Source organism: Prosopis cineraria, unplaced genomic scaffold (assembly GCF_029017545.1).
Source record: "Prosopis cineraria cultivar Desert tree isolate PC_DT_omini unplaced genomic scaffold, ASM2901754v1 PC5, whole genome shotgun sequence".
Lineage (NCBI taxonomy): Eukaryota > Viridiplantae > Streptophyta > Magnoliopsida > Fabales > Fabaceae > Prosopis > Prosopis cineraria.
The window spans coordinates 4,758,041-4,830,129 of record NW_026555336.1 but is presented as its reverse complement, the minus strand read 5'-3'; the positions used below and the strand labels follow the sequence as shown (position 1 = coordinate 4,830,129).

The window sequence follows — 72,089 nt, the reverse complement described above, 5'->3', positions numbered from 1 at the left end:
ACCTTAATTTCATGGCTAGCCAAAGAAATTAATTTCATAATATGCATCTTAAAATCACGGTATGCTTCATGGGTTAAAAAAAGCTGTTAGCGTCTGTTCATATAATAAAACCATCTTTTGAGATGGTTTTGAAATTGAACTTTTCAAGTGAACACGCATGTTTGCAATAATATAAATAAATATATATCCAATCGAAGAATTGAAAAAAAAAAAACAGGATAATATAATTTCCAAAAGAATTAAGATCAAGATAAGGGTTTTTTGACGGCTTATTTGATGTGAAACACCCCACTGTGACGTGGCATATATGAAAGTGGTTAAGAAGTACACATCAAATTAAGAGGAGAAGAACCACTATTCAATAATCTCTATCTGTTCTTAACTTCCATGACGAGTGGTGGACAAGGCTTCTTAACAAACTGTGTTAGGATAAGAACTAAGTAGCCACTTAGGATAAGGGCAATCAAAACATGTAATCACATTAACAATTAATTAAGTTTCTTTGTTTTATAATTTTTGACCGCTTAGACATGTCTCAGGTCTTGGTTCTTCCTGAAGTGGTTCTTTAATATTATAACTTAAGTCTTTCTTTTGATGTGCTCCAAGGAAATTGCTAAAAAATATACATGCACACAATATGAGAAGTCTCATATTATATATAAAGTCAAGCTTAACAAAATGTATGTATCTATGTATATGTAGTTGAAGAATCTATGAACTCATAGCTTTACAGTTTTAAATTAAGATAATGGTGTTAAACAAACTTATACGAAAGATCCTCTCATTACTCATTGCATTTCTCCCCGTTTTGAGATGCTTTTTAAAACCCAACAAGTGGCATTGGAGCTTTAGTTTATCATCCAAAGCTTGTAATTGCACACTATTTGAAGCACAAAATTGGTCAAGCCTTGGTCTTAATTTGATGTCATCGAAAATCCCACATTAGATAGAAATGTATTTAATAAGCAGTGTATAAATGAAATGGTCTATAGGATCACAATTTTAAAAGTTTTGGATTAAAATATGACAGTCTCCAGCTCATCACTTTTAACTATCTTCTTGTATATTGTTGCACGCTTATTTAGACTCTCTTATACTCCCTCTCATTCCCAACTAAAGTTAGATGATTAATTTTTCTTATTAAGCAAAAATTGGAACAAATACAAAAACTTGATATCTAAGTTTAATTTTGAGTTCCAACCTTTGTTATAAACAATATTTGAATTAGTAATTAGTAAATAATGTTAAATGCACTAAATATTTTGAGCAAAGACATTAATGAAAAGAAAAGGTCTTTTCTTATTGGTGGATGTCTGTCTTCACGTTCACATCTGAATGGCAATCCAATAAGCAAGTGGAAGAAGAAAAACGATGGCTTGTGAACACATACAACAGGCCCATGAACGTCACTCATATTCAATCATGTTGGGTCCCAGACCCAGCCTCACCAATTTACACCATAGGTGGGCTCTCTGCTAGTTTGGTGCATGCTGGGAAAACGAAAGGTGCGATTCCATTTTCCATCAATGATATGAATATAGCTGTTGCTTTTTGTACTGATCAAAAACTGAACCATGTTTTTCAAGTTTCATCTCTGCAAATTCCCAACTACACGTCCCAATGACTCATCTGTATTATATTCTCTCTACGCCTAGCTGATGTTGACACACCACTCCATCTCAAACTCATCTATCTCTATGCGTAAAAATAATGGACTTCTTTTCTCCATTAAATATCCACGAGAATATAATCATAAGATTAATTCTCTCTCTCCACAGTATATAAGCTCTTCTCATCATAAGGCCTTGTCAAGCCAGCTCATGTATTGACTGTCTGCAAAGAAATAAGTACATGTTTTTCTTTTTTTTTTTTTTTTGGCTAACAGAAATAAGTAAAGCTCAATAACAGCAACTAGGGTTTTGAATTAATGGAAACCGTAACCTGGGCATTTAGAAAGGGAATGGCCAAAGAATCTAGTGAATATAATAATCACACCAAAACGTGGCGGAGTACAAAAAATGACAGCTGACAATTGTGCTTCTACATAAATTCATTACACGTGCGTGTATGTGTGTGTGTGTCTTAAGTAACTATGTAATATCACAAATCATTTTACATTAAATAGTACTAATTAAAGTTTATGAGTATAACCTGTGGAAGCAAATACAAAATTTTATTGACGAGTCAAGCTGAGATATTCCAACAAAAACCAGCAGATTTTTTTTTTTTTTTTATAACTCACACTGAGATACATCCCTTCAAGAGGTAGCTGTCGCCCTTTGTCTGTTCTGTCTCTTGGTAGTAATAAAGTGAGTGGAGGTTTATTATGAAGCCATCCGGTGATAAATTGGCTTATTATAATTATTCTTTGGAAAAAAACAAGTTTAGAGAGGACATATATACACCCTTCTTATCCAATCCTTAGCACTTTTCTGAAGAGAAATTTTGGACCCTACTTTTATTGCGATGAGAATTGAGTTGAAATAAAGAGAAATTTTCTTGTCCTTATTCCTTTTTCCCCCTAATAAATACTTCAACAATGACATCCCCCAATGAAAGGTATTTTCGACTTTATGCTTTATTTTTTTTCAAGAAATTTAACTATATAGAAAAATACTTTCTATATAACGCATGTATATTAAGAAAATTCAATTTTTAAAATTTCACCCACGATTTTTCATGCATAATTACTCATTGCACATTAGTTAACGTAATTGTAAAATTAGAAAGATACTTTTTAAAATTACAGCAACAATAGCTTGTGAAAAATGTTATGAATGGAAGGGAGTATCTGTGTACAGCTGGAATGAATAGAAGTGATTAGAAAACAAACAGAGTTTTCCCCTCTCTTAGCTTGGCTCTTGCCCCACTAAACCTTCCTGATTTTCCAGTTTAAAGATGTAGCTGTCATGCGTGCTTCTTTTCTATTATTACTATGTTTTGAAGTTGTGTAAGTTAATTACAGATACTAGTTATTAATTCATATGAAAAAAAAACCATTTTAATTTAATTCTACACTTTACGTTCTCTATTATCTTAAAGTGAAAGAATAAAAGGGTTATTTTATAACTATAAGAAGGTATAGAACTCTCTCCAATGTTAATTTAATTCCTTTTTCTAAGAGGGGACAATAACAAACCCCCATACCATATATATCTACAATCTTCCCACATAGGAAAGAAAACTCACATTATACAGTCACACCATGTATAAAGAGTTGAATTTAACTCTTTAAGTGCTTGGTCCAACTGTGGCACTAGGAAATAATAACAGGCTCCTTTACTTTCTCTGTCATCTTAAATTGGAAGGATTAAAGTGGGGTTCAAGAAGGTAGAGCTCTTCCACACCCTGAACTTGAACTTCTTATTGGAAAAACGAAACTTAGCCATATGTTTGGGAGCATAATCATACAACAATTTAACTTTCTTTTAAAATTTGGTGCATTATGAGTTTAATGAAGTGGTCCAAGGATAGGAGTGATGGGAGCCTTGGAATCGAAATCAATCAACCTCTCTGTTGGCTGTCCACAGATGTATTTGCTTTGCTCCCAAACCCAAATAATGGAGACTTCAATTCCTCTGTCACCAACCAGGCCCTTTGTTTTGACCTCTCCCATTTATTATTCCTCTTTCCCACACCTATCTATACTAGGCCCTGTTTGCGTTTATTCCATAACAGTACCAATGTTCTACAAATTTTTCAATTTTTTTTTTTAGATAATCTTGACGTCGTGGACTCGTGGGCTCAGATGGATCAGTCCATACTACTTCTGCCATATATACATCGTTAAAATTAATTCAACACAGAGTGCGTAACAGGTTAAAAATTCACAAACGTAAATCCCATATTGATGCTAGCTTGTATATTTAAATGCGTATATAGTTAGTAGTATTGTGAAAGAGCATATAGTCTACATCCCCCACACGCACGCGTGGAAAATACAGGTGAGAAAATTAGTGGGATCGATCGATGTTGATCATCCATCCGTCATTCATAGCATTCAAAGTGCAAGTCCACACATGAATGTTTAGGCCGTTACGTTCTTTCCCATTCACAAAATTACAGAAGTGCTTTACGGTATGTAGGCCCTAATGACGCCTCGTCATTAGCTGTCTCGAAAGCTATCTCCTTTGAAATAGTCTCCTTGTATATTTTTTCGTCTTTCTCAAACTTTTTCTCTAGCGCTCTCCCTCTATAAATATATATCTTGTGTGTATGCCATGTCCACTCCGAATCAACCAAAAGTGCAATACTAAACGAGTCCCCATAAACGTTATAGGGTAAGGATATATGGCTGTATTTTACAGTTGGAGACACGTTGGAGTTTGCTCACTGTTATGGGTTGTGGCATCATCTGTGTGTGTTTCGGCGAGACCTGCCACTTTTGCCCAGGATTTTCGAGTCACGTGGTCTAATTACCATCTCAAGCAAATCGGCACCACTGTCCAACTCACTCTTGACCGAAACTCTGGTTCATCTCTCTTCCCTTCTTTTTGAACTAACTAATGAATTCTATATAATACCGCCAATCTTGTTTGTTCAGGGTGTGGTTTCGCTTCCTACAGAAAGTACATGTTTGGCCGTATTAGCATGAAGATCAAGCTCGTCGCCGGAGACTCTGCCGGAACTGTCACTGCCTTCTATGTAAGAATTCACACACGCAAACAAACATATATATCTGTATGAGTCAAGTACTTCATGTTCTTTACAAACGTGCACGGTACGCAGATGAACTCGGACACGAACGCGGTTCGGGACGAGCTGGATTTCGAGTTCTTGGGAAACCGAAGCGGTCAGCCATACACAGTTCAAACAAACATCTTTGTCCACGGACAGGGAAATAGAGAACAACGAGTCAACCTCTGGTTTGATCCTTCCATCGACTTCCACACCTACGCTATCCTCTGGAATCGTCGCCAGATTGTGTAAGTCAATATATTCAACCACAAATATATGATCATTTACGTACGTTGAACCTCGGTTAATTTATGTGTTGCAAATTATGTCTATATATATGCAGGTTCAAAGTTGATGATGTCCCGATCAGAGTGTACAAGAACAATGAAGCGAGGGGAATTCCGTACCCAAAGATGCAGGCAATGGGGGTGTATTCAACGTTGTGGGAGGCAGATGATTGGGCAACGAGGGGAGGGTTGGAGAAGATAGATTGGAGCAAAGCACCATTCTACGCATATTACAAGGATTTCGACATCGAAGGTTGTCCTGTACCAGGACCTGCGAATTGCGCGTCTAACCCAAGAAATTGGTGGGAAGGTCCTGCTTACCAAGCTCTTAATGGAATCGATGCTAGAATGTACAGGTGGGTTCGTGTCAACCACATGATATATGACTATTGTAAGGACAGGTCACGCTTCCCTGTGACCCCATCCGAGTGCCTTCTCGGCGTTTAGCCTCATTCGTTTACCCTTCAATTGTCGGCAAAGTTATATGCACTCCTTCGAATTATTCCTATACACTACGACGTACGTACTTGTCCTATTTTCTACACCGTTTTCTGTATAATACGTACAGGTTTGAGTGACATATCAAACGTTGTGTGGTATGCCAAACTACGAATGTGTATATAGTGATTCTTGAGACGCAGCCATGGTTTGGAATAAGAAGGAGCCGAGCCAATGCTTGTGATGGCTCTATATATACCCGTGCATGGTGTATTGTATTTTGTCATCTATTAATGAAGCTGGTTCACGACTTGGGCGATGGTTTATTATATTTATTATTTTGTTATATAGTATCGTGTGAATTTTTTTATTTGAATAATTTTTAAGAAATGATTGGTTTCTTTATTGTTCTTAAAATTATTTTTAGTTTTACTATTTAATATTTCTTAAATTCGGATCCTCCTTCATATTAAAATTAAGAGAAAGAGATTAGGATAAGGGGATGGGATCCCATATTTACACATCTAAAATCCCAAAAAAGCAAGAAGCGTGATCTTATTTTCCTATCCTGTTTAATTTCATCAAAGTATTAAGCTCAAGTTCATGGGTCTTTCTACTACATTATATCATATACTTGTATAATCAAAGTTAGTCCCATTTTGAAATTTGGACTTCAGATGGTTTAACACACAAAAGTCTTTGATACAACCAGGATCAATCCTATTTTTGCGCTCAAATTTGTGGGAAATTTCAAGCTTTTAATATAGCTCATACGCGGCTCTAATACCACTTGTTAGAAATAAAATTTGAATACATGAAAAAAGGAGGAGAATAAATGAGTAACATAAGACGTTATATCTTAACTTAAAATCTTAGGCCCTGTTTGGTATGAGGCATTAGAAGGGTAAAGATCGAGACTAGATTGATAAAGCCCATATATATTAAGATGTTTGGTAGGGTGGGTTGCCTAAAGCTTGGGATTGGTGAAGCCTATCTATATAGGATTGGTGAAACTCATAAGGGGAGGTAGTGGTATTGATTTATTCTTAGAATTGAAATTTTGTGGATCAAAATGCCCTCTAGGCCTCTATTATTAAGCCAATTTTCTCAATCACGCTACTATAAAAAAGACTTGCAGGAGCATTGTTTTTCAGCCTATGAAGTGCTCCCATACTCTTAAGCACTCTTGTATGGGGAGCTTATGATGAAAGTGCTTCCATGAAAGTCTACGAGAGCATTTTTATTGATGAGCGCTCCCATATACTCCCAGACCGAAGCGCTTCTCATCATAAGTACTCCTATAAAGCTACCAGAGAAAAGCGCTTATATCGAGAGCGCTCCCATAAGAGAGTCCATAGGAGCTTTTCCATAAAGAAGCACTCTTGTATGTAAAATTTTTTTTTAATTTCCTTTTTCACACTACATATTCTATAAATAAATCAAGATCTAATTCACCAAACCCACAAATTTTGATAGTATTATCACTATCAAATAAATTTCATAACAAAAATAACTCGTCAAATAAATTACAATCATAACTATTGTTATCAAGAATACACAAGCCTTTGAACATGTAAGCTATTTCTATTAATTATATACGAATACAATAATGATAAAGTGCAAGAATATTATTGGATCGATAAATTTGAGTGAAGCAATATTAAGACTTGAAAATTAAAACTTTTGTGCCAGCTAAAAAAGAAAAATAATTTAATTCAATCATAAAATATCATAATAATGAATATATCTAGAAAAATGAATCACTCCAATTCTAAAATGAAGCTAATCAGCTTCTCCCTCCCGTGTCTCCCATCATTTCTCCCTCCACTCTCATCCATCTCCGATCACCTTCTTCATCTCCTTCACTGCAAAGCTCGCCATCTCCGTTCTTCTAATAGTAGTGAAGTCAATTTATACCGTATAGGCAAGCAATTCCATTCTCCACATCATTCAGCTCGTGCTTCCTCTAACCATCCCGAAATCCTGTACGCATCCCCACTATCCCCGACGGACTCCTCCCTTGCCTACAAAGTCAGCCTAGGAAAATAAGATTATATTTGAATCCTCAAAAATAATCTCATTTGTTAAAACCCCATATAAAAAGCAATAAAAATTCCTAACATGATTTTTATAGACTAAATTTTGTGCCAAATGAATACATGATTTTAATAGCCACCAGGAAGGTTAGCATAAATAGAAAAAATCAAAGAAAGCATGCGCTCAATACTGTTAACAAGTAATTCTCTTCTCTTTGACCAAAATAAAAACATCATTAGAAGATTAAAAGAACTAGTTTATTTGGTAGATCTTCCTAAGAGAAGGTCCAACACAAAAGAAAGAGAGACAAATATCGCTAATCAAGATCTCTATATTTTCATGTATTTTGAGGTGTTGCATTGGTCAATTATATTGGAGACTCGTCTAGTGATTTTTTATTAATTTTCTTGTGTTTAGTGTTTACCTTGGTATTGATTAGCTTATTTGTAAATATTATGTTTTTATTTCTTTTAGAGTAATTTTTATTATTAATTTGAATAATTTTAATTTTAGGAACTATTGCAAAAGCTTGAAAGATGTAGAGAAAGAAAAATATGATGATTTTAATGAAAAAAAAATTAGACTTTAATGATTACTCGCGACAGCAGCTGCTACAATAGGTCGGTGTTACAAAGCAAATTCTAAACCAGAAATAGAGCCTGTTATAATGGATTTCACAGCAGAACGCATAGTTTCAATTTTTCTATCTAATAAAAGAGGGAACATAGGGTTTTTCAAGGGAGGCTTTGTTTTTAATTTCCTCTTAAGGTCTAAGGGCAATGTTGGAGCACTTGGGAATAAGACTACTCATCACCATCCACATTTTTGTTAAGTTTTCCTTCACTTTTCTCTTTTTACTATGTATTTGATTTTGACCCATTATTCTGCTATTTTGATACTATATTTAGCTATATGTGGCTAAATCTTGATACTCTAGAGTCTTATGAACTCATTTTCTCCGACTATATTTTGATTTACTAATTACTTTGTGATTAATGGATGTTTTATATTTTAATTCTAATATATCTTTGTGTTGCTTGATGATTGGCCATCATTAAGTGATTATTTGGAGGAATAGAATGGACTTAGAAAAGGAATTTCTATTTGGACTATTGGAATTGAATACTTAAGAACTATAATTAATTTGCCTCTAGGATAGAAATGTATCTAAAAGACTTAAGTGGTGAGAAGGAATTTGAACCTAATGTTCTTAATCTAATTTTAGCAAGGAATTGTTAGTTACAATTAAGGAGGATTTTGGGTAATCGGAAGATACTCAAGATTAATTCTAGTGTCTCAATCTTTAAAACTAAAATTAAAATCAATTTAATTGGTTAGTTGAATGCAATAGAGCAAATGAGGGATTTGAACTTTGGGATGCTTTCCTAATCGTTTCTTGACTTTAGATTGATTCAAAATCTTAGTTGCCTATTTTTATTTTTTTTTAATCTAAATCATTTACTATTATAAATTGCTTGCTTAACTTGAATGAAATTGAGAATTTAATGTCTATTTGTCATTTTATTTAATTCTCTGTGGAATTGACCTTGATTTGCCATTAGCTATGTTTGCAACCCGTACACTTCTAGTGTTTATTGGTTTTTATGTGCATCATCTCTACTCTCTGTTCTCCACCCTCCAATATTGTCACAAAGCCTTTAACTTGTCAATCTCAAAAAATGGGTTGTCCTTAGCTATCTTCCTTATCCTCCCCTTCACTAATAACATCCCTGCTATCATTTGATAGAAAGAGAGTAATCACGACAAAAAGGGAGGGAGGGTTGGGGTTAAATGGTGATAAGGGAGGAGATGTTTCATGCCGAGGTTAGATTTTTTTTTAATTAACTATAAAGGGTATTATAATCTTTTCATAATTTATGTTTAACTGAAAAATAAAATGAAGGTAAGTATTCCATATAATTATTATTATATACTAAATATAATTTTAAAGCCTCATTCCTAATCTCAATCCTAATCCTAATTCCTTTAAATTTAAGCTTGCATACCAAACTTAACCTTAAGGCTCAAGTTTATGGGTACTTAGCTTTCACTTTATTATATTAGTCATTAAATCAAAATTTATCTAATATAAGATCTCTTACATTGAATCAAGTCCATTTATACTTGGACATCCTAACAATCTTCTTCTCAAGTATGAGTATATAAACTCCCCATATTAAAGACGCCACAAATACAATTAACCCTACCCACCCTTTCATTGTCATCTAGCACCATTACTATCCATGGTAATTATCAATTGATAAATTTTCTTGATTATAAAAGCTTTACTAAAGTCTTTTTGTGAACTCTCATTAGCATATGAATCCATTGTTGTTATGAAGACTATAAATAAACTTAAAACTATTGAAACTTCCTTGGAACCTATAATTGTTTGCAAAGTGAATATAATCCACGACTTTCATAACCACTTGAATATACACAAAATATATGAAGTTATGAAGATAAAGGCTGAATGATCTTAACTTGAAAATCATATGCAAGTGCCGTTTGACAGAGAAATTAGCTCATCATTACTTCTAGCAACTAGTCTCCATGTTTTTGTCATCAAAATGGTTTGCTCACTGCAACATCAAGCCTCAAAATCTTGTCTTAAATGAAGACAACAATTTGGAAGTCTCATATTTCAATCAGGCTAGCTTTACTTTATCAAAAAGACTTATAGACCAGTTGCTCCACACAAATTTCAATACTTCAGTTTTACATTGCCTTAAAAATACTTTGATGGTGAAGCTACTATAGATCTCAAGCCCATGTATGGTCATGCAAGCTCATACTATACTTCATTCTCGATAGATATCTATCATTAAATTATTATAGCATCCCAACGATGTGCAGGAAGATTAGCTTGAGAGATTATTAATACCAAAAGTGGATATTGAAGTAAGCATGTTACACAATCTATAATCTTCTTGAACCAAATCAAATGAATACAATAACCTTTAGGTTTGTTAAGATGTGGTATCCTCCACTTTTTATCACCTATTTGTTCTCTCCCTCGATTTTTGAACAATTGCTCCCTATTCCTAAAAAGTGGTACCAAAGTTAGGTTTCACTTGAGATGTGTACAAAAAGATGATATTAGAAGTCTATAATTGAGCATATATTTAAAACCCTAAAATAAGACTAACCCTGACTATAGTAAGGAGTTATATGTGCCACACCATTTAAGTTGTGCAGCCATATTATATGTAGTGTTAACTTCATATGCATCAACCCATTTTCCAAGATCAACTCCCTTTAGCCTAGAATTTTTGGTAATTTTTCATATACATTCATCATGTCTACAGCTGTAACATTACCTCCATATCTATTTACAGCTATATCAACTTGGGTATGATAAAAAAAGAGGTTAAAGCTTTATAAATATATCAACCAACATAAATTATAAAGTTATGATAAGGGCATTGATTTAGAAGAGTCTTAAAGCGCTTCCATGCATGTCCCATGTAATGGTTCCTTATTAAGTTCTAAAAAATGAAATATCTTTTCTCTTATCTTTTCAATTCAATTGGGTGAATAGAATAGAAACACGAATGCTTTATAGACTTTCACATATGTGTTATTAATGACCCTTCATGTAAATTCAACAACCATTCACTAGCAATGTCCTTCAAGCAATGGGGAAAACATTGCATCTTTTGTTCCTCCTTGTTTAACCTTTTTTTATTCAAGGTATCCCCACAATCAACAGCAACAAGACTAATCTTTCAAGGAATATGAGTGTCATTTAAGGGGTTGTCATCTTCCAAGTGAAGCTTTTTCATACACCTCCTAGGATCAAACCTTGTAATGATGCTTAAAGGGCCTAAAGTGTCCTCATTCAATTCTTTAAAGGGTAATAGTAACACTACATTATAGAACCTTTTGATCAAAGTCAAGGCATCTTTAGTTGAATGCCCATTAAATTGTGGCAAGCTACTGAGATGATATATTTTAAATGCATAATTGCGTGTCTTTGTACTTAGTTGAACTAAAAAAGGGTTAGAAATCACATTTGGCACCTTAACATCTTTCCAAAGGGGTGCCTTAACATATAGTTGTTTTCAAACCCATTTTTTCCTATTTTCTTTGAAAAGATGTTCAATTTTTGGATTAATAAAGTCAACTCAAAATCATCAAGGATTTTGCAATGCCAAATCAACATATATATTAAAACAAAAATCAAATAAAAGCAACAGAATATGTTTTTTTAAAAATAGAAAAAAATTAAAATTTAAAGATATAAAAAAAATTTAGCCTCCCTTATCAACGATGCCAAAAAGTTGATCGCTCCCACAAGTATATGAAATCGCAATAATAAAATTATTTGAAGTATTCCAAGTGTCAAATGTAATGACCTCCGACATTAACCATATTTAAACTCATCTAATAAGCTTAACAAATACTATTAAGATCAATTTTGACTAAGGAAAGATTCAAGGATTTACTTTGATAATTATTTAAATATTAGGACACCAGAAAATTTTTGAAAGCAAAGATTGCAAGTCAAGGCCCTTGAAAATCATTTAAATTCATAGTATAAAATGTTTTGCAAACATTGAAAAATAGTTAAGCATTAAAACAAGTTTAAACAAGAGCAAAATAGTCATTTCAACATTTTTAGGCAAATCCTCATGACTTGCGGCATAAAGGCCACTCACCACGACCAACACAAATGACACGTCTACCATAGCCAAGCAAACATTTTGCCATGATACATATAGCAAAACAACACAGATATGACAATAGTTAATCCTAACTTCCAGGACACCTAATTTTCAACTCAAACGTCCAATCAAGGAGATAAATAAATACTTTAACAAATGGCTCTAAGTTCATCTTAATTCGATATCAAATAAGGATCCTAGACACTCAGGGCTAGAAGTAGTGAATTCCCACTAATCCATGATAATGCAAGTTCAAGGCACATATTTATGCATGGGCATACTCATGTTCACATCATCAATACATACTCCATTCAAGCTCATCAAATCTAACATCAATCATAGGGCACATATTTCCACCAATAATAACTTCAACACAAAGGAACAAGTTTCACAACTCAAGTAACAACCATCAAGGCTACATAGTCATACTCATACTTCTACCACATATTCCATGCCATTAAAAGCATTATAGAATTACAATTGGCAAACACAATTGTATACTAAAATTAAATTTTCAATTGCCTCTATTATTGGGCTATCACCCCAAGAATATATTTTGGATTTTCAAAGGAGCTTCCTCCCAATATAATCTTCAAAACAATACTCTACCAATAATTAGCATTAATGACTAATTGTTATTAATTAATCTTTATTCATGATTAAAGCATAATACCCTTATTAAGTGTGATTAACTAAAAATAATCTCAAAACTCACTTCCGTTAGCTTATTTAACTCTCATTAAACTTAATAGATACTGTTAGCTAATCTTATTAGCTTAAACTTAATTATTTAACATTAAGGTTAACTTTAAAACCCTCATTAATGGCATTTAATGTTGCTACCCACTCAAACTATAGGTGAGAAAATTAAATAACTCTTATTAGACTTCATTAAAGTCATTAGAGTGGCTGCGACTTGGTCTTTAGTTTAGACCCTACTCTCACAATCCAAAGAAGAAAAAGAAAAATGTGAAGGAGAGTAGAAAGAGAGAAGAGAAGACTTACCTACAAGATTACAAGCTCCAAAGCCCTCATATCTCCTCCTAAGATGAACCCTAATAGATTGTTTCTCCCTTATTCTCTACTCAAAAATATCACTTCTGATACAACCCAAGACGTAAAACTTGGAATTAAATTTTCAATGCATCCGTCGCAAAGCATAACACCTTGCACCACAGTGAATGTCACAATATAGAGGCTCTCACTTAAGCTTATTAATTTGGGCTTAAAGTGGTCCAATAGCCTTCCAAACCCTATTTTAAACCCCTTATAGGGTCTAATAGACCCAAATGATCATCCAAACTCCTTAATTAACTTGTAGTTATCTTAATTAACTAATTAAGCCTCTCACTTAATTAATTTAACCTTAGATTAACTTTTGGGATGTTACATCAAACCCATAAGGGCGCAAGTTTTCTACTATTTCAATTAACTCTAGTTTATAAAAAAGTTGAGAAAAATATTTGAGTTGAGAATTAAATGAGAAAAGAACAAATAAGAAAGATTACTAAATAATAATATGAAGATTATCTAATCAATAGAAGCATTGGAGTTCAGGATTCACCTTATAAGATACTAATCTCTATCCTTTAAATTAACTCTTTACCAATTACAGTAACAATTCTTCGTAAAGTATCTTAATTACCTTTTGGTTAATTAGTTCCTATTTAATTAAGATTGAATTCACTCTCATGCAATCCAAACTCACTACAAGAAAACAGGAGATTTAGGATGGAATTTTGTGATGAACTTGAAAGAGTCACAAATGCAACCAAAACCCATTCCAAATTTCGTCCCAAATATTTGTCCTAGATTTTAGGACGCTAAATTCCATCCCAAAATTTTGGGATGCATTTGTGTGTCCCAATTTATTGCGATGGAATTTGGGACGGAAAGTGTGACCAATTTAGCTATCCCAAAAGTATTTGTGTAGTTTGAATGTAATATTCCATCACAATGAATTCTATCACAGAGGCATGATAAATCTGTCACAAAATATTTGGTGACACATATTTATATTTTTTATTGTAACTATTTTTATATTAAATATGATATTGGGTCTATTTAATTTGAATGAAATTATATATTTTTAATTTTTTTATTTAATAAAGATGTCATTTTTTAATTATAATTGAAAACAAACATATATTGATACTCATTTTTGTTGATTTATATAAATTATATATTTATAATTAATTTTTATTATTTAATTATATATTATTTGATTAGAATAATATGTTAGTGATTATAATTAAAGTTAAAATGATGAAACACGAGTTCTTGTAAATTTTTAGTTTGAAAATTACTGACATTAGTTAATAGAAATATAAGTAGAGGGGGATCTTTGATTATATTATTCTCTCTATAATTAAAATACTAGTGCAAATTCTAGTCTCTAATTAAAAGTGATTTATAGTTTCTTAACAATCTCATGGCAAGGGTAATCTTATTTAACTTCTCTACTAATCATATTATTAGCTTACTTAGAATCACTATATACACCTCACATTTCTTAGACCTTTGTTTCACCAAATATTCAATTGAATAATTAAAGTTTTATTTTTGCTATATTATGTGGTAGGTTATCCAATCCAATTGATTTCTAAAATCTACAATCCAATTTATATTAATGATATGATCATGATCTAAATAAAAATATATAATATTAATTTAAATGTTTTAGACATTATACATACATACATACATACATACATACATACATATATATATATATATATATATATAATGTTAAAAAGTGATGATAGAATGGCATTTGGACTATTCGATGCTAAGTTATTTTTCTTGTGAAAAAATATAACTTTAGGCCCTTATATTTTGCTCGCATTTTACTATAGGTCTCTATATTTTTCTTTTATGTTCTAAGTCCTTATATTTTTATTTCTCAATGTTTTAAGTCCCTCAAAAATTCCTGCACTTTGTTCATGGAGGGACCTAAAACATTAAAAAATAAAAATGTAGAAACCTTAAATATCAAAGAAAATACAGGAACCTAAAGTTATACTTTTCTTTTTCTTACTAGTGATCACGTGGTCAAATCTGTGGGTGCAATTTTTTTTTTTAAATCACGCTTATAAAAATATGAAAGCTAGAAAGATCCATGGTTCGAACACCCTCCCTCCAGAATATAAAAGCACAGCTCAACGAACGCTCTACAACGATATATGCACTCTAAAGTTGCATTTTCTGTTTAAAACCATAATATCATTTCGCAAAAATACATCTCACTGTAGGTTCAACCCTACCAATGTTGTTAGGAGTTTCCTTTTCATTATCAAATTCAAATTTGAGTACCCATGTTTCAAAATGGAAAATACACCTCCTAAAGTTCAAAGTTATTAGTCCTCTGAATGAATCTGGTATTTCTATTTGAACATTTTGAATTCTTATTCTTTATTTCATTGATAATTTATGAATCTTTCATTTTATACACATAAAACTTTTAAATGACTACCACAAAATGATGCAAGAATTAAAGCTAATTGGAAGAAAAAGTGTGGTGACATCTTGAGAAAACATGACTAGAGTCTAAAGTTCAGGTATTAGGCCCAATTGGATTCCAAAAATAGTATGGAAAGAATTAAAAGCATAATGGAATAAGCCAAAATATCATAACAAAAAAAAAGCTACAGAAAATCAAGCCTCTGTCAATGGAGGAATGAATAATAGATGTAATAGCATTTTTGTATTTGAGCATAAAAGAAGGATGATAAGTTTTTCAAATCAAATTACTAATTATTTTTCATATTGAATGAATATTTCTAATTATACTTAATAACTGTAGATTATAGAACTTGGGAGGGAGCCAACAATGGTTGAGCTTTTTAAGCGTGCACACATTATAATAAAAAATTTGGACAACTTATTAATTAAAGGTTGGCTAACATATATGTAAATTTATATATATTCCCTTCGCCAAAAAATATAAGGCATTTTTAAGCGAATCTTGCCCTTCAATAAAATAGTTATCTATTTTCAAACTAACCCTATCTTTCTATATTTACCTCTATTAAATACCCTATAATAAATATAAAGTCATTCATCAATAAGGACAATTTAAAAAAAATGTAATAATTACACCTCAAAAGACTAAAAATGCCTTATATTTTTGAACATCCAACTCCTCAAAAAATGCTTTATATTTTTTAATGGAGTGAGTATTTCTTTGTTTTGATTTGTCATTGGGAATATACTGATAGCCAGAGGCTTGACTGCTTATGTGGGATTCATTTTATTATTGGAATTTTGTTAATGCTTGATAAAGTTATGAGGTAAACTTGAATGAAATTGATGTAAAACTGTACCTCTTATTGTATTTTTTATGGAATGTTAAACCTTTTGCATTTTAATTTTCTTTACAGACACTTTTTCAATTTGATAAGTTAAATGAATGCCTATCATTCAATTTTTTGAGTTATAAAATTTAGTTAAATTATAATTTAATCACCTATATTTTTATAGAAACATTTCATGACTTTATAGAGATCTAGTGAATCCTCTAATTAGGGAGAACTTTCTATATATGGATCCACCGATTGTGCTGATGATATAGAATTGTGGTTGAAGGCTGTTGGTGGTGTTAATAGGAAGAGATGCATTTTTGACATTGGATCTAAGACTCCTTCATGTCAAGGCTCTTGTTATATAGATGATGCCTCGTATTATACAACATTCCATCTAAAATTTGAGAATAAGCTGCAAAAGTGCGTGAATGTTTTGACAAAGATGAACAAAAAGCTTGAGTTAATAATAAATGAGCAGTAATAAGAGCTCCAAAATTGTCAAAAGAATATTAATATCTTGCTTAAGCATATGCCTCCTGTGGATGATGAAGATGATGATAAAACTCATGCTTCTATTTGATTTTTTAGTGATTATGGTGCTATTTAACTATTTTAAATACTTTTGAATGATTTCACTATCATTTGACATTTGATTGAGGTAGTTGTTTCTAGACTTTTTTGAGAATTGGCCAAGACATCTTGAACACCTTATTGTAATTATTCTCAGTTGGGTGTGCAGAATGTATGGAGGTATAGGTTGGAAACTGTCTGGTTATACTGAAAAAGATACCTATTCCTAAATGGCGTAAGGAGCTCTCTCGAGTGGTTAGAAGGAATTATTATGGAAAGTCCCTCTACAAGAACAAAAGGTTTGCTCCTTCATTGTGCTTCATCATCCTTATCATTGTTCTTAATGTTTTAAGCTAAATTTATAATAATTTTGCTGATTTTTATATATAAAATTATTGTTACAAGTTGAGATTGTAAAGTAATAATTGGGGGAAATAGCAATTAAAATTAAATAAATAATTAAAGATTGTTTTGCTTTTAGGCATAGATTTGCAATGGATTTGTGTCAACATAGCCCTTCACAGAATTTGTAATGCGTTGCGACAAACTTTTCTTCACAAATATTGACACACATTTGCAACGGACAATTTTCTTCACAAACTTTTGGGACAAATATTTGACAACGCAATCTATCACAAGTTTAGGATACCTTTGTGACACCAACATTTGTCCCAATTTAGAAACAAACATTCCATCTAAACTATCTATCTCAAATTGCAACTAATTTTGAAATTCCGTCACAAAAAATTTGTGACCAGCAAAATAATGATAGAAGGCTATTCATCGCCAATTCCTTCCCAAAATTAGGGTAAAATCCATTGCAAAATGAGTTTTTTTGGTAGTGACTCATAATCATGAATAACAAATCATAGGAAAAAAAAATAAGGAATTAGAAGAGAATATAATTAAGAAGTGAAGAACTCCCTAATAATCTCTTCCATCCTTCATGAAAATTCTTGAACTGTTTCGAAAAGTGATTGGATTCTCTATTCTTCATAGAAAGGAGTGTTTATAATAAAGTTAAGACTTCTCTCATTCCTACTCCGTGTAGGACTCTAATATATATATATATATATATATAACACTACATGCTCCATGGCCTGCGTCTTTGTTTGCTTTTTTTCTTTTTCTTTTATTTTATTTTATTTCCCCCTCAATTAATCAATTCATATGGCTGGTCACGCAGCTTCTTTTTTCCTTTTCAATATATATATATATAAGCTGATTTTCTTCGTTTGCTTCTATCTTTTTGTATTTTACTTGCACAATATAAAATAACAATAGAGTAGATCTTTTATAGAGGAATTCTTGAAAATATATCAATATTAATTAAATAAGTATAAAATATTAATAAATTTAATTAAATGTAAACCAAAATTTATACATATTTAACTCTAATATATGCACTCATCATGTATATATTGTAAGCTTTACATATAAGCACAACACTTTTTCAAGTTTCATTTTTCCCTATTTCTGACTTCTTTCACCCACCATTTTGCGTAGATCCAGGAGGGGCACAAGGGAATGAACAAGACAAGAAAAGAGAACATTAAGGTGAACTCAACACAGGAACAGCTGCCAAAGAATCATCCTCTACTATTCACCAACCCCAACCAGTTAGTAGATCTCTCCTTTCATCTGCACATGATGCACATGAGACCTCATCGCATCCACTATAAAACATCCAACTTTATTAACCCCCCAAAAAGGAAAACAACACAAAAAGCTTACAACTTTGTGTGCATACGCGTGTTTTAAAAAAGCAAGCTACGTTCTCTACCTGTCTCTCCTCCTTTCTATCTAGTAAAAATCATTCCTTTGACCTCTTCAAACTTCGAGATATCTTCCTTTCTTTTTCCCTTAAATCGGTCACGAGCACTTGATTCCGGTTTCGCCTTTTCTTATTGGCTTCATGTACATAGTTCTTACTTCCTTGGTTTCAAGAATCATCTGTAAGGTTTTTAATTGATTGATTATGGCCACAACTCATCATCAAACAATGTTGTTCATTAATTAACTAAAATAATCAATGGAGTGCTCATTCTCCTAACGAACGATTTGAAAAACTTTATCTTTAGTACATCAAGAAAAATGGTCGTTTTATGCCTGGATAGGAAAGCAGGTTTTGAGATAAGGAGAGATAGTGGCTAGTAGAGGTGTTAATTAATTAGTTTATATATATGGCATGATAACTTAATGATTGAAACAGTTCATGAAAACGAGATACAAGTAATAAAATAAGACAGGCATGCAAGACTGTCCATGAGAGGTTTACCGAACCTAGGGGGACAGCTCATGCACAAGCATGTCAGATCACCACTAGAAAGACAAAAGAAGTCCATATTTAACTCAATTTCCCAATATGCTCTTGTCTTGTTTCAAATGACAGCAACAACATCCAAACAAGAAGAAAAGAAAGAGAGAATAGCAGATTCCTTCATCCCTCGAGATGCTAAACTATGCTTTTGATCCAATCTACCTATTATGCAGAGGGTTAGCTCCATTTGGCACGCCTCTCTTGTCTTCAAAATCTACTTTGCAAGAGACATTATTCTCAGCACAGGAAGTGTCGACCCTCGTCAAGTTGAAGAAACCGCTGGCTATGCCAAGCAAACCAGAATTGCAGAAGATGATGAGCACAAGAAGCAACACAGAAAGAGCACCCATATATAGTACTCTCAGTAAGATCAGCGAATTATATGCGGATCGATCCAACCAAAGTGCTGTAAAAGAAGTAAGAGATGACCCTTAACAAGGTCAAATGGTATCTTGTAGATTCAGTTGCATAGAAAGAACAGAAAAGTGAGGGCAAGTGATCATTATGGTAAAGATAGCCTCCAAGGCAAGAAAACCATGGGAACAAGGTTGGGATCAGCACTTCTGTATTGTAGTGGTGGAAGGTGATGGAGAGAACAGTGGAAGAGAGTGTTATGAATATATGGAGCTTGTCGTGGGAGTGCTGAAATAGCTAGCAGGTGAAGGAAACCTGAAACGACATTCTGAATATGAACGAGGAATGTGTTGGAAGTTGGCGAGGGGTTCACTTTATGAGAAAGCACCGGATGATTATTCACACGCCTGTGACTGTGAGGAAATTAAACTTTGTCTAGCATGTACCACCCACTTTAGCTTCCTTTTCTTTATTCCTTTTTCTCCCTTCCTTCTTTTTGGAGCCAAGACATGCATCATGTTGTCTTCTTATGTGTGTTTGTGTATATATAACTCTATCTATACCGGCTTTTTGTTTCCACTAGACTATATTTTTTTTACTTGCCTGGTGGGAGCATACAAAATTCATATTTACATGACGTTTCCATTTGTTTAAAAGGTGATAAAACAACGTCAGTTGAAATCGGAGCCCTAAACACGGTTTATTCTTCGCTCATGCGTTTATAAAATTGTTACAATATCTAGTTATTAGCATGCACGTACGGTAACTTGTTGTTCCTTATCACTACAAAAAAATTAACTTTTGATAACAATAAAAAGTTGCTACCAAAAGTTCAAAAATCATCGTTAAAAGTTTTTAGCAGCGACTTTCTGCCGCTAAAAATCGTCACTATAACAATCATCGCTAATAATTTGCTAAAAGTCTTTTTAGCGGCAACAAATGTCGTCGCCAAAACGTTTTTTTAAGAAATAATAATTTACTTTATGCCGCATCACTTTGCCATGTGTGCATTAAGTGATGCCACATCACCTACCATATATGCAACAGATTATATCACGTCACTTGCCATCTTATGCCACGTCACAGTCCACGTGTTCAACAGATAATGCCACATCACTTAGCCATCTCATGCCATGTCACAGACACATGTGCACTTCCTCAAGCCACCTCATGTTCCACGCCACCATCTCGTGCCACGTCACCTGCCATGTGTGTGCCCCTTCAAGCTACCTCATGTGCCACGCCATCATCTTATGTCACATCACCTGTCACGTGTGTGCCTTCTCAAACCACCTCACGTGCCACATCACCATCACGCACCACGTCACATATTTGTTGTAAAATATGGCAAAACCAAGGTTTGAACCCTTGACCTTTCCCTCCTCCAAGCTTTAAACCTTCCTTCTTTGTCAGTTGAACTGAAATTTACCTGCAGTTATTATATGTGAAACTAAATATATAGATTATGTAACTGCATACACATATATCAAATAATATATGATTAAAAAGATATACATATATTATTTTTTTTTAATTATTAATATGACAAAATGATTTATATGAATATTTAAATTATAATTTTAATAAAATATTATTTTTTATCAGTAAATATTATTTTTTTAGGAAAATGAACTTAAAATAAACAATTTTTAAATATTAAAATAATATTCTTTTATACATTGTAATAAATTTTTAAATTATATTTTTATTTTTAAATGAAAATTATTAAGTATATAATTTATTTATAAATATGTATTATATTATTTTATGTTAAATATATTTTACTTTTTTCTTCTCCATATTTTTCTCAAAAATTGATAAACTAAATGATTAAATTTTTATCTTCTCTCAAAATAGCTAAATATTTCTCCCTCTTTTAATAAAAATATATTTTATAGATAATTTTTCAATATCTTAAAAAATTATTTTAATAAAAAATTAATTTTAACCACATAAATTTTGTTAATAGTCATTTTGAATAATTTTGAAAATGAATACAAATAACTTTTGCAATATATGATAATTACAAGAATCTCATATGTGATCAATCTAGTTAATATCTAATCATCTTCAATCTTATAGAAAGTTGAATTTGAGTAGTTATTACTTATTCATATTATTCTTAGTAATAATTAGTTATAAAATGTTATTATAGCAATGAAAACCTAAATATAATAGAAGGAATTATATGAAATTCTGATCCAAAAGTTAGTAGAGCTCATTAGAAGAAGTAAATACTATATGTATATCAAACTAAGCATAAAGTGTACAATATGCTAAGTAGTCTATAATATCATTAGCATATCACAATGTTCGTACAACTTTAACTTCCTAATGCCACTTATGTATTTGATTGTAAGTAATAATTTATGTATAACTTAACTTAATTATAATTGAAGTAATAACCCATTAAGATTTTAATTTATCATATTAAAATACTAACTTAATAACATAATTCTTAAAAAAAATATGAGCTATATATGTCTAAAAAATGATTATGAATAATATAAAATTAAAAAAAATTAATAATTAAACTTAGCACACTTTAACTATTATTTTTTTATTTCACGTTTCTATATATAATTTATTTCTAATTCTATACATAAAATAAGAAATTTAATTTTATAAATATATTTTGAATAATTTTATTTAATTATTTTTTAATTTTTAAATTATTTATTATAAAAATACTTTTGTTGGTGACAAATGTCACTGCCAAAAGTAAATTATATTAATTATTTTTAATTTTTAATTTATTTTTTATAAAAATACTTTTGATAGTGACAAATGCAAATTATATTAATTATTTTTAAATTTTAAATTTTTTTTGTAAAAATATTTTTATTAATTATTTTTTTAATTTTTAAATTATTTTTTATAAAATGTTTTTGGTAGCAACAAATGTCACCACCAAAAATAAATTATATTAATTATTTTTAATTTTTAATTTTTTTATAAAAATACATTTGGCGGTGACAAAATATTTCCGCCAAAAGTGAACTTTTAACGGCGACAAATCAAAGTCGCCGCCAAAAAAAAATATAGTTTTGATGGCAACTTTTAGCGACGACAATTGTCCACTTTTGGTGGTGACTTTTTTAGTCACCGCTAAAAGTTGTCGCCAAAAGTTATATTTTTTGTAATGTATATTTCTAATCTTTGTAACTTTTGTAAGAAGTCCAGCCAATGAGATGCTTGTTAATTAGAAGATTTTTTTTTCTCCTTAAATTATTACTTCTTAAAATAAGGGAACACACAGCCTGCATGTAGAAGCCTTGTAACCTAAAATATATTTATCAAAAGTACATTTAATGGATGCAATAATAGAAGAACACTTACACTTTCTCTATTGTAGGGTTATTATCAGCACAAATTTTCTTTTCCACAATTTGGAGGTTTTTTTGGGGCAGATCTGATTATGTGAGCTGCAAAACGGCACGAGGCTGGTTGAAAAAGGATTAAAGAAACACTATCTCTTTGAAGAAGAGAAGCACAGAAGTTTTTTTCTTTCAAAAAAAGTGTGTTACTTTTTTTTTTTTTTGTTTTACACCGATATCCTCCTACTGTGAAGGCAAATCTAAAAAAAAAAAAAATACTAACTAACTAACTAAGGTCGCTAGTGCAGGCCCAAAGCATAGAATGCCTAGTTCTTAGTCTTGGATGGACCACTAGTACAGAGTATAGGCCAATTTTCAGGCTCAATACCATTATGGGCCACAGAATTAAATAGTATTCTTCCAGAAGGAGCAGGGGGTATGTGTGGATTGTAAAGTGTAAACTGCAAAACTTACAGCTTGCAGTTCGCAATTGTTTGTTTCATTAGAGTATGTTGATTATGAGGAAGGAATACAAAAGTATACAAGTTCAAATTTAAAATAAAAATAATCATGTATCATTTTCGTTAAAAAAAAGGAAATAAAATGTTAATTAATAATTATACAAATGTATTATGCAAATAAAAAAATTAATTGTGTATTTGAATTAATGGGAATTTGAATTTGGTTTTGAACCAAATCCCTCATTTGAATACATAAAAATTTATGAATTTAAATTTGATTTAAATCCAAGTCTTTTTTTTAATTATAATTCTTTTATAATTTTAAATTTTCTTTATACTCTAAATATTTTGTTTGAATCAAAATTGAAGCACCAAGCCCAATTACAAAAGATTTTGAAACTCAAACCAAAGAAGGTGGAACTCAACTCAATTACAGTTTAGTAAAGAACAAGTGAGATAGTGCGTTTGAGGGGATGTTTGACAGAGTCACGCCCATTCCTCCCACTATTTGATATTCTTGGCACCTTAGCACCTACCACTTCGCACAATAGAACTCGCTATAGGTAGTTATAGGCATGAATAGTTATTTGCTGCTATTGGCACTAAACTCAAATTCAAAAAGGACTATGCCATTGCCACTTGTTATAAATGGGCAATAAGCATGTAAGTTAAGGTTTCGACATTTTGCCAAATTCACACTTGACTTTCATAGCACAATTACTCAACTCCCAACATTATGTTGTCTTCAACCTCACCTAGTGCAACTTAGTTTCTCTAAGCAAACTCACATATATATGCTAGTTTTCCAAACTTGACTGTCTCTCCGTATTCATGGGGCACCTTATTGTATTATCCTTTTCAATTAATACTATTGAGGCCCACGTTTATTCTCACAAGTTGCTTGACTCTCTAAGAAAATTGTGGTCAAGAACTTTGGGAATCCATTTCAATCATCTAATTGCAATTCAATCTTTTGAGGACACACTCCTCTAGTACGCCTAGCACACTCGAACATTTTAAGGATCTTGATGCTTTGACCCCTTCACCAAAATCAGGCCAACACATTTGAAATTATAGTCATTTCAAATCTACTATTCTTTTTGCATTTTCACTATCAATGCTAAGGGTGTTCAAACCTAATCACACCAAACCAAACCAAACCAACAAAAGCCGATTAGTTTTTGTCAAAATTGATTAGTTTAATTCAGTTTATATTTTTATTTATAGAAACTTGAACTAAAACTAAACCAATACTTATTATATTTATTATATTTTTTTTCAGTTTGTCAAATTTTTTTGCCTTTTCAAATTTAGTTATTTGTAAATCATTAGTAGAAATACATTCCAATTAGCTAAATGTATCTATAATTGTTTATGATATTTTTTTAAAATTATAATCGAGTTTTTTAAAAATAATATATTATTTTAAATAGTTAAATATGAAAAATTATTGTTGAAAAATATTCTTTTGGCCCAAGAAATTTTTAAATTGAAAATAATAATTAATAGTTAAACATTATCAGTAAATATAAATATATATTGGTGATTATAAAAAATATCTCATAAAAATTCAAACTTAATACAGGCCTAAACCAAACCAAATTAATTAAAGAAAAAATTGTATAGATCCCAAACTATAATAAACTAATTCGTTTAGTTCAGTTAACTTATGAACATCAATGCCTCAATGACTTTTTTAATCTTTTATAATTTCTTATTATCATTTATTCTTGATTAAAGCATATAAATAAATTCATTACTTTCAATTTTCTATTTTTATTTCAAATTTTAATTTTAATTCATCACTCCTTTTCATTTAAAATTTTTTTAAATTACTCTACTCAAATAAAATATTTTAAAATGTGAAATTTAAAATACTATATTTGAAATCTAAAATCCACACTAAAATTTTTTTTAAAAAAATACCAGCATGCATTTTGAACTACATGCAAAAATATAAGAATTAAAGGGCAGAAATGTGCTAAAATTTTTTTACAATGAGTGCCTTGTACCTTAACCTTTTTTTTTTTTAAAGCAATATTATTCTAATTTCTTTTTAATGAAATGTACAATTTTATCTCATCTGCTGCCCCAAAATTAGTTACTCCGATCCTATTTATAAATTATTTTTACCAACCTCATCAATACCAATATAATAAAAGTATAAGGAATAAAAGTAAGTAAAATTTCAAGCATGCCCCTATATAACAAATCTAAAAAGTAATGTCCTATTATCTTTTCTCTCTCATGAAGGATAATTTTAAAAATGCTTTTCAAATATTACCTAAAAAGACGCACCGTGACTTATAAATGAGACCAAATGGACCTTTTAAAATGAGACTTATAAATGGGACGGAGGGAGTAATTGGCAAATATTCTCGTTCACCAATAAAACCACACGTGGCACTCCCTGATTTCTCCTTCTCTCTCTTTTCTCTCTTCTTCTTTGCTACGTCATACGAGCATGAGATTTTTTTTGGTTGCACAGAAGGAAGGAAATGACGTGCCTTGGGTGGACAAAAATTTTCAGGGAGGGCAGAACAAAAATCCAATTGATTCCGATACTGTTGATTGATTGATTTCGCGTGAGGAATTGGAATGCATTAATTAGAGAGAATTGGCCGCGCCGCGCTAAGCGGATCTGGACGCGGAGGTGGTGTTACTGTCGCTAAAGACGTTGCTGGAATCAAACCGGTGCGAGTGCGAGTGCGAGAGCTGCAATCAGCGCTTTCAGAGGGACCAAAACCTGCAAATGCGCCGGCGGTGGCACAAGGTGCCGTGAAAGCTTCTGAAGAGGGAGATGCTGGCTACGAGGAAGAGTGTGTTCGTGTGCCCGGAGCCCACGTGCTCGTATCACAACCTGTGTTGGCGGTAGATAGCAAATTTAGCTTGAGTCTTGCCTAATGAAGCTGTCCTTAAAGAGTTATTTCCCTACATTGATTGCTCTCACTGACAGTCCTTCATGATGATATAGGCTCGTCCTGTAAAGTAAGTAAAGCAACATAATAGAAATAAGTAAAGCAACGTAATAGTAGAATCTATAACAGGAACCAACTCAAGCATCACAGCATGCAAGGAGGAGGAAAAGAATGGACTTGAAAGCTCAAGAGCCAGGCAAAGTGATTTGGATTGCAGGCAAGCATAAATGTAGGCCAAGATTTTGGAGATGAATGTTGGGACGTTAAACATCAATTACACAAACATAAACTACCATTAATCTTGGAGCCGATGGAAGATAATGATCATTAATAAAATTCATCTATGATATTCGAATTCAAATTTCAATAAGCCAAAATAATAGGTTTTCTGATAGTAAAAGGAACCTAGTACTTTTTTATAGGAGTTCAAGTGTCTAGTAAGATCATTGTTTTACATTTTAATTACACATTTTAACCATTTTTTAAATCTGTCCAAAATCTTGAAAATAGTAAAAAAAAATCATTTTCATTTAGTTTTTGCTTGTTTAATTCATAAACAATCAAACACTGTCAAATTATTACTGTTCTTGATAAATTTAAATAACTAATGTGTTAATTTTGAATCAATGCCATAAGAGATTCAACTTAGGTTGCTTCTCATACACATTAAGGTGTTTCTTAGTTTAATTTGGGTCTTTAACTCACACGCAAGGGGGCGAAACGAATATTTTCAACACCGATTGCCCTAAGTAGGCTTGTCTCATGTGCACGAACTCACTTCTCCTCTAAGCCTATTTACTAATCCATTTCATTCCTTATTAAATATGTTAGCAGTATGGACATCAATCATGAGTTGCTTGAGTCGTGTCCGAAAGTACATTGTCTGTAAAAACTATTTCAGCAAACCATGATGACGGACAAGCAATTCTCTAAGATTAAACAAGCACTTCCTGCATAACATAAGGACACAGAATAGTAGCACTAATAGAAAAAACTCAAATGAATGTAAAAGAGGAGAAGAATACCCCAAAAGCTCAAGAGGCTAGCGAGTTGATCTGTCCGCACATATGGCTATATATAGGCCGAAGATGGAGATATGAACATTGGCTCATAATCACCGGATTAAGGCTTAGATTACACACACATAAAACACCATTAATTTGGAGTCATTGGCAAATAAGGGCGTTTAAGAAATTAACTAACAAAATTGGTTTTTGAGAAATGGTTTAATATCCAAAAACTATCAAGGCTTCAAATTTAAATTTAAACAATGAAAATTTGTGATTTTATGATAAAAGGAATCCAATGCCTCTTGATCTCACATGCAGGGGGCGAATCGGCTAATTTTAACTGCAATTGTCCTAAATTGACCTGTTTCATGTATACGAGCCTACTTCTCCTTCAAACCCATTTTATTAGTCTATTTCATTCTTTAGTATTTATATACGAAGAGAGTTCTTCATTTAGACAATGTGAGACTTTTGACACACATAACAATATATACATTAAGAGCTCTTCTCACTTGAATAATGTGAGACTTGTCATTTTAATACATCACTTCAAATATCACAACAACTCGTGCAACACGTTTGGCAATCACGTTGGAATAAAGAAACACTTCAAAAGAAAACACAGCAACCACAAGCAATGGGTCTGTGAACGATGCTCCGAAGGCTACACAGTACACTCCGATTACGAAGCTCATCTCAAAACTCGTGGCACTAGAGGCCACTCTTGCGATTTTAGTCATGTTTTCTCAAGGTTTGTTCTATCATACAATCATGTACTCTCTTCATTTTTATTTATAGAAAAAACTATTATTATTTACTTTCTTATATAAATAAAATCATTTATTTCAATAAGCATTTATTATGCATTTCTTAAATCACACCTCATAACTTATATTAATGAGAAATAATTAATGCACGCTTTTATTGATTAATATAGGGCTTTAGTCCAATTATTTTATTTTCAAATATAATTATTATGATTAACCAACTTTTTTAAATTGTGTAAAACAGTTTTTTTAATATATAGAAATGAAAATAATATATATAGACAGATCTATATCTATATATCAATTTATTTACTTGATCAATTATTTCATCTAGTTTGAATTCTAATGATGATTGTAGGTTAATGATTGAGATGAAATTGTTTTTTTTTTTTTAGTTTCGGATGATATGGTTAAAAAAAATTAATATCAGATATTCTTTGAGAAAAGTTCCAGGATTTTTTATCTTTTAACCCAAAGAAATAATAAAATGGCAAGTTAAATATATACGCACCACTTTAAAAAACCAGTACACTATGATTTATTTTCACAATACAAGAATAATGCTAACAACGCTAGTTTCTTTTAAGAAGGTACCGTTTGGGTATGTTTGGTTTACGTGAGGTTGGGATAGCCCAAACCTCAATTGAGAGGTAAAACGTTTATTGCCCCATCTGAAATCTTGTTTGGTGTAAAAAAAAAAAAAGAAGAATCAAACGAACATTGAGGGATAAATGAGTGGTCTTTTTGACGAGAGTTGGGCTTCTGTCTCCTTTATCCTCTCACCCTACCCTTTGCCCGTGACTTTGTCTTCACTTCAAGAACACACCCATTGTTGTTGCCTCTAGCACCTTCTTTGTGGACGTCGATGTTACCGTGTTGTGCTCATCGCAGCTGCTATCCGTGGAAGTTGAGGGTTCCAGCGTGTCTGCTCCATTCTTCTATGTCAGAATTACATTTTCTGGGTTAAGCTTGTGTGACATTAAAAAGAGATTTAGAAAGAGAAAGGTAGAATCTTGCTCCCGAGCCTGTCTCCTTCACCTCTAGGTGTTGAACCACTGAATATACCTGAGTTTCCAGAACTGTATGGATGAAGATGGAGTTCCACTTTCTTTTTCTTTTTCTTTTTCTTTTTTGTTGAGGAGTTCCATAGTTTTGGTATTAAAAAAGTTTAAGATTTTAAGCTTAAAAAAATTAATATATATTATTTTGAGGGTCGAATATGATTTGGAGTCCAACAACTTCTTCCCCGCTTCCCCGGCTTTCTTCTCATTTCTCAGTTAAGTTATATATATATATATATATATATATTCTAATTTTTGGGATAATTTTTTTTTTGTATAATTGGACACCAAATTGTACAAAACATAGACTATCTTTTTAGAATTGAATATTTTATAATTTATAAATTTACATAATTAAATATTTTTATAATTTATCATTTCATTCTACCTTTTTAAAGATTAATATTTTTTATTCATAAACTATTTTACATTTTTAATATACTTTTTTAAAAAGTATAATTTTATGTTTAATATTTTTTGAAAAAACATCAAATTAATCATTATATATATGTGTGTGTAAGTAAGTATGTAAAAAAAAATGTATGTCTTTTTTTGTCATTGTTCAACTGACTTTTAAATTAAATTTCAGACCCTTTTTGGAATTTCAAACATTATATATAAATTGATTTTGGTACTCCCTGTGGATCATAATATATGACATTTTCTAAAAACTTTACTTGATTCAAAATATAAGGTATTGAGTAACTTCTACAATTGATTTTTGAACTATACTCCTATTTTATTTATTACTCTTTTTGAAAAAAAATGATGCATTAAAATTTTAATTATCATTATCAAGACACTTATATAAAATATTTAGGAAAAATATAATCTTTAGTTCCTATATTTTTATCAAGTTTTGCTTTTAGTTCCTGTAGTTTTTTCTTCAATATTTTCAATTCTTATAAAAACTAAAAATACTAAAAAATTGGGACTTGAAAAACAAATGTCACATAATCTTTTTGAAATTATAGGAATTGTAAACGCTGAAAAAACTACATGGATTAAAAGTGAAACCTGATAAAACTATAGAGACTAAAGTTTATTCCTCTGATCTTATTTATAAGTCACTTTCAACATGTTTCACCGATATCAAGAAAAACTTTAGACCTTTTTGATTCTGTCTTAAAATTGAATAAATTTTTAACTTTGCATCTATTAAATATACATATTTCAATAATATATTTTCTCTCTCCAATATTCAATGAAAAGTAAAAGAGGCATTTTGTGATGAAAATTTAATGACGTGACTTATAAATAGAACCCAAAAAATCTTTCTCTTTCTACCCCATAAATAAGACTAGAGGGAGTGTTTTTTCAAATGTTTAATGCAGGTATAATTGAAAAAAAATGTACTTCCTCCATCCCTTTGTTTTTAATCAAATTTTATATATCAATAAAAGCTTGTTATTGAGATGAAATCACATTAAATCACAATAATTTTTAATTTTATCTTTAATAATGTTAATTAATATTATAGTGGTGGTAGGTAAAGCACCTAATTAATACTTTTTTTTTCAAGACAATAATAAAATTGTCTAGTTACTCAAAAATATCATAACACTTTTTATATTTAAGAAAATAAATTTTTAAAAAATACTTTTTATATAACAATGAACAGAATAATTTTTTTTAAAATCAAGTTTTAACTAATATTTTTTAAAAAATATAAATTAATTATTAATGTTGTATATTATGATTTGAAGTGAGTACAACTTAGTTGGCATTATCTCAAAACCCCACAAGCATAACAAAACTGATGGAGAGAAGGGGACCGTGTGGGGCTGCATCAGTCACAGAGAATATATGAACAATAATGAAGTGGGCCCCACTAACAAAGTTGAGAAGAGTTAATGAATGCAATTATATGCATCATTATTCCACGTCTCCATCTCCCACTTGAATATCCTCTATTTCCCTCCTGCTAGTAATTTTCTAAAGCCCCTTGGTTAATTTTCTATGCATGCCTGCCATATTATGCATATACTCTTATTTCCTTAAAAAAAAGAAAAAATTACTGTTTTGAAAACCGGACCGGACCAGCCGGTCGGACCGGTCGGATCATCGACCGGTCTGATTCAAAGGAAAAAATCATTTTAAAAGCTGAGCCGGTTTGAGCTGTTTCGAACCGGAGGTCGGATCAGGAACCGGATTCGGTTTTCAAAAATCGGACTGTTCATTTTTTTTTTATTTTTTATCAAATTTTTAAAAAAATGACTAATTTTTTTAATCATTTAATATTATATTGTATCATATCGCTTGTTAAGTCGTGATAAACTTAAAATATTTAATTTTTTAAGTTAAATAGCAATTTCATATGTATTTCTTATATTTAAATTATTATATACATATATAATTTTTTTAATTTAATTATTACGTCACTGGTTGGACCATTAGTCCAATTGGTTGAACCATGCGAACCGTGAACTGCTGACTTTTCCAGTTCAATATTTGGTCCGGTTCTGAAAACATTGAAAAAAACACATTCCTTCCATGATACACACTCAAGTCAATTTTGTTCAAAATATTATCAGACACTAAATATAAATACATTTTTTAATAAAAATTTAAACATTAATTTATTATATTGTGAGAAACTATTCTATTTTAATAAATTTAATCCCATTGGCAAGAGGACGCTGAACTTGTTTGGAAGGAGGTGGTCCTAAGGCGGCTGATTCGGAAATTGTCCATTATCCAATTACATCAATGAACGTTGGGCCATCCTTTGGGTTCTATTATTGGGCACTCTCCAAATCCAATGAATAAATCTGACTCTAATCAATTCTCACATATTTGGGTCCCCACCACTTGTGTTGCTGCCACATGGGCTGTCACGCTGCTCATATTCTGAGGCCCACCCTTCGGGATCATCATTTGTTTCTCTTGTTTTCTTCCTCGGAATTTTCACTGGACCACACTCGAAACTAACCAGAATCCGTGGAATACCAACAAATAATAATAATAATAAATATTGCATTTCCTATAATTGTTATTTTTATTTAAAAAATTTTCAGTTTATATCTTCGCCTCTACTTCATTGTTGGAGCTATTATAGTATGGTTAGTGTTTGTAGGCCCGTTCATGTGGACGTAATACCGAATTCAAGTACCGAACTGTATTTTTGGTTAAACTTTTAAGGTATGACTCGGACATGGTTAATTTCATGTACCCACCTTAAATAGCAAAACTAGCTCATCCAATTCATCCCTCGAATACTCATCTAAGCCTTCACTCTCCCCCACCCCGTACTCTTGTTTTCTTTTTTCAGTATGCAAGAGTCTACTCTAAGCAATTAGGTTGAGTTTCAGGGACACATTGCAACAGTCAAGAACTCAAAAAACACACTCACAAAGACACTACTATATTATCCATTAACAAAGTTCTTAGGTTAACAATAGAACAATAGAGTATGGAATTCGTCCTTGTGAGTTAGACAAGCATTTATTGCCCTCCCACACTTTGATTAACTAGCGTTAACCCCGTGCATTGAAGACAAATTCCTATTGACCGGTAGGATTTGATAATAACGTTTATCAAATAAAGTAAAATCGATTAAGGATGTAATAGTTGGCGAATTTGAGTTGAAAACAAGACATGCATTTGACAAAGTGATCGATGGAAAAATTAGAAGCCAAATGGAGCCCCAAGTAGATTGGGTCAAGGACATTGATGGTTTTTTTAGTCAACCTAATGGTGCGCTTGTGGTAACTTCATCTGTGAAGACCGAAAGAATGAGAGATTAAAGGCTTGTTTGTTTTCTGTTTTTAAAAATTATTTTTTATTTTTGAAAATAAAAAATTTTAAAAATTTGTTTGGATAAGTGTTTTTCATTTAATTATTTCTAAAACTGTTTTTAATTTTTTTAAAAAACAAAAAAATAGAAATTACTTTAAGTTGTTTTCGTTTTACTTTTCATGTTTTTAAAATACATTACATTTAATTATTAAAAATTATAGCTGTTTTAATCAATTTTTATTATTTATAACCATCATTATCATTTCATTTTTTTAATTCTAAAATTATTTTTTAATTGATATAACCAAACATATTTTTATTTTATTTTGTTTTAAAAATTGAATTACCAAATAATTTTTCAAATCAAAAAATGAGAATAAAAACCAAACAGGCTCTAACGGATTTTTTAAATATCTTAACTACTATTTTAGTATAGTCACGCACATTTTTTGATATTTTAAAAGGTTTCAACTTTTATTGGAGTGCTAAGGTTATTAAAGTTAACATCTAATTACAATTTTGACTTCTTTTAAACACGTGTTGAAACAAATTAAACATATCAATCTGCTTGTTCACTTGATATCAAGCGGCAATTTAGACATAACAATCTTTAATTAGCTGCCCCTTGCACAATTTTTCCCCGCGTCATTGTATTTTTTTTTTTTAAAAGACATATGTATATGATCCAAAACCAACATCATCTCCAACGAAATTTCCGACAGAGTTAATTGTACGCGTGTATAGCAAGAGGATAAAGAGTTTCTCACACACGTCAGTATTACTTATAATTAGTGTAATTAAGTTACTATTGTGGCGTGCGAACTCAATCAATGATATGATAGATAGATAATGCTTGTATATTACGTAATGCGACAATTCGATCTTATAGATATGAAAGTAGCTAGAAGAAGTTGAATATGTGAAAAGAATTGACAATAATCAAATAGCAAGGGGCCGCGATCGAGTTGCTTTCAGACACGGATCACAAAACAGAACAGTTTGATCATCACTTAAAAAAAAAAATGTGTAGCCTAAACTAATCATACATACCGTTTACAGACCGACAACAAATATCCGACTCACGACACTTGTCTCTGAGTCCGTCTCCGAATTAGCAGGTTTCTTACGTGAGCACACACGTACTCCATTCGAAATCATCATCATTATCAGAAACATTTCCACATAGAATAATCGCTTTTTACTCCTAAATCAAGATAGATTTGCCCATGTTTCACGCCAGACCCGTTCAAACTAACTCGTAAGTTAGTGTAATTTGACGAAGCCTTCACATTCACATATGTAAGATTGCGAAGAGAGAGATGGATAGAGGCCAGGTGGTGTGATGGTGATGGTTAAAATTGATGATGAAAGCGATTATAAGGGGGGAGGCAGAATAGTAGTTTCCGGGAAAGTATGCTCTTTTCCCGGAAAGTCACTCTCACGATATTTATTGGTCCACCCCATTACCAGTCATGTATGGGAATTTCATTATTCGTGAATCAAACAATCATAAGGATGGAAACTTGGAGGTGGGAAAGGGTCGTGGGTTTGGCAATCATGGTAACGTGGCAGCGACGTATAGGGTGGGGCAGGAAGGAATCTGGGCAGTTGAATTTGGGTTTGAGGGCAGGAACTGGGATGCAAGGAAAGTGGGAATTAATGAATATTGATAATATTAGATGTTGAGATTGCTAGTCGGACTCAGGCCTGGAAGCAAAATCCTATGTTGAGATATCCGCAGGGAGACCCATTGGGGCATCACGTGGAGGAGGGCCCCACCAGTCCCCTCAAAGCCTAAGCATCTCACGAGACCACACCATTTCGATTCAAATCTCTCTCTCTCTTGAAGCAACTGATTTCCAGACACAAACACGTGACCTAACTTCCCTATCCGCACCCCTCCACCTTTCTCCAACTCAATCATCACCTCCAACTGATCCCCATCATTTTCTCCCTTTCCATTTCTCATTGTTCATCGCCCATTTGCTAACAATAACATACGGATATAACAGAAAATTCACGATGAAAAATTATGGTAATTCACTAATATAAACCAGTTATATATAAACAATACAAATATAAGAAGGAAGGGGAAAAAATTACAGTAAAAGGGATCGGATGGGCAGTTACTATTTTCTACAGTTTTAGTTAATTACAGTGTTTCTCTAGACGTACTCCTCAACCAAAAAAATACAATGGTTGTGGGTAAATTCTCCTCCTCCTCCTCCTTGTTTTCTTCTTTTTTTTCTCCTGTTTTGGTTTGTTTGTGCCATCCCAGAAAATCGAGGCTTCAACATGCTGCTGAAGGATTGGTGAAGGGGTTGTACAGGTGAGGAGGCGCCTTGGGAGTGATGGAGAATGGGGTCTTATTGGAGCCACCGTCCCCGACGCCGCCCAGCCTCTCGCAAGACGGGCACATGGTGAGCGTCGCAGCCGGCATCGGCACGTACAGTGGCTGAGATATCTTCAGTGCCTTCAGCTCTTGCAGCTCCTTCTGGAGCCTCCTGTTCTCATCCGTCAGCGTCTCGCAACATTTCTTCAAAAACTCGCAGTCCACCTCCGTTTGCTTCAGCTTTGTTCTGCAATCATCGAGATATTCTCCGACCTTTAAAAAGAATTCCGGATCGATACAAATATTTACGATTGAAAAGTCGTATTGCATATACGTGTTAGGCGAAGTATATATAATTTTGGAGTATTTTCCAGACCTAGATAGTTACTTTGCTATCAAAACACTGATTTCTTAATTATTCAAGTTTAGTTTCCAATAGTGGAAATTATAATCTGTTACCTGGCTCTTCGATTCTGGAACCACACTTCAACCTGGCGAGGCCGTAGATTTAACTGCCTGGCCAAGGCTTGCTTTTGCTTCTGTGAATTGAAATCAATTAAAGATATTAACTCAAGTCAGTAAAAGAAAGACTGTGAAAACCAATAAGCAAATCAATAAACAATATTGATGGAGAAAGAAGGAGGTAGCTAGAGATAGATAAAGATGATGATTACAGGGTTGAGGGTGCTGTGCTGCTTGAAGCTTTCCTCGAGGAGAGCAGATTGTTCTTTGGTGAGCCTGAGCTTCTTCCTGGCATTAGTGCCGTCTTCATCTTCGTCGCTGACTCTGGAAGAAAGCCTCTCAGCCTCAGCGTCCTCGCAGCTGAGATCCCTCTCCCTCTTGACTCTCCCACCAGAGAAGGACGAAACAGCACTGTGAGGCGAAGAAGTCTGCCGAGACAAGTGATCGAGAGGAGTTTCTTCACAAGCTTTGATTTTCACATCAATCTTCTTAGGCATGACAAAAGTATCGCTCGAGAGGGCCAGCGTCAAAGACGGCTCAGAGATAGCAGCGGCAACAGGGAAATTAGAGGAAGATTTCTTAGGAGCAGCAACACTCAAACCAAGCCCTAGAACAAGCTCGAGGTCTGAGGAAGTAGAATCATCAGCGGGAAGACCCATGAGGATGGAAGAGGAGAAGGGTTTTTTTTTTGGGGGGGGGGGAGGAAGAGTTAGATGGGAAGGGTTAAAGTCATGAGAGGGAAGGAGTCTTAAGAAGAAGAGATGAGGAAGGAGAAGAAGAGAATGACTGAGACTTATGTGGGGGCGTTGGGTGGGTGGGTATGATTATTATTAATCAAAGCGAGGAATGAGTAGAGAAACGAATCTGCTTGGTATTTCAACTTATTATGATATATAGTCCTCTCTCTCTCTATCTCTCTGCCCCTCTTACATAGGTTGACCAATCCAGCCCCACTGGTGTGTTTCTCTTCCATTCTTAATAAATAATTAATACCACCATACCAACAAGGAAAAAGAAAAAACAAATCCCTCTCTCTCTCTTGCACTGAACTTGCCTTTTGCCACCCACAAGCTTGCCAAATATAACTATTATTATTGTGATTATCAAGCAACATGTTGCTTCCTTGCGTATGCAGTAGCTTCACTTTATTTATGTACCAATTATCAGTCCCCAGTCCATTAATTAGTTTATACATAGTCTTGCTCTACCCTTCTGAGTACGTACCACCTTTTCTGTTCTTTTTGCCTCCGTCTTTCTGTTCATTTTCTCGTCTTCGTTGTTGTTTTAATTACATTACTTAAACACACATTGTTAACATATATAGATCCCATGCACATGATTCTCAACCCATCCAAAGATTGCTCACTGCTACTCCTCCGAAGATTTTTACACCCCTCCTACGCATTCGAGATCTGAATTGTTCCCAGTTATATATGATACTATAAAGTAAATATGATAGGTTTAGATTGGATGACTATATTTAATACAGGCACCAAGTGTTTATACCATCTAAATTATTAAAATCTAGATTAATTATGAATTCACATTTCAATTGAGATTAATGAATGAGTAAATTTATCTAAATTATTAATCTGAATTTTAACAGTTCAAATAATACAAGCACTTAATACCTGCACTAAATACAGTCACCGAACTCAAATCTTGATAAACAACATCATATGTCCTAGATTAATTTTTTTAACATATATGGCTTATTTTAATAGATTTATCATGTACTATATGATTAAACCTACTAATTATATACAAGTTAAATATTACTCATTCAAGAGTTATTAACTGCTTAATGAATCAATATTTTGAGTTATTACCTAATGAAACGATTTTTGAGAACACTTAATAATATTTTATAATAAGAAAAGAACATGATGTTTCTATATTTATTTATAATAGTATCGCTCTTATTTTAAGGAAGGATACGAGAATAATAATTTTATGAAATAACGGTCAAGATATACAAAATTAAATATAATTTATTAATATAATTTTAATTTTATTATGAATAATTTGTTCTCTCATCTCTCACCTTATACCAAGTTTTTGCTTTAATTTTTTTTTTCATTATATTGCTTGGTATATTGGAAAACCTAGGAATATTACTAGTCACTTCTTGTTCAAATTAACCTGAACCCTTGATGTATGATATTGTTATTACCAATGACAACTTTATGAGTTTCTCGAAGGATGTCTTTCACGTATTTATTTAATATAATTGACTACATATCTCAGGACTTTAACTCAAGATCTTAGAATATAAGTTGATTCAACTCTGCCGACCTGTTGAATCAATCATGTCTTGGTTGCCTTAAATCTTAATTGTGCGTGTGTGTATGTGAGTGTATATATATATATATATATATATCTTCATGTATAATTTTAGGTAAGCATATATATATATATATAGATGTGGAAGAGAGAAACATGAAGTGTCCCCCACTAGGCATGGCTGGTTGAACTAGTTTGAGAAGGATCGGTACCATCTCACATTGCTTGTTAATGCCAAGAGCGAGGTTGCTTACTTTTTGATGAATGAGGAATATAAATGGACTCTGGTTGGAGGGTGTTTTCCTCTTGCTTATTATGAGTGTGGAGATCAGAAAGGGATGTGCACTACATAGATATATTTGTTTGCATCTATGAGAAGAAAAGAAATTAAAATAAAAATTAAAAAAGAAAGAAAAGTAGTAGGTGCGATGATGGAGCTAGCAGATACAATTGGGAGTTTCAACGAGTTATAATGGTGCCAGAATATGATTCATCCACAAGAATCCGGATATTTGCTTAACTATAAAGTTGATGGCAAATTGTTTATTATTGGGTCCTACTTCCTTTGTATTTAGTACTATAAGCACTTTCAATAATGCTTTGTCGGCGATGCTAATTAACCACGAGTTAGGTCACCTACATTCCTCTCTTTTCTTAATTAATCATCATTACACCTTAATCAACTTCTTCAAATATTGCGGAATTTGTGTTCATTCTCCTCAGCCCCTTTTCACCGAATTCAGCTGGTACTGAGAGAGAGACAGGTATTTTGAGATAGTGCATGTATATGAGTAACGTATATTTATCCTAAAATCATTTTCAAAGAATCAGTCGTGTAATCTAGAAAAATATTTGTGAAACGAGGCAGTGCACAATCTTTCAAAATTGCTTAGAGATATCTTTCTATTAGAGGCAGAGTGAGACAGTAAATGTGAACACATATTTTTCAGCAAGAATTCAAACATTGATTCTCCAAATTATAAGGGACTAGCCCATTCGACTATATCTAATCCCTGTTAGCTGTATTCTTTTAACATGTTAAGTAAATGTTGAGTTAATAAAATTCTCTCAAACTTGTATTAATGATAGACTTAATTAATATTGACAGTTAAAATGTTACTTCCTCTATCTAAAATTATAAGATCTTTTAGGAGAAATTTAGCATCCTAAAACACAAAACACTTAAAAAAAGACTTTATTACTAATGTTTTTTTAATATTACTCTTCTCATTAGTATTCTTTCAAAAATGGAGTATTAAATGAAAAACTTTTTTGAAAGTTTATATTTTTTAAAAAATAAAAAATATAAAATGTATTTAACAGTGATTAAAAAACCAAATCGGACGATCGGACCAATCTAGATTTCGGATTAGTCAACATATAAAAACCACTCTAGGGGTTGAGTAAGGTTGGAGCAATTTGGATTGGCAGTTAGATCAGGAATCATGATCAAGTTGGGAACTGGGCCCAGTTTTCAAAAATTGGACTGTTCAAAAAATTTCTTTTTTATCATTTTTTTTACAAATAATCAATTGTTTTGATCATTTGATATTATGTTTTGTGTGGCTTGTTAAATCATTATGAATTTTTATCAATTTTTTTTACAAATGATCAATTTTTTTGATCATTTGATATTATATTTTGTGTGGCTTGTTAAATCATGATGAACTTAAAATATTTAATTTTATTTTTAAGTTAAGTAGAAATTTCATATTTATTTTTTATATTTAGATTATTATATACATATATAATTTTTTTATTTAATTATTACATCACCAATTTGACAATTGGTCTAACCCAATTGAACTATGCATGCTAACCATGAACTGCTAACCTTTTTAATTTAATATCTGATCTAGTTTTGAAAACATTAGTATTTAATAAACTTTTATTTAAAACTTTCTTATAAATTGGGACGGAGGGAGTTTAGACTACTCCATAATTTTTAAAAATATATAAGGAATGATATAATTTTTTTGAAAAATATAATATAATTTTATGGAAATTAATATGATGATTACTTTTTTTAAAAAAAAAGTTGTAGTGTAATTAGTTTCCATGCATTTAATATTTTTAAGGAATTAAACCCTTCCACGTCGAGGTATTATTTTGGTCTAAATTTTTGATTTGAACTAAGAGAAATTCAAATTCTAAATACAATTATTTTCAAAAAGATACTAGACTGAATTTCACATTAGAGTGAGTGAACACCTTAATCCACATGTACACCTTTTTTTTTTTTCCTTTTTGGTGAACCCGCACATGTGTCCTTAATTAATTAACACCACCTCTCCTAGCTATTTCTTATTTTTGTTAAATGCCAACTGTCAAATCAATTTTTTATATATTCTTTTTCCTATGTTTGTATGCATATTTATGTGCAGGCTTATTTAGGATATGTCTTTTCTTCACTATTGAAGTTCAACTTTTCACAAGGACCATAAATTTATCAGTAATTAATGTTTAATATTGAAGAAATTGGGGGTAGGAAATTTGTTATTTACATCCAATCCAATCTAATCAGTCAAGCAGACACACGATGGGACATAAACCCACGCATATTTTGATTAATACGATACATAATTATGAACACACAAAAGTGGCCTGATTGCAAATGATTATCTTGAAATTTATCATGCAAAATCCTTAATCTTGTTTGTGATCACAATCAATGCTTTGCAAACTTTCATATAGTTGTCAAGGTACGCATTAAAATTTTGGTGCATATCATCTGGACATTTTATCATGTATCAGTATATGCATAACACACAATCGTTTTTAAATAAAATTTTAAAAAAATTTATCAATAATATTAAATATATAATTTAGTTGCTAATAATAAGACTTATTTTGTCTCATAAATTTTCACAAAAGTATATTTATTTATAAATAAATGCAATCATCCTTTTTTTTTTAATTTCATCTCTTCTTACAAGTATTTCAAAAATACTATTTTTATATATTTTACGGTTCAAAATTGATTGAGATGGTAAGTTAAATTGATATGACTCCTTCAACCAATCACATCTCTTAAAATTTAAGAAACTTTTGATTTTAGTGTGGAATGAGAATAATATTTGAAAGGAACTCCAGCCCCCCAAAAAAAGAAAAGAAAAGAAAACTGCCGTGGAAAAATGTAGAGTATGCGGTAGGAGTTTTGACTTTTGACTCAAATAAGTTATTTACAAATGGTGAATTATTACGATAAGGGTGACTATTTATGACGTTAGGGGTTATTTTATATTTAAGAAAAGTGAAATAATAAAAATGAAAATGAAGGGCTGTCAAACGTGTCCGTCGATGGAGTGTTTGCCTCCTAACAGGAATCCCATTTATTAAAATAATATTAATCATTTGATGATGCAATGACTAAGATCTACCAAATTTATTAATATTTTAAGAAGTCGATTATGCTCAGCTTTTTGTCGAGTAGTGTCTGAATAAAAGGGCGTATGATATGAAAACAAATAAACAAGGAAAAAAATTTCATTAAAGTCCTACACAAAAAAAATAATCATTATAAGATTCATTAATAATTAAATTAAATTTATTAATAATATAATTAATTATCAATACAATTTAATTTAATTATTAATAAATTTTAGAATAATTTATTTTTTTATATGAAATTTAGTTGTAATTCTACCAAAAAAGAGATATATGGGGTACCCTTGTTTAATTAATGAGGAGAGAAAGTAGATAAATAGTGAATTATTAGTACTCCTCTAATTTTATTTGCAAGTCACTTTTAACATATTTTATCAGTATCAAAAAAATGTTAAAATTCATCAACTTTGTTTTAAAATTTAATAAGTTCTCAATTTTATCTCTATTAAATATACATATTTTATTAATATATTTTTTCTCTTCAATATTTAATGAAAGGTAAAAAAAATTATAATAAAAATTTAATGATATAATTTAAAAATAAAATAAAAAAGTATTCTCTTTATATATTATAATTAGGACCACAGAAAGTAATGAGCAACTTAATATTAATTAAATCGTGATAATACTCCTAGTAAGCATTGCGGTCAAATATGGGTTTAATACAAATTAAAAATAAATGAGGGTGTCACGTATGAAGTAGGGGGTATGGGGGGCCCACCAATGATTTGGTATGATGGGCATTTGATTCCGTGGAGCGTACAAGTTGGCACTCAATTCATGAGCGTTGAAGAATTTCCTCTAGATAAGGTTTTCGTGATGTTTGTTCCTCCTCCCGAGTCCTCATCACTTTTCAGCCATTCTCCTATTTGATTTAGGTCTAAATCAATATTTTGTTTACATTTTTACTTTCGAAACTGTATATTTATTATTATTGGTTTCATTTCTCATTAGATGGAATATGCTAGGGTTGTGGTCATTATATGTTTATCTTGACATAGTTAGGAATAGGACCAACATGTACATCATTACTTTGTATTTTAAAAAATACTTTCTTCAATTTTATTTATAAATTATTTTTATCAATTTCATCAATACTAATAAAATAAAAATACAAAATATATTTAATAAAATTATAAACATAATTTTTAAAAGATAAATAAATTATATAATATTATTTTTCTATTTCTCTCTCTCATATTTTAAAAATAATGAAGATATTTCATTTAAAATGAAACATCTTTATTAATTTAATGACTTATAAAGTGAGCCGGAGAAAATAAATATTAATTGATAATAATACTTTTAAATGAATACGAATCCTAGCTATTGATCCTAGAAATCAAAATATCAGTACAGATGGTGAAATTAAACAAGTAATCATATTTGGAATATGTAGAAGAAATTAACACAATGTCATTTTAAAAAAAAATATATTTGAACAGGAGACAAATATTATATGCCATGTACTGTATCGCTTTGACTAATATAAATTGTTCTTTCATTATAAAAAAATATAATTTTTTCTTTTGTGAGAAATATTTTTGGTCCACATATGGCTCATGAGTCCTGCTGCGAAAAATTAATATATTCATAAAATATTGTTATTTTGAAAAAGTAATTAAACAATAATTTTTTTCTTAATCAAGTATCCAAAAGTTCGCGGTGAATCGTTGAAAAATCTTCATTGGTTGACTTATTTTTCCGTTTGTTGAATAATTTGTTGTTGAATTAGAATGATAAAACAAAACAGGTGTAAGTGCCCCGTCAGCTATGACTCACATCGCAATGAACTTTCCCACTCTTCCTGCACCGCCCATTTATCAATCCTAACACATCCTCCAATCCTCACCTGACACGTGCCCCTCTCTTTACATGATGCACTCACTCCCTCCTTGACTGAGACTTGTGCTCTCTATTTTTTTACATTTGTACGTCTCACCACTCGAGTATTATACACTCAAAGTTGTACGTACGAACACATTGCTAGCTATCAATCAATGATTAAAAAATCAAATCAGATCGAACGGTTGGATCAGTCTAAATTTCAGCTTGGTCAATATGTAAAAATTGATTTTGGAGTTGAGTTGAGTTAGATTATTTTGGACCAGTAATTAGATTAGAAATCGAAATCAAAGCGAGAACCAAATTCGATTTTCAAAAATTGAACTGTTAAAATTTTTTTATAAATTATTTTAGAAAATGACCAATTTTTTAAACATTTGATGTTATGTTGTATCGTGTGATTTGTTAAATCATGATAAGCTTAAAGTATTTAATTTTATTTTTAAATTAAGGAGTAATTTCATATTTATTTCTTATATTTATATTATTATATACATATATAATTTTTAAATTTAATTATTACATCACCGGTCTCAATATTGGTCTAACTAAGTTGAACCATATAAATCGTAAACTACTGATCTTCGTGGTTTAATATTCAGTTTGATTCTGAAAACATTACCACCAACACTACTATACTTCATGAAATACATAGCATTGATTATTTGATTAAACTTAAACGTAACAACTTAATATATAGGCTGTTGATCTGTGCCAAGTACGTTATTGTAAGAAATTACTTGCAAGTCACGCGTGCGTGGCCAACTTCCAGCTCGATTTCCCAACAAGTTACTCAAATTATACTTATATTCTACTTACTCCTCGCAACTTGTCGTAACTACTTTTTCTATATATATATATATATATATATATATAAACCCAAAGTAATAAAACCAAGAAGCCCACCCCCACAAGTTATGTTATTAAGTATCTATGAATTATCTGGTCCGGGCTGATTATAACAGTGTTGCCAATTACCATATATATTGTCATTACATATGTTGGTAGCTTGTGAAATTAATTAAAATGAAGAAACAATCTATGAGAGCGACCTCACTTGCTTCCAACTATGACATCGTCGGTTGCACCATGGCATTGGTCTATTTAACTGTGACTATGTGGCCTAATATATATATATATATATATTGAGGAAAAGATATACAATGAAGAACTGAACGAATGCTAATAAGGGAAGACCAACACGGATTTGGGATGTTCGCTAGCTAGCTACACTTTCCATCTAATTCTCTCAAATAAAGGGTCGGTGTTTTAGACACATTAGGAGAGCAGCAGCAGACACAATGGAAGGTGTATGTGTAAGTATGTATATATATATGGTGAATAGATGGAGGGGAGGGTAGAAAAGTGAGGAAAGAATAAAAGCTAAAAGTTAAAAAGGGAGGGAAATGAAATGAACAAAAGTGAAGGAGGGAAGGAGATTGATTTGGGGAAAGGACAAGAAAAGCTTAGTGAGAGCAATAGAGATGATGTAGCTGGTTTGATGAGGAATGATGGGTGTGAGTGTGTTAGCAAATGAGAGGGATGGGAAAGCATGGATCCAACAAACGCACCGACTATATGAACAAGAGTAAAAGCAAAAGTCACACACACATATAAATAAACAAAGGGGTTGGCCCACTAGAAGAGGGTTTTGTTGGGTGGAGATTTCACACTGAAACATCATAGTTGCGTTTAAAAGGAGAGAAAAGGAAAGCGGTCACAGATACCCACTATTTATATATTATGTAAAATACACAAACAGTACACACATATGCTCATGTTCCCTCTCTGAGATCTCTCTCTCTCTCTCTCTCTCTCTCTCTCTCTGTGCAATATATCTGGTGGGGGTCCCACAATCCACAAAAGCATGTTATGATGTTGGGATGGGTAGGGGGGATTAAGAAAGAGAGGGAGGTAAGGAGCAAAAACAGTTGGTAGGTTTTGCGGTTAATCGCATCCCTCCTCTTTGCGCCTCCACCTTATGGCATCCCGGCCCCGTTTTGCCTCTCTTTTTCTTATCAACTTCCTCCTCCTCCTCACCACCACTCCTTTCAGTCCTTTCCCCTCTTCTCAATCAAAATTACTGTTATTTCCCATCCTATATATTTATACAAGTCACCTCTTTAAAAAAAAAAAGAAAAAATATCAATCAAGGAATATTAAAAAAAATTTGTACTAATCAATAATTGTTTATTGTCAAAACCCTAATGGATACTTGTGTTGGATTGATAAGCGTAACGGAAGATTAAAATTTAAAATCTCAATCACAATCGTAGACGCAGACCCATCAAACTCTTTTAAGTCAAGGTGGATAGAAAATTACCATTTAGATATTGACCTTTTGAGCTTCCTTCAAGTGTTTGGATCTCAGGAGTTGACAACGTGATCGGTTTTCTCTACTGGTATTCATACGAATAGCTCCCCAACACAAACAATATACTAGCGTTCCTAATATCTAATGTCCATACGTGCAGAAGTCTTGAAAGATTTGATCTTCTAGCCTCAATTAGATGCTCATTTTCTTTGTAGGGTATTTCATGGCTTTCAAATATTTTTGGCATTAAGAGACTCTCAATTAACTTGTGAAGCACGTCCCCTTTCTATATATATATATTAGGGTTCTTGCCCCTTTTTTTAATTTTCAAAATAATCACAATTATTTTGAAAATAATATCTTGACCCAATGAAAACAAAACTTAATTTATCTCATAAATTAAATTTATGATATCATATATTATTTAAATTTATCTTATAAATTTAAATTATAGAACTGATATGATATTCTCTTATATCATGTTAGTTATTAAATTTAATCTATCATATAAAATTAAATTTAAAACTAACACAATATAATATAATATAATATAATATATCATATATACATATTATATATATATATATATATATGTACATGAAAATATGTATATATTTCAAAAATATATACACACATTATATTTTAAATTTTATATTTCATATAAATATATATATTTATCAAATAAATATTTAAATACACACACACACATATAATTCATTCACCCTGGATAAAAGCATTATATTTATTGAAATTAGACATATTCCAGATTTAACAAATTTAGACATTATAGTTTGACTTAGACTGTTCTTGTGTGCGACCTTGTAGGTCTATATGAAGTTAGCAACAGGCTAATTACACTACTAGCCCACAAGTCACAAGTGACTTCTGACAAGACATTGCAACTACCCAATTTATATGGGGATTGATGATCCAATATAATATATCATACAAACATATCACATCTCTTTTGTGACGCGATATTTTGATCAAATGTGAGATATGGAATTTTTATTCTTCTTTATTTGACTATTACTTTCTCAATCTCTACGTAGACTGACTATAACAATAAAAAAACCATTTCCATTATAGTGTAGTTATATATTTTCTCAGTCTTATTCATCGAGGAGCCCAGTAATATCTCTCAATTAATGTAAAGGATAAATCCTATCTTCACCACTCATATTTCTTTACATAAATATTAATAAACTCAATCATAGCCTTTATGGTCACCCGGTTAAAGGTGACTTTTGATTAGGTTAAAGTTTAGTGGTCATCATGTAGGAATTCATAATTATCTCAAGTCAAAGGGTTTAGTAATATGGTTACATATGAGACAATCTTGTTATGACTTGTACCATACAATTTTTTTATAGTGGGTCGGTTCAGCATCTTATGCGCTTTCAAGTGCCTACGACTTTAACTTATATCTCTATAATTAATCAAAGTCATACTAATCTTGTTTCATCTATGATTCCTTATAGATAACCAACCAGGAATATTTAGGATAATCACTATAGTTTGTCCAAGGATATAGTTATCATAGTAAACATGCAATTGATATGATAATAAAAAAGAAATTCATTAAATACCATTGTTCATAGTACAATAATTGGCCCTAGGGCACAATTGCAAACAACTTGTTGATTCAGGTTAGTCATTTATTAACAAGTATCCACTTGAGTTTTAACAACAACCTATTATAAATTAATAATAGTCCATTTGAGCTTGTTTTTATTTGAATTTTAACAACAACTAGTCCTCGATTGATATAAATTTCCTACAATGGTCCTTGATTGCTATTTTTCCTTGACAAAAATTATAACTCTTACACATCCTATGTATTAATACAAGTCACCTTTTAAAAAAAATTGATTCTAGTTTTTATAAGTCACTTTAGATTAAAAAAAGACATGAATTTAGAGGTACTTACTTTACTTGGTTGAAAGAGTTGAATCAAGTTATCTTAAAGTTTTGAATTTGAATCCTAAAATATGCAATCACATTAAATAAATATGTCAAAAACATTCTTGAGGTGCTTGTGAGACTTTTGTTCGTAATAACAATTTCACACAATGGGATTTGGATTAGTTTGATCAGGTAGTAATAATAATTCAAGTTTTATAAGATATTGGGTGTTGGAATAAAAAAATACATATGAGAGATAAAATATTTTTAAAGATGATACATTTAATAAGAATAAATTATTATTTTTTGGTTAAGTAACATCACCAAACTAACTACCTCGCTCTTCTTGATAAATAACTTTATGTGTGTAGGACTAGAGGGGATAACTCATTCCATAACTTTAAAAAGATGTCTTCCCAAATTCAAAAATGCATTGATAATAATAAAGATTTGGTAGATATTATGCATTTATTAGATTTTTTTTAATAATACTAGAAATCATGTAAAATAACACATGATGTTGAGCTTGTATGATCCCTTTCAGGATACAAGCTGAGTGTGTGTTTCGTTTTGAGTTTATATATGATAAAAGTTCATTTAAAAGATCTAACTATTTGTTGAACTTAATAAAAAAACATCTCAAATATAATTTAAATATATTTTTGAGGTTAGCCAAATAGGCTATGAGTTTTGGCTTCTTGTATGCTTCTTGTGTACACACACGGGGTTATGCAATAAGTGACAGGTTTTAAGCTTAATGAACTCCGTTGTTTTTGTTGGCATGATCTGTAACCTTTCTTTAGACTCTTATAAGGCCCTTTTTGAGACCAGCATATCTGAATTTTTTTAAATAATATCCAATATAACTTTTATAGTTTATTATTAATTGAAGAGGTGGGGAACAGAGACACCCTATTGCCGTGGCAGTGGCAAGCAATGATTACCGTCTAAGAGTAGCTAGGGAACATATATAATTCCTTCTCGCAATCGAAGCCTTCGTTGACCGTTTCAAGCCTTGAAAACACGTTTAATTATTCCTTATCATTAATCAATTTCGCTAATCACACTCGTGACGTGCCTGAAAAAATATCTTGCCCGGATAAGCACGCTCCATCTGGCCTTGTAAATAGTAAGTCACTCCTAGCTTATTTCATGAAAATCAGTGAGAGATATACAATTAAATTATAGATATTGTTAGAAGAACAAATTGAGAATCCTTTTTTTTTTTTGATAAATGAATCAGCTTTAAAAATATAATTGTTATTGTTTTTAAAAAATCAGAATCCCAAATTTTTATTATTAAATGAATCATCTTTAAAATATTTATTTTTATCTTACATGCAACTTCTTATCCTACTCATAAAAATAATAAAACAAGATAAAATTGAATGAAAGTAATTAATACATATTTTTTTATGTAAGTTGACTCGTCAAAAAACCACTAATTTTTTTTTAAAAAAAGGTTACTTGCATATATAACAAGCTACTGGATAAGTATTGGTGAAATTCGCTCGTGATTAATAATGACTTGGCTTATATGCATATAATGTATTGAAATATAGTGTCATTAATTAGATCATCATTACCCATTTATATCCCAGAGTAATAAAGTTTATAGAGATATAAATCTCTTGTGATGATTAGTGTAGGACCATATATCATCATCATACAGAGATATGCCCCGTGACTGTGCATGCATATATTTTTAGCTCTTGGTGGTGATTTCCGTGTAAATTCCAAATTTTCAAGTGACAGCTTTTGTCTTTGCCGGTCGTCACTTGGTACAATTTTTTTATTGACTTGTCACTCATTATAACTTGAAACATGCACAACCACTATCTACTTGTCCTCTTTTAATACCTAACTATTATTTTCCTCACCTATTCAGGAAAATTTTAATTGGGAGTTGAGATGACAAAACATAACAATCACTACTGGACAAGATTAATTTAGTGAGAGATGGCATATATTCCTTACTAAATTCTAAATCCTTGCTAATTTTGTTGCAAAAAATGGCCTTATAAATTTAGTGAGGGATTTTATTCTCACTAATTTCTTGCTAATCCCTTGCTATGCATATGTTTAAAAATGGCCACCTAATACCATATTACCCAGTGCCTTGTATAACATCCTAAAAAATTGACCTTGATGAAGTTAAGTTAAATAAATGTAATTAAGTCATTTAATGTGGTGTGTGGTCATAAAGTTCTGATAAATGTTTTGGATTGTGGTTTTAGTTTTAGAATTGGGTCCGAAGCAGAGTTAGGACACCCAGACGTTAAGAAGGGAGAAAAACAAAGGAAAGAGCCTCTGTATCACATGTCAGTGCGCACGAGTCACTAAAGGGCGAAATGGACTTCATATAACACATGACACGGTGCATGGTCAGAAATCTGACTTAAAAGATTGCGAATCTAGGTGAAAAACAAAAAAAGAAACAAAGAAAGAATGAAGAGGAACTTGAAAAGTTTTGCTAGGACTTGCAATATTGAAAGATTAAGAGCAATTAAAAGCTTACAAATATTAAAGGTAAGTCTTCTAAGCCCTATACTTCCATCCTCTTCCCCTTTTTCACTAGACTTTGAGTTAAGGTTGAATTGTAGAGAGGATTTTTGATCCATAATGGCTGTAGATCCAAATTCATTGACTTAAATAGAGTTAATGACAGTTGTTTAGGTTATTTAAACCTAGCATTGATAACTTCAGGAGTAGTTGGTTGGTGAAAGCCATTAATATTCAAAAATGGAATTTATTAAGGTGGTTGGGGGAGTTTAAATTTCATTAATGATAATGTAAGAACTTAATAAAACTAATGAGAGCTATTAAAATACTACTAGAAAAGTGGAATTTAGTGAGAGACAAATTCCTCACTAAATTGCATTTTAGCGAGGAATTTTTTCTTCGCTAAATTCATAGCTAAAAAATGGCTTGTTAAATTTAGCGAGAGATCATATTTCAACGAGGGATTCAATTTCTCACTAATTAGTGAGGAAATGAATCCCTAGCTAATTCTTAGCAAGGGCCACATCCCTCAATAATTCCTTGCTAATAGTATTCAAAATTCAAAATTTAGTCCCTCGCTAATCCCTAGCTAAATATGCCTATATTTAAAAATAGTGATGCCACATCACTCGTCATGTGTGCATCAACTTGTGACATGTCACCAACAATTTTGTGCCTTATCAACCTCTATGTCACCTACCATCTCGTGCCCTATCACCCATCATGTGTGCAATACCTCACATCATGTCATCATTCACCTCACGTCATGTCACTTGCTTCTTGTCATGTCACATATTCATTATATTTATGCCAAAGTTAAGACTTGAACATTTAGCCTCCTACCTTTCAAGCCTTATCCTCTCCTTCTTTGCCAGTTAAACTAAAAGGCACCTGCTATCATTATATGAGAAATTAAATATACATTATTTAAATACACAAATATATCAAATAATACATTATAAAATACACATATATTAAATTTTATTTTTAATTATTAATATGTTAAAAATATTTATATTTTATTTAAATTATTCTTTATATTATATTTTTAATAAAATATCATTTTATTAATGAAAATGAACTTAAAATAAAGAAAATACTAAATACTGAATAATTTTATTATAAATATTTTATTTAATTTTCAAATTTAATTTTTATTTTAAAATGAAAATAATTAAATATATAATTAAAAGTCATTGTCAAAAGTCAATTTTTCTTGCAATAATTAGATAGAGATAGAATTTCTCACTAAATCCCTTGCTAATTATCTTATTTTAGAGAGAGATTGGCAGTTTCTCACTATTTTCCTTATTAATTATCTTATTTTAGAAAGAGATTGGTAGTCCCTCGCTGTTTTTCTTGCTAATTTTAAGTCAAGCTATGAAATTAATATCTCTCACTAATTTGATATTTTAGATAGGAATAGACAATCCCTCACCAACTTTTCTCGCTAATTTGTATTTTTTTAGTAGTGAATCCATTGGGTATATTTGAAAGAAATTGTGATTTTGTGAGTTGGGAATGTTGAGCTAGAGTAATGAGATTTATCCTAATAAGGATATTAATAATTGTCAATGTGATTAATTGTAGACTAATTGCAATTTGGCAACATTCAAGCTTTTGAGAAGCTTTGGAAGAAATTACATTGAGGGGTAAACTTTTAACCTATTAAATGTTTGTGATAACAAGGAAAAATTTAGTTTATGCATTTAGTTGTTGGTTAATTATATGTTAAAATAAATTGTTTGAAAACCAAGTGATACTTGTAAACTTATGCTTGATGTACATTGTTGCAATTTGACAAGATTAGTGAAGTGAGTATCAATTGATGAAAATGATATATATGTACATGTGTATATATGTTTGATGTGGTTGTGAGTAAGAACATGATGATATGAAATTGTGAAGATGAAGATTGACATTAGGTGAGCATGATTGAGATTGTGCATGGAGATGAATATGATTGTTGAAAATTGGCATGCCATGACTATATGTTTGAAAATCCACATACAAATGATAGGTAGAAAATTGGCATGCCATGACTATATGTTTGAAAATCCACATACAAATGATAGGTAAAAAATTTGCATGCTATACTTAAGCATGAGTTACATTGCATTGGTAGTTTGATTGACTGGATGAATCCCACAAAATAGCCACCAATTTTATGTTGGAGGTACCAGAAGTGTATAAGGATAGCATTAATTATGCATAACATGTAGAGGCCACATAATTGTTATTCTTGTGGATTCACATGTCATTTAGAAACACATGGTTGTTTTCATTTGGTCTTGCATATTACTTGTGTGCGGCATATGATTGATATTTTTGTGTTCCTTTTTTGGTGACTTTGACATATATAGATGCTCGATCACATGGTTTTTTAGTTCTGTGGTCATGGCTAATGATGTGAAAGAAAAATATAGAAATTTGTGAATGTTATGATTTGTCATTTGCATCATAAAAATTAATTGACATGCATATGTATAGGTTAGATTAACCTTAGTTACTGAGTAGTTGTACTCATCGTCTTTCTTCAATATTTACAGGTCCTAGCTCAAGTCAAGACAGGGAAAAAGTACCATAGGCTTAGGATATTAATTCCTAATTTGTAAGTCTCTTTTGCTAATAATGTGTAGTTTGATTAGATAATTGTCGATTAGGAAAATCATATTATTTTGGCTTACTTGTACTATTTGTTGAATTGGGTTTTGTGTATTTTGGGCTCTACGTGGTTTGTATGTTAAATCTTGATTTATAAATAAGGTCAAAATACTAGTACAAGTATGACATTGATGATATGAATAGTTGTAAATGAGTATTTTGACATTTCATATTGATTTGGCCCCCTTCTTTTTTTGTGATTAAAGGGTTGAGCATTAAAATTATGAATTATGAATTGTTATATTGTCGTGGTCTATTGCACAGGTCCATTATAGTCCATTGAGTACGTTCTTAAGGCTTTTATGAGCTTTTAGCACATGGATATGAAATTGGACACCTTAGTTATGTTTAGATTGAAAAAGGAGTGAATTTGTAAATGAGTGTCTAACTTTTTAATGAGAAATGGTATGTGAATAAAACTAGTTCCATGAAAGAGCTTTATGTAAATACTTAAATTATCTCAATTGGATATTGGATAGAGAAATGGGAAGCATCGAAAGTTTTCCCCGAAAGTTATAATTTGATAGCAATTTGGCTATCATGACTTGTGTAATGCGCCGCAGTGCACCTATTTCTGTTGTGCTAAAAAGATATTTTTTTTTCAATCTTAATGCAAATACTTTGATACAAATTAGAATCTCATGCTTCTGTAAAAATGTTTCACTCTACTTTTTATTTGTGAATTGATTTTAAAGAATTTTAAAGTTTTTAAGACTTTGAATCCCATTTATGTAAATTTTACAAATTTGGTGATTGAATTGGATTAAACCTTATGATTACTTTAAATTTAGAGTTAATTGTTGTCACTGGCCACATGTGAGTCAGCTCATACTATGTCACTTACTATCATATGCCTCATCACCCGCCGCTTGTGCAATGACTCATACCATGTCATCATCCATCTTACACCATATCACTTGCTCACTACTATGTTATATATTTATTATGTTTATGTTAAAGTGAGGACTTGGATCCTTAAACTCCTACCTTCCTAAAGCGTTATGTTCTCTTTTTTTTTTTTGCTAGTTGAATTAAATGCACTTGCAGTCATTATACAAGAAATTAAATATATTTATTTAATTACACAGATAGATCAAATAATATATTATAAAAATACACATGAATATTATATTTTATTTTTAATTATTAATATGTTAAAAATATTTATATTTGTATTTATATGACTCTTTATATTATTTTTTGATAAAAAAATTTCTTGTAAGGAAAATGAACTTAAAATAAAAAAAAAGTGTTAAATATCAAATAACTTTATTATGAATATTTTAGTTCATTTTTAAAATTTATTTTAATTTTTTAAATGAAAATAAGTAAATATATAATTAATTAAAAGTCATTTTCAAAAGGGAGAATGATAAAGAGGTCCCAAAAAGATCAATTAATTCAAGTTAGGTTCCAAGTATGAAACTCCAAAAATTTACAACTTAATCTCTCAATTTTACAATGACGTTGTAATAAATTTATAACTTTTTTTTTAATTTTAACATGGTTGAAGAATAAGAAAATTATTTTTTTATTAAAATTTATATCATTAAATTGATAAAAAAATTCATCTTCTTTTTTAGCATTAAATGATTTAGATGCATCATTATGGTCTAAAGTTGTGCTTCATTTAAGAAGTTCTATTACTTGCTCATTCAATTTATTATTTAATTATTTTAATTAATAATTGATAATAATAGTAAATATATCAACATAGTAATAATATGTTCAACCATCACAAAATCTTTATGTCTATGAGATCAAATTATATAAAAGTAAAAATCATTCATGTTATAAATTTCAATAGCTTGATTATTACAAAAAAAAAAACTTTTTTCTAGAAGAACACCTTAACCTTAATCTCTTAACTTTTGAATAAGTAATTTTATGACAAATATCAAGCACATAACATTCAATATATTTTAAAATTTTATTTGCAATGCTTGATAAAGTTTGTTAGAAATTCTCATAATTTCTTTCATTAAATATAAAATAAAAGTAAAATTAAATGATATCAATTCTTATAAAGCATATGAAGTATCATCTTGTTGAAAATGAGAACTATACATGAATAAAATATTACACGTAAAATTGAAATAAAAACATCATCTAGTTCTCCATGTCTCTACAACATGTCAACTTAGAAGGTTGAAAATATGTAATCCTTATATCCTACTAATAAAAAATTAAAAATTTAGAGGGGGTCGTAGCCTCCTCTAGCCCCTTATCTCCACCCCTATGCCTATTTATAATATATACTCCATCTGTTTAAAAATATAAAATATTTTTAAATGAATCTCACCCCTCAATAGAGTAGTTACCTACTTTTAAACTAATCTTGTCTTTTCATATTTATCCTTATTAAATACCTTATAATATATAAAGTCATTCATCAATAGAGACACTTTTGAAAAAAAAAAGGCAATGATCACATTTCAAAAGACTAAAAATGTCTTATATTTTTTAACATCAAACTCCTTAAAAATTGTTTACATTTTTTAACAGAGAGAGAGAGAGAGAGAGAGAGAGAGAGAGTGAGTGTGTGTGTGTGTGTGTGTGTGTGTGTGTGTGTGTGTGTGTGTGTGTGTGTGTGTGTGTGTGTGTGTGTGTGTGAGAATAGAATATTAAACTTTGAAACTTTGTTAAGCCAATTTGATAACATACTTGCTTTAAGGTTATGTGTATTCAATCCATTCTTTAATTAATCAATGTGACTTTTTGGTTTTTAATACGTTCTAATATTCCTCCTATTACTTTTCTTTTGTTTGGTTTTTTTCACCTTTTTATCTTGTCTTTCATTTATTAATATCTTTTTTTTTCTTGGACTTGTACTTCTTTTTTAGTCTAAAAGGCCTTGGGTCCACAATTTTTTTTTGTCATCTCTCTTTTATTCTCTCTCATTTTTTGTCTCTCTTGTTTATTTTTCCATCCCAAATCAAATAACCATCTCACCGAAGCTAATGAGAGGTGGTTAAGTCAAAAATTTTGTCTGAAAATATAATAAATTCCCAATTCTACCCTTGTTTAAATGAAAATCTTTCAAATTTGCATTATATTATATCACAAAGTTAATGAGTTTAGATAGGAATAATATTAAAAAAGCATAATTAATACCTATTAAGTATCTTATATTAAAGATCAAGAAATCCTCCTAGAATGTTCCTTATTATAAAAATAAGATGGAATATATATTAGATTTGTCTTTCTATCAAAATAACTTAAGGTTGTGTTTGGATGGGTGGATTTAGGTTGGGAATTTAAATTTAAAATCTCACATTTAAAATTCATAAATTATAAATTATTTGTTTAGGTGGTATAAAAATTTTTAAATTATAATATTAAAATATTTTGTTTGGATTTCAAATAAAATTTTGAATTTCAAATTCATTGAATTTAAAGGCAATTCGGATGATGTCTTTAATTAAAGTCCTATTCAAAGTCGACAATTCGATCTTAATCAAGGATAACGACCCAATATCATTCAACTTTAACACCAAAACATTAGCAATCTAATCCTAAACAATGGCTAAGGATTAGCACGGGATGCTTACAGCAATTCGAGGGTTACAAATTGGACCTGGATGATGACAATAGAACATTCATTACTAACAGTGATTTTTGGCATTGGATGGATCGAAGATAGTGATCACAGACAGGTCCCGAATGGTGACAATAGCGATAAATTAAAACAAATTGCATACATGCGACGAGCTAGCATAAAATGGTGGTAGCATACCAATAACGAATGATGGTACTAGACCAGCATCAAATAATGATGGCGGAGGCAAATTGGCATCAGGCACCCAATCAGTTCTTGTCAATGTCAACCATGAAATCTTGATTAAAGCAGACTTCTCAGTCTTAATTAATACCAATTATCAAATCCTAGTCATCATAACAGTTCGGTCTTGTTTGATACTAGCTGTCCCATCCTGATTGGTGTCGTTCATGTGATCTAAGTCAAAGTCAGCCATCCAATCTCAATTGACTCCAGCAGTGTAATCCTTGTCAACATTGACTGCCAAGTCTCAGTCAACACCGGTGGTATGGTCTTAGTTAATGTAAGGTCAACCTTACAAAATCGCAATTAACTTCCAAACCATAGGTAATCACGATTAAATCCAACTAGAATACTAAGGTTGTAAAATCAAAAAACAAGATTCCAATTTTTCTAAAATCACAATACTAAACAATCACTTATTAAACAAAAATTAGAGATAAAAAATTTATAAAAGTATAAAAATCCATTTTAAGTTAAAGCATTTGCGTTGGGATTGGAAAAATACTATTTCTGCATAAAATGTAGGGATGTGTCGTGGCTTACTATAGATGTGTTGCAACTCATCTACCTCTGTGCCATGTGTGGCACAGGTGCCATATGCCATGGTGCATTACATGTATTTTGACAGCAAACTTGCTGTTATAAAACAACACCTGGGGCCAACTTCAAAAGTGCCTCAATTTTCAGTCTAATATTTAATTGATGTGATCTAAGCATCTACAAAAAGCTCTCTCTAAGTTTTAGCTAATGGAATTAATTTTCCAACCAAATCACTTTTCAATCAAAAGTCAAACACCCATTTCTAAACTCACTCCTTTTTAACAATATCACATAACTTGGGTGTTCAAATCTTAATCATAATGCTAAAAGCTCACACCAACCTTTAGATCACACTCAATGGACTATAATAGACTTGTGCAACACACCACGACAACTAAACAATACTAACACCATATTTTTACTACTTAGCCTCTCGAATCATAAAAACATAAGGGGAGTGATATTCTCATAAATCATCACACAATTCATAATACCTTTACATTTACACATCTTCCTACTTAAACTAGTATTTTAGCTCTACATAAACATTACAACCATAACACATACAACTCAGGATAATTAATACACATTTCAATTAGTTTCACAAGTAGTCAAACTAATCACATGATAAACTAGTTGGCAACTTATCAACAAAAATACACATAAATAAATTATGAGGTCTACTAGTAAGATTTCCACAGATTTCTATGCCTTCGATCATTTTCCCTCATCCTGGTGTAATGAGCTAGTCCTTGTATTATTGAAGAAAGAGGTGTGAGTACAACCACTTAGTAATAAAGGTCAATCTAGCCTATACAATTGCTTGTCAATTAATTACATATGTAAACAAAAATTTATAAATCTTTCACAATTTATTTTCTTTTTGAAAGGTTGCCATAACCACAATACTAACAACTAGGTGGCCAAGTATAGACACATATAATATCACAACATGTATAAATAATAAAACAAATATAGGGTCATGGTAAGAAAAACTATGTGCCCCTATCAAATCACAATGAACCACAATAATAACAATTATTTAGTCGAAATATGAAATGCATGATCAATGAAAACTTTACCTTCTTGATACCTTCGATATGAAACTGGTAATTATTTAGTGGCTACATCCATAAGCTTGAACTAATGAAGCTTTTCACTTGTAAAGAGCTACCTGGCCAAGGCTACTTCATTCACTTACAAATCATGGTTTTTCTTAATACTAACAAGCATGGTGTGTCACACCTCTAATCTAGTCTCCTCATGAATTAATGAAAATTAGTTAGATTCAAGTCTCTCAAAAAATAATTAGGACAGTCCCTTAACAACCATGGGACAATGGCTACCTTTCAATTTCAATAGTTGGTAGTTTAGCTAACTTCTAATTCCAACGATAAGTCGCTAATACCATATTGATTTACAACATCTACTCCTCTTCCTATAAGCAAACTCTCACCTTATATGATCATGCTATGCAAAATTATTCAAAAGATAGCTTACATGTTCATATTCATCAATAACATGCAAAATCTAAAATCAATTTCATGTGCATACTCAAACACTTCCATAATTACTCAGCACAATATTCATGTATGTGAGCACGCGCGCACAAGAAATCACTCTCACACTTTATTGCTCCAATCTTAACATATCACATGATGACTCTCTTTGCTAAAATTTGCATCAAATATATATTTACATCCGTCAATTAGTTTTTAAACAATTCTTTTTCAACAAATAATCAATTAACAAGAAAATGCAAAAACTAAATTTCCCTCGGTTAACTCAAACTTTTAAGAAGTTAAAGGATTATCCCTCAAAATAAATACTTTCAAAGATTCACTAAGCTCGAATGGCGCTAAATGATAGTTAGTCTCGTATTTAATCACAAGGATAAATTTCAACACTTAAAATCAACACTCCCAACTCCTCAATGTCACAACCTCACTTTCAAAAATACTCATTAGGTTTACTGGCTTCCTTTAACTCAAATTGTCATTAATGAACTATTAAACCATTATTAATGGCCATCAAGCACATCTAACAATCCTCATTAACGTCCATTTTTGGCCATTAATAACCTCCACCAACCAACCACTTACCAAATCATAAATGTTAGATTTCAATAGTCTAAACAACTCCCATTAACTTAATGTAAATTAATGAATTTAGACTCAGCCTATATGAATGGTAAATCACTTTCTCAATTCAAACCTTAACTCAACTCTTCAAGAAAATGAAGCAAGATGAAGGGAAAGGACACAAGAGACTTACTTTTAGTGTTTAAAGACTCCAAAATGTCCCTAATAATTTTTAAACTTGAGCCCTAGTAGAGCTTGGTAAATGCTCTTCGTTTTCTCCTTCCCTTCCTTCTCATTTCATGAATTGACGAAGCTTCACTTAAGCTGAAATTTGACCATCGCACATAGAGGCCTATTCTTCATACATGTACCATGGTTGAAGTGTTACACGCTGCAACATATGACACAGCCACTTTTCACTAATTCTCCCCTTTTTTGATGTTCAAGTGACCCGACTTCACAATCAAAAACACTCATCGAACCTCTTTAACCACACACCATATTAATTCACAATTTAACCTCATTTTAACTTAATCAAAGTTAATTTTATGGGATGCTACAATTAGTGTCGGCATTTTGGCCCCGATTATTTCTTACAGTCTTAATGGATGTCGACATTGAGAAGGTAGTAAAGATAATAAAAGAATGCGCAAAGGAAGAAACAAGCTTCCATTGAAATTTGAAAATAGGAGTTTAGAAAAGATTTGAAATTACAAAGGGATTGAGATAAGATTTGGACTTAAATTTGGGTTAAATCCAAATCAACATGTTATTAATTATCCAAACCTTTGATTTTGGCTCAAACTTAAGCTCTATATATCTTTTAATCCATTCTTGAGTTAATCAACATGGAAATTTGCAATTCATTCTAATATATATATATATATAGCTCCTAAGTTAGCCAGGCCATACACCATTCACTACTAGAAAAATGCAAATTAGCGAGGAAATTTACCGAGGGATCGTCTATTCCTCTTTAAAATACTAAATTAGTGAGGAAATTAGCGAAGAATGTTGATTTTGTAGCTTGACTTAAAATTAGCGAGGGACTGTCAATCCCTCTCTAAAATAAGATAATTTGTAAGGAAAATAGCGAGAGACTATCAATCCTTCTCTAAAATAAGATAATTAGCGAGGGATTCTATCCCTAGCTAATTACTACAAAAAAAATTAACTTTTAACCATGACTTTTAATCATACATTTAATTATTTTTCATTAAAAATAATAATTAAATTTAAAAATTAACTAAAATATTCATAATAAAATTATTTAATATTTTTTTATTTTAAGTTGATTTTCATTAATAAAATAATATTTTATTAAAAATATAATATAAATAATAATTTAAATAAAATATAAATATTTTTAACATATTAATAATTAAAAATAAAATTTAATATGTATATGTGTGTATTTTTATGATATATTATTTGATATATTTATGTAGTTAAATAATATATATACATATTTAATTTCTCATATAACAATTGTAAGTGCCTTTCAATTCAACTGGCAAAGAAGGAGAGTATAAAGTTTAGAAGGTATGAGGTTAAGGGTTCAAACCTTGGCTTTGGCATAAACATGATAAATATATGATATGGTAAGGAGCAAATGACATGGCATAAAGTGGATAATGACGTGTCATAAGTTGTTGCACATGTAATGGGTGATAGGGCATGAAATGGTAGGTGATATGGTGGTTGATAAAGCATGAGATTGTTGATCACATGTCACAAGTTGCCATCACACATGGCAGGTGATGTAGCATAATTATTTTTAAATATAAACATATTTAGCGAGGAATTGGTGAGGGACTAATTCTTCGTTAAAGTTATCAAATGTTGAATAGTATTAGAGAGGGATTAGCAAGGGATTCAATCCCTAGCTAATTTTAGCGAAAGATTGAATCCCTCGCTAAATCCCTCACTAATTAGCGAGGCAATACAATTTCTCATTAAATTTAACGAGTCCTTTTTTAATTACGAATTTAGCGAGAGACAAAATTCTTGGGTAAAATGCAATTCAGCTATAAAAAATGACATTAAATTCTATTTTTCTAGTAGTGATTTTAATTTATTTGTGTGTGGAAGGAAGGAGGATAGCGATTTGCCTATTCATATATATAAACATGTGAAGTAGATTGAATTGAAGAAGGAAGGGTAGAAGTATAGAAGAATATAAGGACACAAAGGGACCATGGAGATCGGTTAGAAATGAAAGAGTATAGGTCCACGCCTAACAAATAGGTAGGCGTAGAAGAAAACAAAAGGGAGTGAGCAATGAAACAAAGGAATATGATTAGGAGGGTTGATTATACTGGAGACCACTGGCCATGCAAATTAAAAGCCCTAAACCACAACCAGCTAAGCTAAGTAGTAGTATAGGTCAATTTATGAGCTTTGATTTATTTTGGCCTTCAATTCACGTAATCCGCCATCTACGCCAGCATCCCTCTCCATGCTTGGTCTCTCTCAAATAATCTAACCCCTCATGAAGTGAACGTTGAATCATTTTGTTCTTTAACTAGCAAAAACCATTTGACATGATACTTACAATCATCACTCATCTTTAAATCCCTCTTTTCATTATCATATATTCATGTTCATCACCACTCTTTTCCTATATTCTTTTTAGGGCTCTCTCCCCATCTCTCTCTCACACAACAATGACTTATTATAATTCAATGTTATGCATTATATTGTGTTTTAAAACAAAACAAAAAAAAATCTGTTTAATTATGTCAATTTGAAAACTATTTTAAAGTGAAAAAAAAAATCAGTCAATAATAGTGTTTACCAATGATTAATGATGGTGGCCTATGATAGTGGCTGGCCATAATTTATAATAATTTGAAAAATAAAAAATGGCTAAAAGATGTTTTCAATTCTTTATTTTTACAAACATAACATGAGAAAAATTTTGAGAATATTTAAATCTAAAACATTTATTCAAACAAGGTTTTTATTTTTATTTTAAAAAACAGTAAATAAATTTTTTAAAAAAAGAAATCAAACACACCCATAATATAGGGACCTAAACTATTGCTCGAAAATCGTCATGGATCCTGAATTCTTAAAATATGCAAGATAAACCTTAAAATTTTAAATTTATAACAAAATAAACTTTGATCGTTAACTTTTTAACACTGTTATTATCCACGATAGTACTTTTTGGGGTTTAGTTTCTTATAAATTTAACCTTGACTGTAATAATATCCGTATGGACAATAACGGCGTTAAAAAATTTAACGATCATGATTTATTTTACTATAAATTTAAAAATTTAAGATTTATTTTGCATATTTTAAAAGTTTAAGATCTATAGTAATTTTTAAATAAGAATTTAAAGTTCTATTTATTCATTAATTTAAAAATAAATGGAAGAAGAGGTTAATATTACCGAGTGATTGAAGGGCATGAGCCTTAGATGGCGAGGAACGGTCCTTGTAATGTGCCCCGAATGGGATGCAAATTGTAGAAAGGGAATATTAAGCCCAATAAAATAAAGTTAGAATCCTTTTTTTCAGGGGGGGGGGGGAATTCTTCTACAGCAAAGTTAGAATCCTTGAGTGGCTTCTTTTCTATTGTCAACGATTTCATTATCAACTATTTTCCCTTGTCACTACGTTCCATTTTCCCTTCCTTCCTTCCTTCTTCCTTCTTCCTTTTTCTTTTTTCTTTTTTCTTTCCTTTTTTTTCTTTTTGATGACATCTTCTCTCTTGTTAATAATAATTGTTCGTGTGGAATCTCAAATGAAACCGATGGCCCATATCCAATGCTCAATTGGGCCTTCATTATCCCTAGTAGGCCTGAACAAATGACTTGTTGTATAATCTTTATTGTATCGGGTGAGCCCACATAGGTAGTGACGTGTAAAAAAATAAACCTTGCAATAAATTTTATATTACTTAATATTGATATATTAATAATATTAATATTGGTAGTAATGTTGATCCATATATTGATTGGAATCATCATCACGAAAATCTATGTGTATATATGTAATAATAAGCGATGATTTATTTTGTATTGTGTATTTGCGTAGGTACTCCAATGCTTATTCTATTATTTAATTAATATTTTTATGTTCTATTGTTCTTTTCCCTTTAAGTATGATAGTGTGGGACTTCTAGTAAAAATCTCTTTGAAAATTGCATGGGCTGATGGGCTAGCTTTCATCTATCAAGATGAAAACTAAAGTTGCATGTCGCTGGAAGTAGTGAACCTCTAGCTTTTATCATACCCAGTGTTAAATAATGTGCAATGATTTAATTAGGTGATGCGATAAATATATTTATGCATGCAACTCATTGAAAGTACTGATTTCTCATTATCTCGTACGCGGGGATGCAGCAAAGCCCTTGTGAACTTTTCTGAAACTCCAAAATGTAATATAGAGCTGGACATATAAGTCACCCGTTTAAACTTATTTTTATTAGGTTTGAAAAATTGAAGATATTTTTAATTTTGAATTAAATTTAAATGTCATAACATATGTTTATATTTTAAAATTAAAATTTATATTACTTATAAAAAAAGGAGGGCTTGAAAAAATGATCAATTACATCAGGCCTTGGGCATGAGCTTATATGAGCCAAGTCCATAAGGACTGAGGCTCTAAAGTCATATTAATGGGCTTGGACTATGAAAAAGCATTAATGGGCTAATTACCTTGGGCTTTGAAGAAGGGACGGAATGGGAAGAAATGAAGATATGTTGGTGGGAAAAATGCTAACAAGTTGGCCAAAAAAAAAAAAAACATGCCAACTAGGTTATGGATAAATTGTATTTGACGTTTCTTCCTCTCTTCGGCCGTAGTTATTGTGACCTTGGAGTTTCTCATTCTTCTTCAATCTGCAACTCTGTGGCTTCCCCTTCTCTTACTTATGGCTATGTAATTTTCAGTTAAGCATGTTGACATGATGTTTTTGGGATTGCAATGTTCATTAAATATTCAAGTTGAGGCTAGTTGTATATTTATCATCTGAGTAAAATTTGAGTTCATTGCAGCTATTAGCCATCGGAACTAGATGTTTCCCACCAAAAGCAAACGTTGCTGATTATGAAGTAGGAGAAATACCAGAATGAAAGCCCAGTTCAAGAAAAACTTCTGTGAAATGGCAATATTAAGCATCCTTTCAAATGCTTGTTCAAAAAAGAGGATCATCAGTACGTGGCTCTGGTAAGATACTTGCATACTCAAGATCTGGTGGAACGTTGTAGGTGACTTAATTACAAGCTCACGATCAAAATTGTGCAGAGAAATAAAAAAAATTAAGTCTAATGAGTTAACAACGACACCCCTTTGATCGTGTTTAGCTTTTCCATCCTTTTATGGCAAGCGTCTACTTGTCTTTTTTTCTTTTTCTTTTTTGACATTTACTTGTCTAAATTTATCCCACTCATGACTTGCTCACCTAAAGTAATATTTTAAAAACCGGATCAAACATTAAATTAAAAAGTTAATAAATTTTAACTTTTATGATTCAATTGATTTGATCATTAACAGTTTTTGATATTTATAGTCTAACAAGTTAGATTGATAGTTAAATCGATAACATAATAATTTAACAAAAAATAATATTACTTACATATATAAAATATATGTAAGAGTCTAGTTATTAATAAAATAATATAACATCATCATAAATCAATAATATTATAAAATATAAATTTATAGCTTGTTAAATATAGTTGAATTTTAGTTAAATCAGATATTAATAGGCTTAAAAGTATATACATTTATAATCATAATTGTCAATGTCACCATAAAAAAATGGTTCGAAATTATATTATATATATGTGAAAGTTGAAGGTTTAAAAATAAAGTTAATTTTTAATAGAAATTAATTTTTTAATTTTTCTATTTTTCTATTTTGTCCCCTAAGTTTTCATCCTTTTATAAATAAATTTGGTTTTCGACTCGCTCAATTTTAATTCAATTTAATTTAATTATAAAAATAAATTTTTTTATCCTAATCAAACTATTAACTATTTCAATTGATTATTTAACAAGGCTAACCATCTAATCTAGCTTTTAAAACAATGAGTGGGGCTTAAGGCTGGATTTTGCCAACTTTATTCCATTACTTTCAAGGAAAAAAGTCTTACCTTTCAAGGAAAGATGGCCCTCCAACTCCAAATTGATTAGATTTGAAGTGAAATGATGCTTTGTCTTTGTGCTCTTTGGTGACAACCTTATCATATGATTTTCACGCGTTATTGGAGTTAAATGCGCCAAGTGTATTTTTTTTTTTTTAATTAACAAAACACCTCAGCTTGGCCTCGGCGTCTTCAAAAACTGTACTGCTTGAGTGTTGAGCAGAGTCAGCGAACAAGGCAGAGCTACTTGGGAACAATGCCAGAACACGGACTTTGCTGTCTTCTTCTTTCTCTTGTCATCATCGTCTCGTGTTCTTTACAATCACTCGCATCACCAACCTACAGGTTCCCGCGATTCCTTGGGAAGTTCGCAGGTCAAACGGAATCTCACCCTCAGATTGAGCCTCAATACGAAACCCAATATTTCGAACAGCGTCTTGATCACTTCAGTTTCGCGGAACTCCCCAAGTTTCGTCAGCGGTATCTTATCAGCACTGAGCATTGGCTTGGTCCTCAGCGCTTGGGTCCTATTTTCTTCTACTGCGGCAATGAAGGAGATATTGTCTGGTTCGCTGCCAATTCTGGCTTTATTTGGGAAATCGCACCTCAGTTCGGTGCCATGGTTGTTTTTCCGGAAGTAAGTATTTATGGTTCATGGTTGTGCAAATTCGGCATGTATCTCTTCTATTGTTTCTATATGATACTTTCTCGTCCGATTCTAAACGTCAAACTAGTTAACTATTTCATATGGATTAAGAAAATTGGGTAAGTTGATTCCGTGAATTATGCCTTGATTTTCCTAGAATACTCCAAATAAATAATTCCTAAATAGCCATTCAACTTTGCATTGCAATAATCAAACTTAGTAGTTTGAAATAAAATAATAAATGACTGGACATAAGAGATTGAGGTTTTACGCTTAAGGACCAAAACAAACTCTTTAACTAGTCCCTGATTAGCTCCTAGTCCTACGTTTAAGACGGAGGAAGTATTGATTTAAATTTTACTTGGTCGTTGTATGGCAGCATCGATACTATGGCGAATCTGTCCCCTTCGGAAGTAAAGACGAGGCTTATAAGAATGCTACTACACTGTCATACCTTACCACTGAGCAAGCGCTTGCTGACTTTTCTGTTCTACTTACCGAGCTGAAGCAAAATTTATCTTGCAAGGATTGTCCGGTTGTGCTGTTTGGCGGATCATATGGTGGAAGTGAGTAACTTGGTGCTTGGATACTTTATATGTGAACATTTCAATCTGATTGGCTATAAGTGGGTTTTATAATTTTTTTTTGGAACAATCCAAAACAATTACTAAGAGAAATTTTAAGTGCAACAGGGACTTGTGGTCTTTTTCACTTAAAAAGGAGAATGTTGCTCATAGAAGTTTTACGATTAGTTCTTGCTTTACATTAAACTTTCTGTTTCAACCAAAATCAGAAATCACTTATCACTGATGTGGATTGCCATTTCTAGGCAATCAGCCTATTGTATTTTTGGTTCTGAACATCATTAACGATTCCACTCTCAACTTCTTCTTTTTCTTCTTTTAATCTAAAACAGTGTTAGCAGCATGGATGAGACTCAAATATCCTCATATTGCAATTGGAGCACTTGCATCTTCAGCTCCAATTCTTCAATTTGAAGACATTGTTCCCCCTGAAACGTTCTATGATATTGTTTCCAATGATTTCAGGGTAAGATGTCTTTGCTCATTGTTCTCATCTTTATTTGTGTGATGTTTTGCATATTAACAATTTCACTCTCTCATGCCAACAGCGTGAAAGTCCTAGCTGCTTTAACTATATCAAGCTGTCTTGGGGTGAGCTGAAATCTAAGGGTCAGACAAATAATGGCCTTGAACAACTTACCAAAACCTATCGCTTATGTCGGTGAGGCATTGTTCTATCCATAAATGTCCATTCTTGCATTAGATGATGATAAATGATGGTCTATATGTTGTGCTATCTTGTTCCTCTGATTAGATGAACTAATTGAAGGCAATTACTAGGCAATTGAATAAAACAGAGGATCTTTCAGACTGGTTGGATTCTGCCTATAGTTATTTGGCAATGGTGAACTATCCATATCCTGCTAACTTTATGAGGCCTTTGCCTGCACACCCCATCAAGGAGGTTAGTTTGATTTCATAACGGGAGATAAATTATCTTATAACACCTACAGGCCTGTTTTTAATGTTGTCTGACTATGCAAATTTATCTGTACCTTGATCATCCTATCTTAAAATCAATTGGTTTTTGTGATACTGATGAGGAAGTGAATGTTATCAGGAAGGGTCCTGACTGTTATAGCTAGTAAATATGATTATACATCATTTCATAGGTTTGCAAAAGGATTGATGATTGTCCTGCTGGAACTAGTATCTTGGATCGCATATATGAAGGAGTGAACGTTTACTACAATTATACTGGAGAGGCTGAATGTTTTGAACTGGATGATGATCCTCATGGCCTGAGTGGCTGGAATTGGCAGGTTTACAAGAGTCTTGAAGCCCAGTTGCACAATTTTCTTTGACAAATATGTTCTCATAGTATATTCAGTTCCATCTTTCCTAACCCATGATGCAGGCTTGCACTGAGATGGTTATGCCAATGTCTAGTAGCAAGGAGTCCAGCATGTTTCCAACATATGACTTTAATTATTCTTCTTTCAAAGAGGAATGCTTCAAGAATTTTGGAGTGACACCGAGGCCAAAATGGATTACCACACAATTTGGTGGCCATGTAAGTGAATGGTGCATTACAGTTAATCCTTACTCCAACAACCCCAACCCCCACGGCCCCCCCCCCCCAAAAAAAAAAAGAAAAAGGAAAAAAAAGGGAAAAATGTAGAAGATATTATGTCACAGCACAATCATATGTCTTTCTCAATAGGTTTTTTTGATTGGTAATACTAACGCATCTTTGAAATATTTGTCACGTGCTTGAGTTATACTTCGAACATCCATAGGCTATTATTTCCTTATCTTGTTTTGGAAGAGATGGTTGGTGGTTGGATACACAATGACTTGAGAAATTTGAGGGAAGAAAAGGAGCTTGAAATGATTGATATGCAACCTGTAGTTTTGGGTATCCCAGTAATTCTGTAGAAATCTTTAAGACAAATAATTCTCTGTTAGTTAATTAGAAAATTTCCAATAATATACTATTCCTGAGATTTATGATGACAAAAAACTAAACTTTTACTTGTGGGAATAAGTACATCCAACTTTTTCTGCGTCTTTAGGTTTCAAAATGGTAACAATAATTCAATTACTTGGCTTCTCTATTATATATATATACATTTGATTTAATTATCTAAATGGCATTCTCAGGGAAGGGAACATTTCATTTTAATTAAAACCACTTTGCCCTTCCACACTTAAAGACAGGTGGTCGATGCTGTAAAATGAAATGCCTCCGTCCCTTATAATGCCATCTAGGTAATTAGTTTATAGAAAGCACAAGCTTGCACCCCTTCTTAAAATCTTCATTCTGATTGTTCTCTGATTTTGCACCCCTTCTTAAAATCTTCATTTTTTTGGGCATGTGTTTTGAACTTTGAAGGATATTCACGGTGCGTTGAAAAAATTTGGAAGCAATATAATTTTCTCAAATGGCTTATTGGATCCATGGAGTGGTGGCAGGTGACAAATTCACTCTAACAATATCTTAAGTCTTGATTTTTTTTATATTTTTAAAATAAAAAATTTCACTGAGGTCGATTTTTTTATAATTAGTTGAATCCTAAGTATCCAAGTTGTTTCTGTTTCAGTGTTCTGCACAACATATCTGAAAGTATCGTTTCTCTTGTCACTGAAGAAGGTAAAGAATTTGTAATTTTTGAATTTATAAGCAGTCTGATGTATATATGGAACATATGACAAGCCAGCCATGTATCTCATTTACTTAAAGCTTGTAATAAGTCCTTTTCTGTGGTTGAAAAATGAGATTGACATTAGTTCTTTTTATCATGTAAATGATTTCTCAAACCTCTGGTCCTTTTGTGTCCATAAACTTGTGTGCTAGATGACTAGAAGCAGTGTCCTTGACAGCAAGCATAATGATATCCTAAATATGCATTTAGGAAAATAGGTGTGACTGATAAGTGATAGCTGTACTTAAGTAATGTGATTATGAGGTACGAAGAAGTCTAGGTTACTCATATTTCCAGCTTTCTCATTTGTTCCAACCATTCACTGGTTTGACTGAAATCTTACTTCTACTGAACTCTAATTATTCATATCCCCTTTTATATTCCAGTTATGATCTCTGAGCTTGTCGTCTGTCGGTAGAAGCAACATCTCAATCTATAATTTCAATGATCTTTGTCACGTGCTGTCAAAATATGAGTATCTTATCTAGCATTTTGTGCATGACTGATGCCTTTAGATTTGCTAACTATTGTATTTATGTTCTGGTTGGTGTCTCGGGGTGGCGGTAATGTGCAGTCATCAAGAACTGTGCAAATGTCTTCATTAGCAGATTCGTTCTTTTATTTATGATCGTTAATGCATGGTTTAGGATTTTTGCCCTTATTTGTTTTTAATATGCCATTGATGGTAAAATTTCCTATACATGCCTTTCTGTATCCTACAACTGTTTGGAAGATTAGATTGATCACCTGCCAGCCTGCAACTTCCTTGTGAAGCTTTTAGCTGCAGGACGGCATTACTGTAAAAATACTTAAATTGGTTTATCTTTAATGAGGCATTCAACAAACTCAAAGTTCCCTTGCCAACTTTGATTGGCAAACTTAGTTTCATTCTAATTTCTCTCTCTCTCTCTCTCTCTCTTCATTAGGAGCACACCACATAGATTTACGTGCTGCTGGCCCTGATGATCCTGATTGGTTGGTAGAGCAGAGGACAATTGAGATCAAGCTAATTGAAGGCTGGATTCAGGATTACCACGAACAAAAAAAGGCTGCATATAGCATGTAGATTTATATTTTGGTGGCTGTCTAGTTTCAACGTTGTATCACCGTTTTCTCCTATGGAGGTCTTAAAATCCACACGTGGTAGTCTATCTATGAAAACCTTGGACGCATAGTTTTGTAAATAGCTAGTGAAATACTTTCCATTTTATCTCATTCTCTGGCTCTTCCAAGCTTGTAAGTCTTTTATTTTTTTAGTGGAAATTTGATTCACGTACTGCTGTGAACTAGTGATGGTTCTGTATTGTTTTTTTTTGTTTTTTTGTTTTTTTTTTGGGTGTTCAAGGCTGGCCGATCGTTTTTCTTCCAATAATTTTTCTTTTATGTGTCATGCGTCAAGCCATAGTTTGTTAAATTGTTACTTTATCAATTATCAGGCATCAAACATAGTTTGCTGTTTAGTGATAATAATAATAATAATAATAATAATAATAATAATAATAATTAATTAGTATAATTCATATGGTTCTGGATCGAAACTCAAGTTTTATGTCAGCCATGCTTTAAGGCCTAAGCTGTCACTTGATTTCACACACACATCTATGCGTGTGTTCACACGCTTGTATAGGCCAAAACTTACACATTTTATTTTCAAATTCAATATAAAAGACTCAGTGAAGTCAAGAAATTTAATTTCAGCTGAGGACCTTGGATTTGTTTAAAAAAAAAATTGGTAAGATGACAATTAGGTACATTGTATAGATATTAATGACAATTGAAGACTGCAATTATTTCTCTAAAAGGAGTTCAGGACTCCTGGTTGAGATTCTCTCAAACAAAAATAAATAACAGAAAACTAAAGAAATCAACAACCACCACCACAAACAATCACAAGATCTCTGTTAAATGAAATTGTAAAGTAAAGAAATTAACCAGTGCCATCACAAAAAATCACAAGAACTCTGTTTAATACATTGTAAAGGATTGATTAAAAAAAATGTAAAGGAAGTGGACAGCAAATGACCCAGTTCAACGAAATGTTGAGATTAACTCCTTTCAATAAGTTTTATCTAACTATTCAATTGGCAATCAAAATTACTTCTTTAGGAATCCCTTGATGTGGATATTCTCAACGAATATGTCACATCTCTAATTAAAGAAGAATTTTTGACATGCTTAGGAGACACCAAATGAGTTTTTGTTGATAGAAAACTTTATTAACTAACAAATCTGAGACTAACAGCATTTTTAACTCAATACAACATATACTTGGCCTTCACAGGAGACTCCATAAAAAAAATAAAATCAACAGTCATGATCAAGTTATTTTTAGCTAGTCAATCATCACAATAACTTTCTTATTTTCTATTAGTTTATGATTAACTTGAAGGAGATATAAGCCTATAATAATTATATCTTTTTTTAGCATTGAATACGAGCATGAGTTTCATGTATGAGATGGGGGATGTTACATCAAGTTAGTTCAAAAGAGAGCTTTGTCTTCATTTAATTTTGTGAAAATAAATATGACAATCAATCATTAAATTTTCCAGAGAAGATTTCTTGTGACCATTTGTTTCAGCCTAAATTTATTTTTGAGTTTTTTATATTTATTTACATTTTTAAAAATAATCAAAATATGAAAAAGCATATTTCTGATTATTTTAAAGAAATACTACTTTGAGTAACTTTTAAAAATAATTTAATGTGATATATGGAAGAGAATGTTTAAAAAATGCGGGATACACGAAAATGTTATAAAATTTTAAAATAATTAAATAATAAATTATTTTTATAAAACAGAAATCAAGAAAATTTATCATAAAATTAAAAATAACTAATTAATAATTTGTTTATTATTGTAATCAAATATATAAAATAATATCTACTATTTATAAAATCTCTACAAAATAAAAATATTTAAATTATCTAACAATCACTTATTTCTTAATCTTAAACACAGAGGCATAATAAGTTAGCTAGTAGTAGCTTTTGTGATTAATTAAATAATTATTTTCACAAAAAATTATCTAAATAATTATTTGAAGCATTATAAGTATAATTATAAATATTTTTAAAATAAAAATAGAAAT

At 31.4% G+C, this 72,089-nt stretch overlaps 3 protein-coding genes, 1 long non-coding RNA gene and 1 other non-coding gene across 5 annotated transcripts; 4 read left to right on the top strand and 1 right to left on the bottom strand.

Annotated features, from left to right (window-relative positions):
* The first annotated feature begins 4,206 nt into the window (after nucleotides 1–4,206).
* On the top strand, nucleotides 4,207–5,714 carry LOC129311588 (probable xyloglucan endotransglucosylase/hydrolase protein 6). The gene is made up of 4 exons (XM_054953926.1): nucleotides 4,207–4,471; nucleotides 4,544–4,644; nucleotides 4,729–4,925; nucleotides 5,021–5,714. The coding sequence occupies exons 1-4, from the start codon at nucleotides 4,291–4,293 to the stop codon at nucleotides 5,409–5,411; spliced, it is 870 nt and encodes a 289-aa protein (XP_054809901.1). The 5' UTR covers nucleotides 4,207–4,290; the 3' UTR covers nucleotides 5,412–5,714.
* Nucleotides 5,715–10,847: 5,133 nt separating this feature from the next.
* Nucleotides 10,848–10,958, top strand: LOC129312240 (small nucleolar RNA R71). The gene has a single exon (XR_008593487.1). It is a non-coding gene; the product is annotated as a small nucleolar RNA R71 (small nucleolar RNA).
* A 6,197-nt stretch (nucleotides 10,959–17,155) lies between these two features.
* LOC129310441 (uncharacterized) lies at nucleotides 17,156–20,181 on the top strand. Its single transcript, XR_008593115.1, has 3 exons — nucleotides 17,156–17,276; nucleotides 18,484–18,596; nucleotides 19,471–20,181. It is a non-coding gene; the product is annotated as an uncharacterized LOC129310441 (long non-coding RNA).
* Nucleotides 20,182–34,939: 14,758 nt separating this feature from the next.
* LOC129311583 (homeobox-leucine zipper protein HAT22) lies at nucleotides 34,940–36,462 on the bottom strand. The gene is made up of 3 exons (XM_054953921.1): nucleotides 35,930–36,462; nucleotides 35,715–35,794; nucleotides 34,940–35,502 (listed from the first exon to the last, which is right to left on the bottom strand). Exons 1-3 carry the CDS (start codon nucleotides 36,374–36,376, stop codon nucleotides 35,214–35,216), a joined length of 816 nt encoding a protein of 271 aa, XP_054809896.1. The 5' UTR covers nucleotides 36,377–36,462; the 3' UTR covers nucleotides 34,940–35,213.
* Nucleotides 36,463–64,147: 27,685 nt separating this feature from the next.
* Nucleotides 64,148–70,283, top strand: LOC129310327 (uncharacterized). Its single transcript, XM_054952146.1, has 11 exons — nucleotides 64,148–64,202; nucleotides 65,299–65,759; nucleotides 66,148–66,334; nucleotides 66,685–66,818; nucleotides 66,901–67,013; nucleotides 67,133–67,256; nucleotides 67,465–67,614; nucleotides 67,710–67,865; nucleotides 68,688–68,767; nucleotides 68,896–68,945; nucleotides 69,924–70,283. Exons 1-11 carry the CDS (start codon nucleotides 64,163–64,165, stop codon nucleotides 70,061–70,063), a joined length of 1,635 nt encoding a protein of 544 aa, XP_054808121.1. The 5' UTR covers nucleotides 64,148–64,162; the 3' UTR covers nucleotides 70,064–70,283.
* The last annotated feature ends 1,806 nt before the right edge of the window (nucleotides 70,284–72,089 follow it).

What these genes read in the sequence shown, in the direction of transcription:
- LOC129311588 (XM_054953926.1), top strand. Translation starts at nt 4,291, where the DNA reads ATGGCTGTATTTTACAGTTGGAGACACGTTGGAGTTTGCTCACTGTTA. An exon ending in GAACTGTCACTGCCTTCTAT is followed by an intron (nt 4,645 to 4,728) that starts GTAAGAATTCAC and finishes CACGGTACGCAG; the next exon opens with ATGAACTCGGACACGAACGC. An exon ending in TGGAATCGTCGCCAGATTGT is followed by an intron (nt 4,926 to 5,020) that starts GTAAGTCAATAT and finishes ATATATATGCAG; the next exon opens with GTTCAAAGTTGATGATGTCC.
- LOC129311583 (XM_054953921.1), bottom strand. Translation starts at nt 36,376, where the DNA reads ATGGGTCTTCCCGCTGATGATTCTACTTCCTCAGACCTCGAGCTTGTT. An exon ending in AGCACAGCACCCTCAACCCT is followed by an intron (nt 35,795 to 35,929) that starts GTAATCATCATC and finishes TTCAATTCACAG; the next exon opens with AAGCAAAAGCAAGCCTTGGC. An exon ending in TTCCAGAATCGAAGAGCCAG is followed by an intron (nt 35,503 to 35,714) that starts GTAACAGATTAT and finishes CGATGATTGCAG; the next exon opens with AACAAAGCTGAAGCAAACGG.
- LOC129310327 (XM_054952146.1), top strand. Translation starts at nt 64,163, where the DNA reads ATGCTTGTTCAAAAAAGAGGATCATCAGTACGTGGCTCTG. An exon ending in CCATGGTTGTTTTTCCGGAA is followed by an intron (nt 65,760 to 66,147) that starts GTAAGTATTTAT and finishes GTTGTATGGCAG; the next exon opens with CATCGATACTATGGCGAATC. An exon ending in TTGTTTCCAATGATTTCAGG is followed by an intron (nt 66,819 to 66,900) that starts GTAAGATGTCTT and finishes TCATGCCAACAG; the next exon opens with CGTGAAAGTCCTAGCTGCTT.